We start from the raw sequence: 72,089 nt of genomic DNA, 5'->3' as shown, positions 1-72,089 counted from the left end.
TCATGGCTTTAATCCCAGAGGCACAGGGATTCATTGAGTTCCATGCCAGCCTGGGCTACTCAATGAGTTCCAGGACAGCAAGAGGTGTGTATTAAGACCCTCATTCCCCTGCAAAATGCAATCAAGCCAACAAAAAACATAGAAAGAATTCAGAGATCTTTACTGAAGTTCCTACAAAAAAAATTATACATTCACTACAGTTCTGTAGTCATCTGGCAGAAACCTGAAGTGCCAGAGTTTAAACTGAAACATAAATAAAATTTTAAAAAAGAGAATGCATGTTTAAACAGTTACAAATGGACAGATGAAAATACTAGTAATATAAGTGTTGATTATAAATGAGCAACATAGGGTAAGGGAGATGGTTCAGCAGTGGAAAGCTCTTACTGGTCTTCCATATAAAGGGGTCAATTGCCAGTATTTACATGAGTTTAAGTGTTCTGAGGAACAACATGTTCATCTGACAATAGTAAAGATGAGACACACATGATATTCATATGCATGCACACTGGCAAAAAACCTCATACTCTTTGGAAAAATTCAATAGGTAGGAAAAATGTCACACACCTACAATCCAATGACTCTGAAGCCTTGGGTAGTATTGATGTCATGAACACATGCCATCCTGAGAAATAGAATATGGTCTGGATATTCTTGGCCAAACATCAACATTCAAGATGTGGATGAAGATCTGCACAACAGCATACGCTTGCATGTACAAAAACCTACATTCCAAGCACATAAGCTAATAATATAAAAACAAAATCAGGCAAGCATGTTGGTCCACATCTAATCCCCTTCAGAAGAGGAAAGGCTACACAGAGAAACTTTGTCTTGAAAAACAAAAACAAAAGAAATAAAATTAAAAATAAAAAAGAAACTGCCAGGCTTGCAAAATGGCTTAGTATTGAATAGCAAATGCTTCTACAGTATCTTATGTGATTTAGGGACAGAGTCCAAATGGTGAATGTATGAGAGCATGAGAAGAAAGCTGAATGACCAGTTTCAACCACAACACAGTAGCCAAAAAGAACAAAATCTGTCCTGTCTAAAAGAAATGCAGGGGCAAAGATGGAGCAGAGACTGAGGGAATAGCTAATGATAACTCACCCAACTTGAGACCCACCTATGGACAAGCACCAATCATTAACATTAAGGATTTGAAAGATCCTGACAGAATGTAAAAGGACACAGAAGCCCTGAAATTGGCAAGATAGATGTCAGTGTTAGCAGAACTAGCTTCATTGATTTAAAAAAAAATAGAGGTGCACAATGCTCTGGCCACTCCTTGAACCTGTGTCTGCCAATGTTTTGACCGTTCCTTGACCCATGTGTGTGTCCACTGATGAAGCCCATTGCCAGGTGTTTGTGATATTGGTTGCTGAGAGTCAGAAAATCTCCCCAGCAACCACAGCCCGGCCAATCCTGAGTTGCTACATCTGCACCAGACTCTTTCCTTGTACCCCTCCCATACCCATTTCTTGAGAATAGACATTGTTTAGATCTGGAAATCCCCTACTCCCCCCCTTCTCCTTTCTCCCCTGAGGGCCTATAAAAAACTGGGACCTTTTTCCTCTCGAGATCGACTCCTCTACCCCTGCGTGGGATATGAGTCGTCCCCAGAGCTCTGGCTTTCCCCAAATAAACCCTAACCCTATCGTGAGTTCTTGGGTGTCCGCTATTGTCCTGAGGCCTGAGAGAGGGGCTCCTTTCGGAGTCTTTCAGATACTTTGTTTTGCTTGCTGACAGGACCTTAGCATAATTGTCCTCTAAGAGGCTCCACCCAGCAGCTCACTAAAACAGATGCAGAAATGCATAGCCAAATATTGAATGGACCTTGGGGACTCTTATGAAAGTGTGCAGAGCAGGACTGAAGACTCTGAGCAGGATAGGAACTCAACAGGAAGAGCAACAGACACAATTAACCTGGACCCTTGGGGACTCTCAGAGACTGAGCCACCAACCAAAGGCTGGACTAAGGTTCCTGGCACATATGTAGCAGATGTGCAGCTCAGACTTCATGTGGCTCTCCCAACAACTGGAGTAGAGGCTGTCCCTAAAGCTCTTGACTATCTTTGGAAACTGTTCCCTTAAGGACACTGTCATGTCTGGCCTTAGTGGGAAAGAATGCACCCAACCCAACAGACACTTAATACGCCATGATTGGGGAACATGCAGGAGGGCCCACAGCCACTCAAAGGAGAAACAGAGGGGATTGGGGACAGGGACTCTATGAGGGGGGTGACCTGGAGTGGGAACAGTGATCAGGAAGATAGTGAATATATAAATTATTGGAGAAACAAAACATAAAAAAAAAAGAAAGAAATCTGTTGAGTCCACAGACAGATAAATCCTATCCCCTAATAAAAAATCTGGAAAGGGTCCTCCTAAAAGAGTCTCTATAAGCTCACCAAAGAAAGCCACGAAGGACAGACAAGTATTCAAAGATATCAACTTATCTAGGAACATTTTGTTTCAATCAACTACATTCTGACCCTGGGCACTATAGGCTCATATTCACCCTGTGATGAAAATGCATTTGGTGTAACTTCAATGATCCTAATAGTCTGTAGAAGCTCCTAAACTGTTCAAATGTTCAAAGTCTCTTCTGACACTCAGGGAAATTTCTTGATTGCCACTTCTTTTAAAATCTGAACACAAGTTATATCTTTCCAACATACAATGGCACAGAATACCCCTTCCCATTCCAATTGATAGGCATGTGCACATAGGGAGGGGAAATTGGAGCAAGGCAAGAAACATAGCAGGGCAAACACCAAATCATATTCCTTTGTTTGAGATACACTGGACTTCACTTTTTAAGGGCTTAGATGGACCAATTCCTGTAACTTCTCATGAATCTCTCAGTTTGGGTACTTTCTTTCCCTGTGTGCATCTCTGCATGACAGTTTTCTCAATGCCTTAGGTATCTCAACATTTTTGTTCACAAAATGCAACTCAATCTTCATCCTCACAACTTCAATACAATGAACTCTCACAGAATCTTCACTGGGACTCTGACTCTGCCAAAAGATGGTTAGAATAGTGCCGAACTGAAACCATAGAGGAAGTGTTTATAACCTTAAATTTTTTATCGTTCAGTTTCCAGTACCAGCACAATATGAGTGATTCTGTCATGTTTGGCTTCTAAGTTGATCAACTCTACCATGCTTGGACCACAGTTGGGAGGTTTTATTTCAAGTTCCTTCCAGTGACTAGGAATCACTTTGTCTACTCCTTCCATTAATTCAAACTGAACAGGAGGGAATGTTACCCTTAGGGCACCTTTTTAGTCCTATACCAACAATGGCATGTGCTCTACTATGTTCACAGCAGTTCTATTCATAATAGCTGGAAACTGGAAACAACCCAGATGCCCCTCAACAGAACAGTGGATACAGAAAATGTGGTTCACTTTAAAAAATGGAATAATATTCAGCTATTAAAAACAAGAACATCATGAAACTTGTAAGCACATGAACAGAACTAAAAAATATCATCCTGAGTGAAGTAATCCAGACCCAAAAGGACATGCATATATGTACTCACTCACAAGTAACTATTAACCATAAAGTACAGGTTATCCATGCTACATTCCAGACCCAAAAAAGCTAACCCAAGTGATCATGGTTGAATCTCCTTCAGAAGGCAAAATAAAACATAGGAGGCTGTGGAAAGCCGTGCAGCGAGCAATCGCTGTGGAGAGCCGTGCGCGTGCCGCGAGCAATCACCATTATAAGATGGCGCTGGCCTCCGCTGTGACAAACTAGTAAACAAGCCTTGTGTGCAAGTGCGAGTGTGAACTCACTCCTAGTCACTGCCCATTCTCGGGGTGTAATAGTGGTGTGATGGGCGAGCAACGAATCAAGAGCTGTCACGCCACATCAGGTGCTGAAACGTCATGGCTGAGTGCTATATAATGGACTCCATTTTCTGGGGTCTGGATCTTCCTGAGAAGTAAGCAATTGCTTTGCCGCAGAAGATTCCGGTTGTCCTGAGTGTGTTCTTGCCGGAGGGGACAAAAGCTCAGGATACGTGGCGCCGAAGACCCGGGGACTTTATACCATCATACCGGCGCAAGGAAGATCCCTCGTTCGCGGGGCGGAATCAGAACTGCAGGACATTACAGCTCTGCAAGGTAAGTATAGTCTTGAAATTTCTCCAGAGTTAGATGCCCTTTTGATTGTTTGCACGGCGATTGCACTTTCCCTTTTGGTTTCGTTTTGCTTCCACCGCTGGAACTGCTGACTGGTTCCCAGTCGCAGTCAGGCTCGGACATCACCTGGACAGTGCCTGGACAGCGACTAGTTTCAGTCACGGTCAGGACTGGATAGCGGCAGTATGGGAATTTCTCACTCTGTAGTAGTGGCGTTAAGGTCGGTCCTGAAGCAGTGTGGCCTAAAAATCGCCACTAAGAGTATAGAGGCATTTGTCAGGGAGGTAGACCATGTGGCACCATGGTATGCTTGCTCGGGTTCGTTAACTGTCACTTCTTGGGACAAACTGAAAAGAGATCTAGTTAGGGAACAGCAGAATGGCAAACTTAAAGCAGGGATCATGCCGTTATGGAAATTGGTGAGATCGTGCTTAACAGATGAGGATTGTCAGCAAATGGTAGAAGCGGGGCAGAAGATTTTGGACGAAATTCAAGACAGTCTATCAGAGGCAGAGTGGGGAGAGAGATTGAAAGTTGGGACGAAACAAGGTGCACCGAAGAATTTAGGCCTTTCCACGGGCCTTGAGCCCGAGGAAAAGAGATATAAAGGAAAGAATGCCTTGGGAGAGATTAGAAAAAGGGATGGAAAGGGGGAGAAGAAGAGAGAAAGAACTGGAGAGGCACGTAAGGAAAGGAGCCTCTACCCACCATTAGATGAGTTTAAGGCACTAGCTGTCAGTAGCTCAGAATTGGATAAGGAACTTAGCTCCTCTGAGGAGACAGACTTAGAGGAAGAAAGATACCAGCTAGATGAAAGACGAGCTAATCAGTCACAGAATAACATAAAGAAAGCAAAAGTAGCTAGAGACAAATGTCAAATCACTATGCGATCTTCAGATCCGCAACCTCTGGGTCCTAGTACACCTCGCATCTACCGAGGAGTAGATGGCAGGAAATAAACTCAGGGCTGAAATCAACCAAATGGAAACAAAAAGAACTATTCAAAGAATTAACCAAGTTCTTTGGTTCTTTGAGAAAATCAACAAGATAAGCCCTTAGCCAGACTAACTAGAGGGCACAGAGACAGTTATTCTAATTAACAAAATCAGAAATGAAAAAGGAGACATAACAACAGAACCTGTGGAAATCCAAAACATCATCAGATCCTACTACAAAAGGCTTTACTCAACAAAACTGAAAAACTGGATGAAATGGACAACTTCCTAGACAGATACCAGGTACCAAAGTTAAATCAGGATCAGATTAACGATCTAAACAGTTCCATTTCCCCTAAAGAAATAGAAGCATTCATTAATAGTCTCCCTACCAAAAAAAAAAAAAAAAAAAAAAGCCCAGGACTCGATGGGTTTAGTGCAGAGTTCTATCAGACCTTCAAAGAAGATGCCCCCAATCCCCACCCAACCTGACTTCTAAACTCCCTGGGGCCTCCAGTCTCTTGAGGGTTAGGTGCATCTCTGAATGAACACAGATCCTGAAGTCCTCTACTGTATGTGGGGGTTGGGGGGGGACTCTTATCAGCTGGTTATGATGCCTGTTTGGTGGTCCAGAGTTTGAGAGATCTTGGGGTCCAGATTAATTGAGACTGCTGGTCCTCCTACAGGATCACCCTTCTCCTCAGCTTCTTTCACTCTTCCCTAATTCAACAACAGGGGTCAGCTGCTTCTGCCCATTAGTTGGGTGCAAACATTTGCATCTGACTCTTTCAGCTGCCTGTTGGGTCTTTCAGAGGGCAGTCATGATAGGTCCCTTTTTGTGAGCACTCCATGGCCTCAGTAATAATGTAAGGCCTTGGGACCTCCCCTTGAGCTGGATACCACTTAGGCCTGTCACTGGACCTTCTTTTCCTTAGGCTCCTCTCCATTTCCATCCCTGTAATTCTTTTAGATAGGAACAATTATGGGTCAGAGATGTGACTGTGGGATGATAACACCATCCCTCACTTGATGCTCTGTCTTCCTGCTGGAGGCGGGCCCTATAACTTCCCTATCCCTACCATCAGGCATTTCACCTAAAGTCCCTCCCTTTGATTCTGAGAGTCTCTTATCTCCCAGGTCTCTGGTGCATTCTGGAGGGTCCCCCCAACCTCCTATTTCCTGAGGTTGCCTGTTTCCATTCTTTCTGTTGACCCTCAGGGCTTCAGTCCTTTTCCCTCACCCAATACCAGATCAAGTTCCCCTCCCCTACCCCACTACACCCCTCCCATTCACTTTCTCTTCCAGGTCCATCCCTCCCTCCCCACTTGTGATTGCTTTCTTCTCTCTCCCAAACGGAACTGAGGCATCCTCACTTGGGCATTTCAGCTTGTTGACCTGTGCGAGTTCTGTGGACTGTATCTTGGGTTTCTGTATTTTTTTTCCTGTAATATCCACTTATTAGTAATTACATACCATGCATGTCCTTTTGAGTCTGTGTTGCCTCGCTCAGGATATTTTCTAGTTCCATACATTTGCCAGCAAAACTCAGGATGTCCTCGTTCTTAATAGCTGAGTTGTATTCCATTGTGTAAATGAACCACAGATTCTGTATCCATTCTTCTGTCATGGGACATCTAGGTTGTTTCCAGCTTCTGACTATCACAAATAAGGCCACTATGAATATAGTGGAACACGTGCCTTTGTGGCATGGTGGGGCATCTTTTGGGTATATACCCAAGAGTGGTATAGCTGGGTCTTCAGCTAGATCTGTTTCCAATTTTCTGAGGAAGCTTCAGATTGATTTCCAGAGTGGTTGTACCAGTTTGCAACCCCACCAGCAATAAAGGAGTGTTTCTCTATCTCCACATCCTCTCTAACATGTGTTGTCACCTGAGGTTTTGAGCTTAGCATTCTGATTGGTGTAAGGTGGAATCTCAGGGTCATTTTGATTTGCATTTCTCTGATCACTAAGGACTTTGAACATTACTTTAGGAGCTTCTCAGCCACTTGAGATTCTTTGGTTGTGAATTCTTGATTTAGTTCTATACCCCATTTTTTGATTGGGTTGTTTGGTTTTTGCTGATTAACTTCTTGAGTTCTTTATATATTTTGGATATTAGTTCTCTATCGGATGTGGGGTTAGTGAAGATTTTTTTCCCAAGCTGTATATTGCCAATTTGTCTTATTGACTATGTCCTTTGCCTTACAGAAGCTTTCCAGTTTCACGATGTCCCATTTATCAATTCTTGATCTTAGAGCATGAGCCATAGGAGTTATGTTTAGGAAATTTCCCCCTATGCCAATGCGTTCAAGGCTCTTTCCCACTTTCTCTTCTATTAGATCTAGTGTATCTGGTTTTATATTGAGGTCCTTCCTTGATCCACTTGGACTTGAGTTTTGTACAAGGTGACATATATGAGTCTATTTTCATTCTTCTACATATAGACAGCCAGTTAGACCAGTACCATTTATTAAAGATGCTTTCTTTTTTCCATTGTATATAGTTGGCATCTTTGTCAAAGATCAAGTGACTGTGTACTGGCTAGTTTTGTGTCAACTTGACACAGCTGGATTTATCACAGAGAAAGGAGCTTCAGTTGGGGAAGTGCCTCCATGAGATCCATAAGGCATTTTCTCAATTAGTGATCAAGGGGGGAGGTCCCCTTGTGGGTGGTGCTATCTTGATAGCTATCACTTACTGAAGTTGAATCAAGATCAAATAAAGAATTTAAGTATAAATAAAACATCTAGTGAAATAGAAAAATGCATTTAAAGACTCCCAACTGACAAGTCCTTTCCAGTAGGTGCCAGTACTGGGTCACCTTGGGCGTGGAGTCAGCGGACATCCCCAAGGTCCCCTAGAGGACTCTCCACACGATCTTAGGACCACCGATGAGTGGAACACAACTTCTGTTCCAATCCAATCGCGAGGGACATGAGACAGCATTAGGAAAGCAGGAAACCCAGCCTGACCAGGGTCAAAAGTCCCTTCAGGTAGGGGCCAGCACTGAGTCACCTGGGCACAGAGTCGGCAGACACCCCCAAAGTACCTAGAGGACAGCTTCTGAGACAGACCCCGTTTCAGGCTCCAGATATCTGGGCACCTTCCCTGCCAGAGGAGAGGTGTCCGCCCTGCCCAGGAGGGCTTTGCTGGACCACCTGGGGGAGCCATCTGGCTTCCCGGAACCCTCTGAGACTAGTCTGTGCAGGTGAGAGTGTGGGCTACATAAGCTAACAGCTTCTGTGACAGGCTGAAGCAACACAGCTTCTGGGACAGGTCCTGTTTCGGTCTTCATCTTCTGCCAGGAGGGAGGTCCGAACACCAGTTATCTGTGCACCTTCCCTGTAAGAGGAGAGCTGGCCTGCAGAGAGTGCTCTGACCACTGAAATTCAGAGGAGAGAGCTAGTCTCACAGGTCTCCTGATAGAAGCTAACAGAATCACGAGAGATGCAATCTCTAATCAGAGAAAAATATGACAACTAACTCCAGAGATTACCAGTTGGTGAAACGCAAATGTAATAATCTTACTAACAGAAACCAAGACCACTAACCATCATCAGAACGCAGCACTCCGACCTCACACAGTCCTGGGCACACCAACACACCCGAAAACTAGACCTGGATTTAAAAGCATATCTCAAGATGATGGTAGAGGACATCAAGAAGGACTTTCATAACTCACTTAAAGATTTACAGGAGAACACTGCTAAAGAGTTACAAGTCCTCAAAGAAAAACAGGAAAACACAACCAAACAGGTAGAAGTTCTTAAAGAAAAACAGGAAAACACATCCAAACAGGTGATGGAAATGAACAAAACAATACTAGACCTAAAAAGGAAAGTAGACACAATAAAGAAAACCCAAAGTGAGGCAACGCTGGAGATAGAAACCCTAGGAAAGAAATCTGGAACCATAGATGCGAACATCAGCAACAGAATACAAGAGATTGAAGAGAGAATCTCAGGTGCAGAAGATTCCATAGAGAACATCGGCACAACAATCAAAGAAAATGCAAAATGCAAAAAGATCCTAACTCAAAACATCCAGGAAATTCAGGACACAATGAGAAGACCAAACCTACAAATAATAGGAGTAGATGAGAATGAAAATTTTCAACTTAAAGGGCCAGCAAATATCTTCAACAAAATTATAGAAGAAAACTTACAAAACCTAAAGAAAGAGATGCCCATAACATACAAGAAGCCTACAGAACTCCAAATAGAATGGACCAGAAAAGAAATTCCTGATACATAATAATCAGAACAACAAATGCACTAAATAAAGATAGAATGTTAAAAGCAGTAAGGGAAAAGGGTCAAGTAACATATAAAGGCAGGCCTATCAGAATTACACCAGACTTTTCACCAGAGACTATGAAAGCCAGAAGATCCTGGACAGATGTTATACAGACACTAAGAGAACAAAAATGCCAGCCCAGGCTACTATACCCAACCAAACTTTCAATTACGATAGATGGAGAAACCAAAGTATTCCAAAATAAACCCAAATTCACACATTATCTTTACACGAATCCAGCCTTTCAAAAAGGATATTAACAGAAAAAAAACAATACAAGGACAGAAACCAAGCCCTAGAAAAAGCAAGAAAGTAACCCTTCAACAAACCTAAAAGAAGAAAGCCACAAGAACAGAATGCCAACTCTAACAAGAAAAATAATAGGAAGCAACAATTACTTTTCCTTAATATCTCTTAATATCAATGGACTCAATTCCCCAACAAAAAGATATAGACTAACAGACTGGCTACATAAACAGGACCCAACATTTTGCTGCTTACAGGAAACCCATCTCAGGGAAAAAGACAGACACTACCTAAGAATGAAAGGCTGGCTCTTCCGGTCAGACGAGCACCCGGGTAGCTAGGGCACAGGGTCGGCTGACACTCGCCAGCTACCCACAACACCCGCCATAGGATCTTAAGACCTCTGGTGAGTGGAACACAGCTTCTGCTCCAATCCAATTGCACGCGGGACCTGAGACTGCATTAGTTAGGGAAGCAGAAAACCGGCCTGAGTAGGGCCACAGGCCTCTTCCGGCCTGACCAGCACAGGGGTAGATAGAGCACAGAGTCGGCTGACACCCGCCAGCTACCCACAACACCCGCCACAGGATCTTGAGACTTCTGGTGAGTGGAACACAGCTTCTGCTCCAGTCCAATCGCGCGGGAACTGAGACTGCTTTGGTTGGGGAGACAGAAATCCGGCCTGAGTAGGGCCACAAGCCTCATCCAGTCTGACCAGCACTCTACCCAAGAGGAGTAGACGGCAGGAAATAATCAAACTCAGGGGCGAAATCAACCAAGTGGAAACAAGAAGAACTATTCAAAGAATCAACCAATCAAGGAGCTGGTTCTTTGAGAAAATCAACAAGATAGATAAACCCTTAGCCAGACTCACTAGAGGGCACAGGGAAGGCATCCTAATTACCAAAATCAGAAATGAAAACGGAGACATAACAACAGATCCTGAAGACATCCAAAACACCATCAGATCCTTCTACCAAAGGCTATACTCAACAAAACTGGAGAACCTGGATGAAATGGAGAAGTTTCTAGACAGATACCAGGTACCAAAGTTGAATCAAGATCAGGTTAATGATATCCCCCAAAGAAATAGAAGCAGTCATTAATAGTCTCCCAACCAAAAAAAGGCCAGGACCAGATGGGTTTAGTGCAGAGTTCTATCAGACCTTCAAAGAAGATCTAATCCCAGTTCTTCACAAACTATTCCACAAAATAGAAACAGAAGGTACTCTACCCATCTCATTCTATGAAGCCACAATTACTCTGATACCTAAACCACAAAAAGACCCAACAAGGATAGAAAACTTCAGACCAATATCCCTTATGAATATTGATGCAAAAATCCTCAATAAAGTTCTTGCTAACCGAATCCAAGAACACATCAAAACAATCATCCATCCTGACCAAGTAGGTTTCATCCCAGGGATGCAGAGATGGTTCAATATACAGAAATCCATCAACGTAATCCAGTATATAAACAAACTCAAAGACAAAAACCACATGATCATCTCGTTAGATGCGGAAAAAGCATTTGACAAGATCCAACAACCATTCATGATAAAAGTCTTGGAAAGATCAGGAATTCAAGGCCCATACCTAACCATGATAAAAGTAATCTACAGCAAACCAGTAGCCAACATCAAAGTAAATGGTGAGAAGCTTGAAGCAATCCCACTAAAATCAGGGACTAGACAAGGCTGTCCACTCTCTCCATACCTATTCAACATTGTACTTGAAGTCCTAGCCAGAGCAATTCGACAACAAAAGGAGATCAAAGGGATACAAATTGGAAAAGATGAAGTCAAAATATCACTTTTTGCAGATGATATGATAGTATATATAAGTGACCCTAAAAATTCCACCAGAGAACTCCTAAGCCTGATAAACAGCTTCGGTGAAGTAGCTGAATATAAATTTAACTCAAATAAGTCAATGGCCTTTCTCTACACAAAGAATAAACAGGCTGAGAAAGAAATTAGGGAAACAATACCCTTCTCAATAGTCACAAATAATATAAAATATCTTGGTGTGACTCTACCTAAGGAAGTGAAAGATCTGTATAATAAAAACTTCAAGTCTCTGAAGAAAGAAATTATAGAAGATCTCAGAAGATGGAAAGATCTCCCATGCTCATGGATTGGCAGGATCAACATTGTAAAAATGGCTATCTTGCCAAAAGCAATCTACAGATTCAATGCAATCCCCATCAAAATTCCAAATCAATTCTTCAACGAATTAGAAAGTGCAATCTTCAAATTCATCTGGAATAGCAAAAAACCTAGGATAGCAAAAACTCTTCTCAAGGATAAAAGAACCTCTGGTGGAATCACCATGCCTGACCTAAAGCTTTACTACAGACCAATTGTGATAAAAACTGCGTGGTACTGGTATAGTGACAGACAAATAGACCAATGGAATAGAATTGAAGACCCAGAAATGAACCCACACACCTATGGTCACTTGATCTTCGACAAGGGAGCTAAAAACATCCAGTGGAAGAAAGACAGCGTTTTCAACAAATGGTGCTGGCACAACTGGTTGTTAACATGTAGAAGAATGCGAATCGATCCATTCCTATCTCCTTGTACTAAGGTCAAGTCTAAGTGGATCAAGGAACTTCACATAAAACCAGAGAAACTGAAACTTATAGAGGAGAAAGTGGGGAAAAGCCTTGAAGATATGGGCACAGGGGAAAAATTCTTGAATAGAACAGCAATGGCTTGTGCTGTAAGATCGAGAACTGACAAGTGGGACCTCATGAACTGCAAAGCTTCTGCAAGGCAAAAGACACCATCAATAAGACAAAAAAACCACCAACAGATTGGGAAAGGATCTTTACCTATCCTAAATCAGATAAGGGACTAATATCCAATATATATAAAGAACTCAAGAAGGTGGACTCCAGAAAGTCAAATAACCCCATTAAAAAATGGGGCTCAGAACTGAACAAAGAATTCTCACCTGAGGAATACCGAATGGCAGAGAAGCACCTGAAAAAATGTTCAACATCCTTAATCATCAGGGAAATGCAAATCAAAACAACCCTGATATTCCACCTAACACCAGTCAGAATGGCTAAGATCAAAAATTCAGGTGACAGCAGATGCTGGCGAGGATGTGGAGAAAGAGGAACACTCCTCCATTGTTGGTGGGATTGCAAGCTTGTACAACCACTCTGGAAATCAGTCTGGCGGTTCCTCAGAAAATTGGACATAGTACTACCAGAGGATCCAGCAATACCTCTCCTGGGCATATATCCAGAAGATGTCCCAACCGGTAAAAAGGACACATGCTCCACTATGTTCATAGCAGCCCTATTTATAATAGCCAGAAGCTGGAAAGAACCCAGATGTCCCTCAACAGAGGAATGGATACAGAAATTATGGTACATTTACACAATGGAGTACTACTCAGCTATTAAAAAGAATGAATTTATGAAATTCCTAGCCAAATGGATGGACCTGGAGGGCATCATCTTGAGTGAAGTAACACAATCACAAAAGAACTCACACAATATGTATTCACTGATAAGTGGATATTAGCCCAAAACTTAGGATACCCAAGATATAAGATACAATTTGATAAACGCATGAAACTCAAGAAGAATGAAGACCAAAATGTGGACACTGTGCACCTTCTTAGAATTGGGAACAAAACACCCATGGAAGGAGTTACAGAGACAAAGTTTGGAGCTGTGATGAAAGAATGGACCATCTAGAGACTGCCGTATCCAGGGATCCATCCCATAATCAGCTTCTAAACGCTGACACCATTGCATACACTAGCAAGATTTTGCTGAAAGGACCCAAATATAGCTGTCTCTTGTGAGACTATGCCGGGGCCTAGCAAACACAGGAGTGCATGCTCACAGTCAGCTATTGGATGTATCACAGGGCTCCCAATGGAGAAGCTAGAGAAAGTACCCAAGGAGCTAAAGGGATCTGCAACCCTATAGTTGGAACAACATGATGAACTAACCAGTACCCCGGAGCTCTTGTCTCTAGCTGCATATGTATCGAAAGATGGCCTAGTCAGCCATCACTGGAAAGAGAGGCCCATTGGACTTGCAAACTTTATATGCCCCAATATAGGGGAATGCCAGGGCCAAAAGAATGGGAATGGGTGGGTAGGGAAGTGGGGGGCGCTATGGGGGACTTTTGGGATAGCATTGGAAATGTAATTGAGGAAAATATGTAATAAAAAATATTAAAAATTAAAAAAAGAAAGGCTGGAAAACAATTTTCCAAGCAAATGGTCTGAAGAAACAAGCTGGAGTAGCCATTCTAATATCTAATAAAAACGACTTCCAACCCAAAGTTATAAAAAAAGACAAGGAGGGACTCTTCATACTCATCAAAGGTAAAATCTTCCAAGAGGAACTCTCAATTCTGAATGTCTATGCTCCAATTGCAAAGGCAGCCACATTCATTAAAGAAACGTTAGTAAAGCTCAAAGCACACATTATACCTCACACAATAATAGTGGGAGACTTCAACACACCACTTTCATCAATGGACAAATCATGGAAACAGAAACTAAACAGGGACACAGTGAAACTAACAGAAGTTATGAAACAAATGGACTTAACAGATATCTACAGAACATTTTATCCTAAAAGAAAAGGATATACCTTCTTCTCAGCACTTCATGGTACCTTCTCCAAAATTGACCATATAATTGGTCACAAAACAGGCCTCAACAGATACAAAAATATTGAAATTGTCCCATGCATCCTATCAGATCACCACAGACTAAGACTGATCTTCAATAACAACATAAATAATAGAAAGCCAACATTCACGTGGAAACTGAACAACACTCTACTCAATTATACCTTGGTCAAGGAAGGAATAAAGAAAGAAATTAAGGACTTTTTGGAGTTTAGTGAAAATGAAGCCACAACATGTCCAAACTTATGGGACACAATGAGAGCAGCCCTAAGAAAAAAATTCATAGCCCTGAGTGCCTCCAAGAAGAAACTAGAGAGAGCATATACTAGCAGCCTGACAGCACACCTAGAAGTTCTAGAATGAAAGGAAGCAAATTCACCCAAGAGGAGTAGATGGCAGGAAATAATCAAACTCAGGGCTGAAATCAAACAAGTGGAAACAAAAAGAACTATTAAAAGAATCAACCAAACCAGGAGCTGGTTCTTTGAGAAAATCAACAAAATAGACAAACCCTTAGCCAGACTCACTAGAGGGCACAGGGACAGCATCCTAATTAACAAAATCAGAAATGAAAAGGGAGACATAAGAACAGATCCTGAAAAAATCCAAAGCACCATCAGATCCTTCTACAAAAGTCTATACTCAACAAAACTGGAAAACCTGGACGAAATGGACAAATTTCTAGACAGATACAAGGTACCAAAGTTAAATCAGGATCAGGTTAATGATCAAAACAGTCCTATATCCCCTAAAGAAATAGAACCAGTCATTAATAGTCTCCCAACCAAAAGAAAATCCCAGGACCAGATGGGTTTAGTGCAGAGTTCTATCAGACCTTCAAAGAAGATCTAATTCCAGTTCTTCACAAACAAAACTACAAAATAGAAGCAGAAGGTACTCTACCTAATTCATTCTATGGAGCCACAATAACTCTGATACCTAAACCACAGCAAGACCCAACAAAGATAGAGAACTTCAGACCAATTTCCCTTATGAATATCGATGCAAAAATACTCAATAAAATTCTCGTGAACTGAATCCAAGAACACATCACAACAATCATCCAATTTAACCAAGTAGGCTTCATTCTAGGGATGCAGGGATGGTTTAATATACGGAAATCCATCAATGTAATCTACTATATAAACAAACTAAAAGACAAAAACTACATGATCATCTTTTTAGATACTGAGAAAGCATTTGACAAAATCCAACAACCCTTCATGATAAAAGTCTTGGAAAGATCAGGAATTCAAGACCCATACATAAACATAATAAAAGCAATATACAGAAAACCAGTAGTCAACAGCAAATTAAATGGAGAGAAACTCGAAGCAATACCAGTAAAATCAGGGAATAGAAAAGGCTGCCCACTTTCTCCCTACCTATTCAATATTGTACTTGAAGTCCTAGCCAGAGCAATTCAACAACAAAAGGAGATCAAGGGAATACAAATTGGAAAAGATGAAGTCAAAATATCACTTTTTGTAGATGATATGATAGTATATATAAGTGACCCTAAAAATTCCACCAGAGAACTCCTAAACCTGATAAACAGCTCCAGTGAAGTAGCTGGACATAAAATTAACTCAAACAAGTCAATGGCCTTTCTCTACACAAAGGATAAACATGCTGAGAAAGAAATTAGGGAAACAACACCCTTCTCAATAGTCACAAATAATATAAATTACCTTGGCGTGACTCTAACTATGGAAGTGAAAGATCTGTACGATAAGAACTTCAAGTCTCTGAAGAAAGAAATTAAAGAAGATCTCAGAAGATGGAAAGATCTCCCATGCTAATGGATTGGCAGGATCAATATAGTAAAAATGGCTATCTTGCCAAAAGCAATTTACAGATTCAATGCAATCCCTATCAAAATTCCAACTCAATTCTTCAACGAATTAGATAGGGCAATCTGCAAATTCATCTGGAATAACAAAAAACCTAGGATAGCAAAAACTACTCTCAATGATAAAAGAACCTCTGGTGGAATCACCATGCCCAATCTAAAGCTGTACTACAGAGATATTGTGATAAAATAAAAAGAAAAAAAAAACTGCCTGGTACTGGTGTAGCGACAGAAAAGTAGACCAATGGAATAAAAATGAAGACCCAGAAATGGACCCACACACCCATGGTCACTTGATCTTTGACAAGAGAGCTAAAACATCCAGTGGAAGAAAGACAGCATTTTCAACAAATGGTGCTGACACAACTGGCAGTTATCATGTAGAAGAATGCGAATTGATCCATTCCTATCTCCTTGTACTAAGGTCAAATCCAAGTGGATTAAGGAACTCCACATAAAACCAGAGACACTGAAACTTATAGAGAAGAAAGTAGGGAAAATCGTCGAAGAGATGGGTACTGGGGGAAAATTGCTGAATAGAACAGTAATGGCTTGTGCTGTAAGATCGAGAATCGACAAATGGGACCTCATAAAATTATAAAACTTCTACAAGGCAAAAGACAGAGTCAATAAGACAAAAAAGGCCACCAACAGATTGGGAAAGGATCTTTACCTATCCTAAATCAGATAGGGAACTAATATCCAATATATATAAAGAACTCAAGAAGATGGACTCCAGAAAATCAACCCCATTAAAAACTGGGGCTCCATTGGCCACGCAAACTTTATATGCCCCAGTACAGGGGAACTCCAGGGCCAAAAAAAAAAAAAATTGGAATGGGTGGGTAGGGAAGTGGGGGGGGGAAGGTATGGGGGACTTTTTGGATAGCATTGGAAATGTAATTGAGGAAAATACGTAATAACAAAAAATATTAAAATAAAAAAATAAAAACCGGGGCTCAGAGCTACACAAAGAATTCTTACCTGAGGAATACCAAATGGCAGAGAAGCACCTGAAAAAATGTTCAGCATCCTTAATCATCAGAGAAATGCAAATCAAAACAACCCTGAGGTTCCATCTCACACCAGTCAGAATGGCTAAGATCAAAACTTCAGGTGACAGCAGATGCTGGAGAGGATTGGAGAAAGAGGAACACTCCTCCATTGTTGGTGGGATTGCAAGCTTGTACAACCACTCTGGAAATCAGTCTGACAGTTCCTCAGAAAATTGGACATAGTACTACCAGAGGATCCCACAATACCTCTCCTGGGCATATATCCAGAAGATGTTCCAGCCGGTAAGAAGGACACATGCTCCACTATGTTCATAGCAGCCTTATTTATAATAGCCAGAAGTTGGAAAGAATCCAGATGCCCCTCAACAGAGGAATGGATACAGAAAATGTGGTACATTTACACAATGGAGTACTACTCAGCTATTAAAAAAATGAATTTATGAAATTCCTAGGCAAATGGATGGCCTGAAGGGCATCATCCTGAGTGAGGTAACCCAATCACAAAAGAACTCACATGAAATGTACTCACTGATAAGTGGATATTAGCCCAGAAACTTAGAATACCCAAGATATAGGATACAATTTGCAAAGCACATGAGACTCAGGAGGAATGAAGACCAGGGTGTGGACGCTTTGCCCCTTCTTAGAATTGGGAGCGGAACGCCCATGTAGGGAGTTGCAGAGATGAAGTTTGGACCTGAGACGAAGGGGTGGACCATCTAGAAACTTCCATATCTGGGGATACATCCCATAATCAGCCTCCAAACGCTGACACCATTGCATACACTAGCGGGATTTTGCTGAAAGGACCCTGATATAGCTGTCTCTTGTGAGACTATGCTGGGGCCTGGCAAACACAGAAGTGGATGCTCACAGTCAGCTATTGGATGGGTCACAGAGTCCCCAATGGAGGAGCTAGAGAGAGTAACCAAGGAGCTGAGGGGAACTGCAACCCTATGGGTGGAACAACAATATGAACTAACCAGTGCCCCCCGAGGCTCGTGTCTCTAGCTGCATATGTATCAGAGGATGGCCTGGTCGACCATCAGTGGAAAGAGAGGCCCATTAGTCGTGCAGACTTTATATGCCTCAGTACAGGGGAACTCCAGGGTCGGCAAGTGGGAGTGTGTGGGTGGGGAAGTGGGAAGTGGGAGGGGGAGGGTGTGGGGGACTTTTGGGATAGCACTGGAGATGTGAATAAAGAAAGTACCTAATTAAAAAACAAAAAAAAAAAAAAAAAAAAAAAACCAACTCCCAACCAAAACAGCCAGGAATTGTTCAACCAGACTTTCAAAGAAGCTTTATCACAAAAACTGTTCAAAGTATTCTAAAAAACAGAAACAGAAGAAACATTACTAATTCATCTTATGAAACTGCAATTACCCTGATATGCAAAGCATATAAATATTCAACAAAGAAAGGCTAATACAGACCAATATCTTTCATGAACACACATGCAAAAATACTCAATAAAATACTTGTACACTTAATTGAAGAACAGAGAACAAGATTACCCACAATGTTAGAGTAGGCTTCATCCCAGAGATGCAGAGATGGATCAATATTCAAAAATCAGTAGATGTAATCCACCATATAAATAAACAGACAGGACACAAACAAACAAACAATAAACCACAGGATCATCTCATTAGATACCAATAAAGCCTTTGACAAAAATCCAACACCAAGTCATGATAAAAGTCTTAAGGAGATCAGACACACAAGGTACATAACTAAACATAATAAAGAAAACTTACAGCAAGTCTATAGGCAACATCAAATTAAATGAAGAGAAACTCAAAACAATTCCATTAAAGTCAATAACAAGACAAGACTATCTACTCTCTTCATATCTATTCAACATTGTATTTGAAGTTCTAGCCAGAGCAATAAGACAACTATAAGAGATCAAGGGGATATAATTTGGAAAGGAAAAACTCAATCCTAATTGGCAGGTGATATGATAATATACATAAGTGAGAAAGAATGAGGTCATGGAGTGAAAAAGCCAAAAACTTTACCCCTAAAAATAAACTCAAGTTTTCATTCAAATACCTAAGAAGCCTCCAGCAGGAAGAATATAAACTTGACCAGTGTTACCTTTGATTGTATGTCTATAGAAATTAAATAAGCAGAGACTTCACAACTCCTACAGAAATAATTAAAAGTAACCCCTAAACTGTTATATTTCTGACCCTCCAGTCACCACTGATCTTTTTTTTCAAGCAGAGGCCCCATGTTCTAGAACTCTCTTTGAGAACAGAGGTGATCAGAAAGGTGGACTACAGTTCTGTAGGCAACTAGATCCACTTGTGGTTTCAGGCTAGCCCAGCCCCACTGAAGCATGCACAAAAAAACATGCTTAAGAATAATCTAATGTCTGCTTTCTACCATATGGTTTATGGCACAAGATATAGAAGTTGCCCTATCCACCCACTGAACACCATGTACACTTAGGAAACCTCTGCATCTCAGAAACTCCCTTTGTACTCTGAAATTGAATTTCCCTGAAATTTACACCAAGGTCACACAAAAGTGAATGTGAAATGCAAGTTTCAAAATTTATAGAGGACATACCTTGAATTTTCTAATCTGCCTTCCTACTGCATATCAAAACCAACACCTATGTGTGCACACTGGAAAGTGATATTTTAAGCAGGAAAGCTTTTCACTGTCAGGGCTGCAGTGACTTTCAGTCTCCTCCCATATTGTTCCCCCTTTCACCCACTCATCCAGGGAATCCACACTCAGGTAGAGTAAGAGGCCAAGGGCCTCTGCCCAAGCCACCACATGGACCAACTGAACCCACAGGCCATCTCAGTCCAAGCAGATCATACTCTGACAGTTCAGCAGATATGCTCCATCTGGTCTGGGGACAATGGCCCCCATACTCATCATGGCATTGCTTATGGTCTCCCTCACTGCATCAGAAAAATCCTGGAAAGAACCTGCAAGCTTCTTCCCACTGGTGTTCCTTATTGCTAGGCCTGTCAAGAGTCTCTCATTAGCTTAGACAACTCCAGTTGGGCCTCAGGACAGAGGCAGATCCAGTACTAGATCAGATAATCAAATGAGTCAGACAGCTGAGGCCTTCCCAGTTCTGCCCTTCCACCCAAGGGACAGACAGAGCCCTACTCTGAGAAATTTCAATTTTAGTAGAACTTCCCAGTCTCCCAGAGGACTTTCTGATACTCTTCCAAGGCACAGGGTCCTTTGTATGCACATTCCATTACATAATATCCAGTGGAGCCATCTCTACCTCATAGGTGGGAAGAGATCTGTTTATAAAAAGATAGATAAAGAATATGTTCTATGGAGGGGTGTGGTGAAGTATGGAGGGAAGGGCATGTCTCAGTGGGCCCATGCCGAGGCATCCCTTCCCCCTGAGGGACCAGACACATGACAGTATAGTATAGAATAGAGTTTATTCAGGGCATGGGGAGGGGAGTTAAGAGAGTAGTAGAGGCAGAGAAAGGCAGAGAGAGGGAGAGAGTAAAGAAGTAGAGGCTGGCCATGAACACATGGAGACAGGGAAGGAAATAGGGAAGGGAGGGGGGAAGGAAAGAGCCCAAGAGGGCAAGAGGGAAGCAAGAGAACGAGAGAGAAGAGGGGCAAGCAGCCCCTTTTATAGTGGGTCAGGCCTACCTGGCTGTTGCCAGGTAACTGTGGGGTAGAGCTTAGACAGAATGCTAACAGGAAGTCCTATAGCCAAACTTGTGCTAAATCGAACAGTATCAACAATTAAAGCAAAAAGTTGCCATGAATTTGAAACAAGAAGCAGTTATCGCCAAGTGAGTGAAAAACAAAAATGAAAAGGAAAGGAAAGGGCATGGCTGCTTCTATGTATGGTGGAGTAGAAATTTTATTATAGATAAAAGGGAGAGCATAGCCAGACACAAGGACATCTGGGAAAGTTCTGAGTAGATATGACCCTGAGCCATATAAGGAGAAAGAAGAAGTGAGAGGGAAGAGCCAGATCAAGAGGCTAGTGTTCCAGACAAGGGACTAAGGTGCATTACCTAGCATAGCCTGCCCCCAACCCTGAACTTTCCAGCCCAGACATTTTGTTCTCAGTCTTTCCCTTCTCCTCTCTGTGCACAAGCCCTTTCTCTTTCACTTCCCCCTCACCACTCTCCTCCCCAGGTGACTTCCCTGGCCTAGGGGAATTGTACATTGAACTCCCCCAAAGCAGTTTCCCAATAAACCTGCATTTTAATATAATCTAATCTGGTTTGAATAGGCTCATTTCCCTGGCAAAGAAATAACTTATGGGTCAGGAGAGCAAATAATAGAATGAAAAAGACTAGGTAACTAAAATGGTTGGATTACATAAGGAAGGGCAGGTGGGAGAAGGACAGACCAACCCCTGGGCTAGAGGGAGAATAGGTCAGTCAGGTATACCTTGTAATAGGTAGGAACTGACAAATGTCAAGAAGAACCAGAGAGCAAGGTCTGCTTTGAATTGTTAGATAGGCACCTCAGCTCTTTGGCCTAGTGTTTTCCTAGTGTTTGAGACTTAACAGTAGAAAAAATGAGAAAGTTGAGATGATTTAATTTTAATCCCCAAAATTATTTTAAAGGTTTAAAGAGGCTTTATTTTTTGGTATTGTTCAGGGTTTAGACATATGTATTAGAGGACACCAAATATTATCCATACCTTTTCTCTCAGGTTGTGCATTTTCAGACAAAAACAACAACAACAAAAATAAAACATTCTGTGTCATAAGCACCCACACCAGTTTGTCCAGATCTTGTGTGTTGTTTTGAAAGGATAATATAAACCCCAATTGTCTCCATTTTGAGAACCAGGCCTGATTTCCAAAAAGGCTGTAAGATACCAGCTTCAAGAATAGACCATAAGTCCTAGAAACTAGGATATATGACACCAGTTCTGAAGCAGACCATAAAAATCCAGCACAAGATCATAAAACCCTCTCCCAAAGAACAGCCTGGGGATAACCACAAAAATGGAGAAATATCTTATCTCAGAATGGACTATAGAGCTCTACGACCCCCTAGAACCCACCAATACAATTTTAGATTACCTAATCCTTCTAGAGAGTCCCCTGGTTCCCTATAATGTTTGCATGCCTTTATCTGGGGTCTTCATTCTAGAGAATGATTAAGTCCTTGAATGCTGGTTGTTTCTGCAGAATAAACATTCTTTATTTTTGCATACTATCTAAGTCTGGGGACTTCCTTCAGCAATTTTCTAGACCATTACATTTGGTTCTTTGGCAGGGAAATAAAAAGGTCCCCCTTGACTTGATAGTAGAGAGGATTTTGTTGTTAATTTTTAGAGCAATTGACTCTCCTAGCAATGGGGTGTTGCCTGAGTTTGCTGTGTGTATCTTGGCTATGTCAAGTTCTGAGTAGTCTCAGTGTGGGGTGATTTCTTTTCTTTTGTCTTCACAACCTGGAGGCCAATGGAAGTAGGGCAGACAAGCTGGTAATTTCCTTCTGGTCTGGGAGCTGGGAGGATGCTGTCCAGCTCCCTTCAGTTGCAGAGAGCTCCATTCCAACACAAATTCTGATGGAAGCTAACAGGTTCTTCCCAGCTGGCAGAGCCCACTCCAGGGATAGGCTGCTGTCTCTGGACTCCTTTCCTTTGAAGTCAGAGAACACTAGTCCAACACAGGCTTTGGTGAAGACTGGCAGAACCCTCCTGATTTGCAGAGCCCATTTTGGGGAATAGGCTGCCTTCAGCTTCCTTTTGGTTTCTTTTCTGGATGCCCCTTAGGCTTGTTTTCATGTTTCCATCTTTGCATTTTACTTCTTTTTCTTTTTTTGAGAACTACCATGGAACAGACCACTAGCTGCACCCCACTGGAGCTAGTCCAGTCACACTTCAAGGACTTCAAACACCTGGTGGGGAATTTGGGCTTGACAGTATTGTTGGGGAGGCTGACTGGTTTTTTGCAGGAAAGAATGGCCAGCTTTCAAAGTGGGATGCCCAGGAGGACACACTTCCCACCTCCCTACTATCTACTTGGTTCAAAGTATTGTGTATGTAAATCCTGGGCACCCTGACCAGGTTCCATATATCATGATCTGGCAATATTTGGTAGAGAGCCCCCCTACTAGCTAAAGCCTTTCCTACCACCTACCCCAATGATCTTACAGTTCAAGTTGATGGAACTGTCAAAGAATCTTAAGCCAGCTGTCCCATCAGCTCCTGAGGAAAATTCCTTCCTGGTCTCTTATCACTCTATCCTGGCCCACACCCATCCCTTGCAAAAGGCAGATGCTGATCCAGGCCCTGGGGAAGAGGAAGGGAAGATAGCCAGCCCTCATCACACAGGATCCCACACACCAAAGCAGACAGATTCCACCACAATGGCACTGCCCTTGTGGGCAACTGCCCCTCCTCCCCCCACAATGGGCAGGGCAGACAATACAGGACACACATCCCCTTTTCCACTAATGATCTATATAAGTGGAATATGCAGAATCCCAAGTTCAAAGAAACCTGGTTCCCTCATAGACATATACTAGACTCTGAATTACTTTTAAAGAGTTTACTACTCCTAGACCAGAATATGTTATTCATAGTGGACAGTGTCCTTACTCATATAAAAATAACGAATATGTGCTTTTAAATATTATATATATATATGAATATACAGACATTAACAGTTTAACAATTTAAAAGATATTCATAATCACTAAAGCCTTATTTAAAAAACAGTATAATAATTTAAAGATCCAGCATGGAGCTTCTTTCCTATCTTCTAAATTAGAATACAACTATCTTCATGCCTTCAAATACCTTGAATAAAGTAATCACAGCAGGTCTTTTAAAATGGTACTAATTCTTTATTTATATGGTTTTTTTTTTTTAAAAAAAGGACATGGCTGATCAGTATTTTTTAAAGGGGGAAGAGGTATAACTATTTATGTAATGTGAAATTGTCTCCATACATAATGAGTAAAGCATTTTTATTGTGACTGATTCTAGGATATCCAGATCTCATAAGAAACACCTTGTCAATATTCTGTATGTAAAACCCAATAATTTCACTGGCATCTTTGGTTGAGCTATAATAATTTTGAAATGTGGTGCCATTGAAAACTTAGAAAGAGGGGATAAACACTGCTTATTTCTCTCCCCTGAATATTCTTACAATAGATTGTGGATTTATTTGTTAAACTTATTGTATCTTATGGTATTAACAAATATAAAATGTTAGAATGATGTAAACATTGAAATAGTTTTAACAAAGTAGAATTTATATATAGATTATGAAGGAACTTTCCAACATGAGGAAAAAAAAACCTACAAATCTTTGCAAATTCTGAAGGAATAAGTGAGGTACTTAAGGGACTTAGAGTATGAAACTTGAAGGAAATCCTTATGGGATTAAAGTCTCTGTCCTCATGCCGCAGACCCTCTGGGCCCCTTTGTCTGCGTGGAACGGGTCTCTGGGGCAGGTGGGCAAAGCGTTGGATGGAATGACAGACAGATGCACACAGGAGAGGTTGTGTAGAATCTGAATGTAATTTGTCAAATCAAGCATCAAACTTTTTATACAGAAGAAAATAGGGAAGTTGGGTGACACACCAGCAAGGTACAAAGAGGTTACTGGATTCTTACATAAAACAGAGGAATGCAAACACAGAAGGTCTAACAGGAACCACCTGGGATAGAATTCATTGTTAACAACTGGGATCAACAAGAGTTCCACCTAAGATTCACTTAATCTTAGAAGCCAGGGTCAAGGGCTTCGTACCCTTGCCATAGTTCCTATTTTAGTCTATTGTATAGTCCACCTTTCCCTTAGGCCATTGTAAATACGTGTGTATGGGTGTAATTCAGCTATCTATAGTTCTAAGTATCTATTCCGATTCCTCTTTAGGTCTCAAACTCCCTTCTTCCTAGAAGATGGTAAATTCCTGTGTAGGGCAATGACCTAGCTTTTATTCAAAGTGATAGTGTAATGCCAGAGGCAATTCTGAATGTCACTGAATAGGCAACATTCTTCCTAAATTCCAAGCCCATGGTCAGCTCAAGGACTTTCTAGGACATTGGAACACTGGTGAAGGCTTGGCTATGTCAGAATTTAATCTTAAAAGGCACTTATAATAGGATAATCCTAAAAGAGAGCACGTGGATCCATACACCAGACTAACGCTGTTGCGCTCACCTCTTCCAGCAAGAAAAAACCGCAACACGGTTGTCCTGAGCTATTGTTCTCGCTGGCAAGAACACACTCGGACGACCGGATTCTTCTGCAGCAAAAGCTTTATTGCTTCTTCAGGAGGGAAGACCCAGAACCCGGAAAATGGTGCTGCTTATATAGCCCTCAGCGTGGCATGTCAGCACCTGATTTGTTGCTCACCCATCACCTCATTACTACGCCCCGAGATGGGCAGTGACTTGGCATGAATTCACTCTTGCACCTGTGCACAAGGCTTGTTTACTAGTTGGGCACAGCGGAAGCCAGTGCCATCTTATAATGGCGATTGCTCACCGCACGGCTCTCCAAACACAGTCGGATTCTTCTCAACAGCCTTTTTTATTTTAGGAACACCTCCATGCTACGGGGGAACCCCAGAAACCCCGGGAGGACTGCTTATATACACCCCAGCACTGGGGAGAGCTATGTGTCCTCCTGTGATTGGTCAGTCTGTTGGCACTTTGATTCGTATGCACCCGCTCGGGAGGGGTTGGCGCCAGATTTGGGCTAGCGCCTGTGCAATGGCATTGTTTACGGTGCCGATGTACCAGAGGCCAGCACCATCTTTTAGGCGTGCAGCTGCCTACATCTCCCCCTTTTTGTTTAATAATATGATGCTGGACTAGGTCTGGGCAAGTCTGTCCATTGGCCACGGCTCCTGTCTTAGGTCGATCCTTTCATGTCACAGCCTTACCTGTCCTAGGGTTACCCTATCGCCACTGGGCCCCGTGTCTTAGGTTGGTCTGTGCATAAGGAAAGTTGCCCGTCTCTGGATACCACAGTGCTGCATGACAGTAACTGCTAAATGACCTAGGGCGAACTCTACAAAAGAGGCCAGCCAAGTTTTAAAGAAATGAATTAGCGGGGAAATCATGATCACCCTATCGCATGCAATGAAGAAACCTCAGCGATGTGCAAGGGCTGATCAATGATCAATGATCATTGAGTCTCTCTCATCCCAGTGCAATGGATCCCTAAATCCGTGGGGTGCAAGAGCAGAGAACTCAGATGCCGACTAATTCTTGAGCATAACCTGTCAGAGACCATCCCGTAAGAAAGTGAGTCCTTCACAATCTATATATAAATCCTACTTTGTTAAAACTATTTCAATGTTTACATCATTCTAACATTTTATATTTGTTAATACCATAAGATACAATAAGTTTAACAAATAAATCCACAATCTATTGTAAGAATATTCAGGGGAGAGAAATAAGCAATGTTTATCCCTGCTGCTTGGCGCCTGACTTCAACCCCCATGTCAGCAGATTGCCCATTTCTTTGTTCTTTGTATAATTCTCCCTCGACCCCTCCCTTATTCCCCGTGATGTATGCTGTAAGGAGGGTGTGGGAGCATGCTCAGTATAAGGCAGTGGTGTACCAAGCATTGATGGCGATTAAAGAGGGCATCTCCCCTGAAGTTTGGTTATTATCCTGTCCCGTGGGATTCAGTTATTCGTGGGTGTGAGGGGGACCACAAACCTGGAAGGAGATGGGAGGAAAATAAAGAGAGGCAAAGGACCAAGTAGATTGTACCTATCAAGGTCTCGTTTATTAAGCTGAGGTGCTTTCCTTTTAAAGCATACATCGCTTTAAATTATCTAATTCCCCATCAAAACTACAGCACAATAGGGCCCAATCATCTATCAAAGAACTTAGGATCTGTATTTGATTAGCATTATAAGGTGTAATGATTTTCTGAGGGGGTGCTCCAAAATGTTGAATACACGATTTAATGCCCAAAATCACTAATTGAGCTACAGCAATGGGATAATATTCAAGGGTTTTATTGGGAGACACATGAGGATAAATCCACAATAGAGGACCTGACTGCCTCAACACTCCTGTTGGTTGACGGAATGTCTTCAAAACGCATAGGAGGATGTCCACTCCTTCTTTCCATCTATACAGCTTGGCCTTCTCTAAACACCTTTCTACCTTTTCTAATGCTACTCGGGCCTCAGGGGTGAGAGCATGAGGTGACAAAAGCTGTGGATCGCCCTTCAATATATCAAAAAGAGGGATTAATTCAAAATTTGATCGCCTCATATATGGACAAATCCAATTTATATCACCTACCAATTTCTGGAAATCATTTAATGTTTTTAAATGATCTTTACGTAATTCTATCTTTTGAGGTGTAATAAAATGTGGAGTAATTCGAGCACCCAAGAACTCTCCTAAATTTCCCATCTGAACTTTGTCAGGTGCTACAAAAAATCGTTTCTTTTCTAATTTTTTTTTCTTTTCTTTTTTTTTCTTTTTGGCCTTTTGTTGACCGATACTCCCTTTTTCATCAGGTTGGCTCTATATGGCCAATCCGGATCATAACTATCCCTTTCATATTGAGCTGCCTCTTCTTCTAGGTCAGCTTCCTCATCTTTATCAAGCTCTGAGTCACTGGAGTCAGAACTTGCTGAACTTATTGTTAAGTCTTTTAATGAGGGACATCTTTTTGCTATTTCCTTTCCTTTCTCATTATTTCCTTTTCCTTTTGAATTTTCCTTTTCTCCCTTTTCCTTTTCTCTCTCTTTTTCACCCCTTTTCTTTCTTTTACTTATATGTTTCCTATCTTCCTCTGACATACTTTCTTGTTGTTCCGTGAAAATTTTCTGACCTGCCTTAACTGCTCCTATCAAACAAAAGCAGAGGCCAGAAATTACAAAAAATGAAACAAAAACACTAAGAGCTACCCACACTGGGTCTATGGGCAAGAGAAACATATCCCTCCTTTTAACCAGGGATCAATTTTGGGAGACTTACCAGTACCACCGTTCCTCAGCTGAAGAGTTCTGAATCCATGAGATCCTCCATTCCCCGTACGGGCCACCACTTTGTTGTGCTCACCTCGTCCAGCAAGAAAAAAACGCAACAGGGTCGGATTCTTCTCAACAGCCTTTTTTATTTTAGGAACACCTCCATGCTACAGGGGAACCCTGGAAACCCTGGGAGGACTGCTTATATACACCCCAGCACTGGGGAGAGCTATGTGTCCTCCTGTGATTGGTCAGTCTGTCGGCACTTTGATTCGTATGCAACCGCTCGGGAGGGGTTGGCACCAGATTCGGGCTAGCGCCTGTGCAATGGCATTGTTTACAGTGCCGGTGTACCAGAGGCCGGCGCCATCTTTTAGGCATGCAGCTGCCTACATAATGCAGGAATGGAATATTAACGTATGGGTTAGAGAGGACGCCAGACTCCAGGAGGTGAGTTTCCGTGAAACTCTTTGCCTCGTGAGTAGCTTCCAAGCCTCTCGGCCTGTCAAGCTGACTCGACCAGAGTGCATGGCATCCTCAGACAAACATTAATGATAAACTGGCAATAATCTAAGCCTAATTCTATACTGTGTCCAGTCATCATTGAGAAGAGTCAACAGATAAAAGAATTAGGGTTAGGTTAGGTCTAGGGTTAGGGTTGCTGTTAGGGATTAGGGTTAGGATTAGCATTAGTGGTTAGGGTTAGGGGTTAGGGGCTAAAGACTAGCTCAGTGGGTAATAGCACTGACTGCTCTAACGAAGGTCCTGAGTTCAAATCCCAGTAACCACATGGTGGCTCACAACCATCCGTAATAAGATATGACGCCCTCTTCTGGTGTGTCTGAAAACAGCTACAGTGTACTTAGATATAAGTTATAATAAATAAATAATTAGATAAGGGTTAGGGATTAGGAATAGGCTCAAACACATTCTCTTTTGTGTGACAAATTTTATAAAGTGTTTGAAAGTGGTATAAAAGCAGTAATGGGGATCATCTTTTAGCAATACTTGATCAGAATATTTTCACCTTTCCGATACCACCATTGACCTCGGCATGATTCTGGGAAATTCAATTCTAGGTGCAACCAGAGTTTCTGAGTTGTAGAAGTTTTCTAGGTGTGTATGGTGTTGGCTGGGTGGACAGGGCAAGTTCTACTTGCTGTGTTGCAAACCCTGTGTCGGAAAGCAGACATTAGATTAATCAACAACTTGGTTTTGTATGTTCTTCAGTAAGGCTGGTATTGCCTGAAACCACAAGTGTGCCTGAGGGGCTTCAGAGCCCTTGCCTACCTTTCTGATCACCTCTGTTCCCAAAGAGAGCTCTAGAACATGGGGCCTCTGCTTGAAAGATAGATTAGTAGTAACTGGAGAGTCAGAAATATAGAGTTTAGGAGTCACTTTTAATTATTTTTGTAGGAGCTGTAAAGTCTGTGTTTAGTTCATTTCTATACATGTACAGTCAAACATAACATTGGTCAAGTACATGTTCTTTCTGTTGGATTTTTCTTAATTCTTTGGATGAAAACATGTTTATTTTTAGGGTTAATATTTTTTAGTCCTTGCCTTCATTCTTTCTCAAATATTGTATACATTCTTGATTGTTGTAGCTTTGTGGTAAGAACAAAAGTCACATTGTATCAAAGTGTGTACCATTCCTTAGTAATCTCATTAAAAATTTTATTGAGTTATTATTTCACATGCCATAGAGATTTGATATCAGCTCTCCTTTTATAAATTCTTATGAATTTTCTTTGGATTTTATTGAATGTGTGCTGCAAATTGAGCATAGCAAACATCCTTTTTTGAGAGGGAATACATCATTTTAATAGTTTTTATAGTAGTATAAAAAGGTAAAAGACATTATTCTATATAATTACTTATTTATCAAACTACAGTATGTGTATAAAACTGAAAATGATTTTTTTTAAGTGTACAAAGCCATAGAAAAGGGAGTTTAGGATAGAATTTGGTAGCACAAAACATGTTGTTTTCATCACATAAATTCTACCAAATATGATTTAATTGAAAAGACAAAATTGAAAATTAAATGTGGTTTAGAATTGCACAATGAATCTGAATGTGACATGCAACTGCCTATTATCATACAAAAACAAATTTTGATGGCAGACATTGGGATTCTCTACAGATATCAACTAAAATTAGTGAAACAGTGTTGTGTGGTTATACTTGAGGTAAAATGGCATGTAAATAGTTTATATATCTGATGTGTTTGGACATATTATCTACATCCATATAACATCACTACCTACCAAGAAAAAAAAAAAGAGAACCATGTTTTCTGTCCATTCTTATTCTACTGTTTATGTGTGAGTACAGTATACAGAGTTCTCATAAAATGACAAAATTGCTAGGGATCCCAGAAATGGCCTCCATATATTTTCCACGCACTTGGAATTAATTTAAAGAAGTATCAGATTCTCATGCTTGTTGCAGTTAGATTCATAGTGGCCTAAATTATAAAATAACCTAACTTCTCATTAGTAGATGACAAGCTGGGTGCCTCAGGAGGACACTGAGCTGAATGAAGGAAGATGATAGCAATGGATGACAGGTGACTCATCTTCATTTTATTCTGATCAAATAACCAGCCTTACTTAGATAGTGACCCTTTTATTTTTGCTTTGGAGAACGGGTTTAGACATTTAACATTTTGATGTATCATGTTGTGTATGTTTCATGTAAAATTAATGTAGCAATGCTGTATAACATTACATACGTATTTCTATTGTTTATATAGTTGTTTAAACCTCAGTTTTCCTTAAAGAGAAGCTAGACAACTCCTTTGGAATTAAACGAGCAGGAAACTCTGTAATTCCACAATCAAAAGTCGTGAGAACTAATACAAGAAAGTGACCTGGGCTTGTTTCCTGAATGATACAGATTTTACATTGCTGAGAGCAAAACTTCTGATTTAACAGATGTAGACAGTGCCCAAGAATGAGATTGTCATAAACTCCTGTGTGATGCGCACCTTCTAAACTGACAGAATGATAACTATCTGTCAAAGTCATTCCTTCTTAACCATAGTAAGAAGCTTAACCATAGTGAATACATTCAAAAGGTTTCTCTCCAGTACATATTCTTTCATGATGATGAAGCCTACAGAATTGTGCAAAGGCTTCACCATATTAAATACACTCACAGGGTTTCTGTCTTAGCACTTCCATTGCTAAGAATAGACATCATGGCCAAGGCAACTCTCATAAAAGCAAACCTTTAATTGGGGACTGGCTTAGTTTCAGAGGTTTAGTCCATTTTCATCATAGCAGGAAGCATGGCAACATGAAGGCAGACAAGGAGTTGAGAGTTCTGCATTTTGATCCAAAGGCATCCAGGAAGAGACTGTCTTTCAGGGGGCTACCAGGAGGGTCTGTTCTGCACTGAGTAGAGCTTCAAAGCCTACCACCAGAGTGATCCACTTCCTCCAACAAGGTCACTCCTCTGAATAGAGCTACTCCCTGTGACAAGCTTATTCAAACTCCCACATTCCACTCCCTGGCCCCCATAAGTTTGTTGGAGTACAGGAATATATGGGGACCATACTTAAACATAGCATAATGAAAAATACATGAGGTTCAACTTTAAAAGTCCCCATCATCTATACCAGTCTCAAAAATATTAAAATTCCAAAGTTCAAGGTCTCTTCTGAGAGTCATCCAATCATGTAACTGTAATCCCCTAAAAAAAGAAAATCAAAAAACATAATTCCAACTGCACAAGATATACTTCACCATTCCTAAATGATATTGTGAGAAAATACTGGACCAAAACAAGACCAAAAACCAGCTGGGAAATCTCCAAACTCTGCATCTCCATATCTTATGTTAAAGCGTTCTTCAGATCTCCAACTCCTTTCTGCTTTGTTCACTGCAGTACAATTCTTTCTCTTTGTCTGGTTTTATTCCCTGAAAGCAGTTTTCCTGAGCAGGTACCCCACAGTTCTAGCATCTCAAAGATCTTGGGGTCTCTGAGGCAATCTCAGTGTTACAGTTTCTTGTTCCAGTGTCTAAGATCCACACATGATCTTCTGCACTCCTCCAAAGATATTGGGTCACTTCTCCAGCTCTGCCCTCTGTATCACTCTAAGTTCTAGTTGACTCCACTCTACTGCTGCTGCTGTTTGTCCTGCTCATCCCATGGGCCTGGCATCTTCAATATGCTGGGTTCTTCTGGTGCAACTATGCTTCACTGATAGTCTCACTTATGCTCCCTTCATGGTGCCAAGCCTCTGCATGACACCTTCATGCCTTCAAAACCAGTACCACCTGGGTGATTCTTACATGTGACCAAGTTCAGCTACAACACAAGGTACAATGTTGGTTATCTCTGGAACACAGCTTCTTTGTCCTCTCAGAAAACACTTCCTAGGAGATTTCACCTCAGTGATGCTGGTCTCTTCTTTATCACTTCTAATCTCTTAGCTACAGCTAACAAACATCAATTTTTCCAGTAGCCCCTTTTATTTTTGCTTCTAAAGCCAGAGCCATATGGACAAAGCTGCTGAGTTCTGCTGCTTGCTGGGCCTGGACATGGCCCCTTCTATTTCATTATCACCATTTTTCTCTCTCCAACTCCTTTACTGCCTCAGCTTGGCTGTCCTGAACTCAGAGATCTGCAAGGCTCTGTATCCACAGGCCTAGACCTAAGCTTTTCTTCATCTGCAACTTGTTCTGTATCAGGATGGACTTGAACTCGAAGATCTGCTTGATGCTCATCTCCTAGGGTTTAAGGGCATGTACCACCATGCCTGGACCACCATGCTTTCCATTTTACATCTTATATTGAAAACCAAGAGTAGCAATCACAATCCATTCCTTGTCAATTTGAAACATACTTGTATCTCCTTATGTCAATATGTAAACAATAACCAGGTTTCTTTCCTCTATGTGTTCTTTTATGTTGCTACAGATGACTGTGACTTTTAAATGCTTTACCACATTGATTACATTCATAAGGTTTCTGTCCAGTATATGTTCTTTTGTGTCTTTGGAGATTAGTCTTACATCCAAAGTCTTTACAACATTGATTGCATTCTAAGGTTTCTTTCTAAAATGTATTCTTTTATGATATTGGAGACTAGTGTAATGTACAAAGGTTTTACCACATTGATTACATTGATAAGGTTTCTCTCCAGTATGCATTCTTTTATGTATTTGAAGACTACAGTGCGCTGCGAAGGCTTTACCACATTGATTACACTCATAGGGTTTCTCTCCAGTATGTGTTCTTTTATGATATTGAAGATTACTCTTTTGTGAAAAGGCTTTATCACATTGATTACATTGATAAGGTTTCTCTCCAGTATGTATTCTTTTATGCTTTTGGAGATTATGCTGAACTGCAAAGGCTTTACCACACTGATTACACTCATAGGGTTTCTCTCCGGTATGTGTTCTTTTATGGTTTCGGAGTTCATTAGGTCTTGCAAAAGCTTTACCACATTGAGTACATTCACAAGGTTTCTCTCCAGTATGCTTTATTTTATGATATTGGAGACTAGAGTGATGTGCAAAGGCTTTACCACATTGATTACATTGATAAGGTTTCTCTCCAGTATGTTTTCTTTTATGATATTGGAGACTAGACTGAAATGCAAAGGCTTTACCACATTGATTACACTCATAAGGTTTCTCTCCAGTATGTGTTCTTTTATGATATTGAAGACTACAATTTTGTGAAAAGGCTTTATCACATTGATTACATTGATAAGGTTTCTCTCCAGTATGTATTCTTTTATGCTTTTGGAAATTATACTGAACTGCAAAGGCTCTACCACACTGATTACATTCATAGGGTTTCTCTCCAGAATGTGTTCTTTTATGTGTTTGGAGTTGAGTGGGTCTTATAAAAGCTTTACCACATTGATTACATTCACAAGTTTTCTCTCCAGTATGTGTTCTTTTATGATATTGAAGACTTCTGTGACATGACAAGACTTTACCACATTGATTACATTCATAAGGTTTCTGTCCAGTATGTGTTCTCTTATGTATTTGGAGATGATTGTAACATTCAAAGGCTTTACCACATTGATTACATTCATAGGGTTTCTCTCCAATATGACTTCTTTCATGCCTGCAACGATAATTGGCACATGTGAAAGCTTTAACATATTCAAACATTTTAAAAGTCTATATGAATTTTACAATTTGGTCTAATGGTAAAGATGAATCAGATATTAAGGTTTTATCACTTTGTTTATATTCATAGTGTTCCCCCTCATTATGGGTTGTTTTACACCTTTGAAGATATCCATCATGGTAAGAGCATTTATTACATGACTCACATTTATAACATCCTTTTTATATATGAGATTTTTATATGATGTATTTTGCATGTCTGAAGATCAATGGAATAAGTCAAAGCTTTAGCACACTATAGTATATATATATATAGTTTGAGTCAAACCACATTTGCAAAGTGACCAGGACAAAGAGAATAATTGCCAAATACCTAGTACCTTAGGGATTTCCTGCAGTATGACTTTGGGCATTGTCCCAGTAAAATCAGAAAACCAAGTAACTGCAAACTTGTATCATATTCAGATAGTCTACCAAAGGCAGAATACTATATATCTTCTCATTGTTCTGAGACAGAAACAGGGGAATTGCTTCTTTCAATTTTCCTATATTCACGTGGCTTTTATCCATTGTGACACATGATATATGTATTAAAAGAAGAATAACAAATGAAAAGTTTCCACACTGCATTCACACAGTTTGACATTTTGCTCCTCATAGACATGTGGAATATGGATTAAGGTTTCTCCATGACAACACTCTTGACTCTCATAAATTGCCCTCTCAATAAACTTAGCAATGTCACTACAAGTATATGAGTATCACCAACTTTACCATGGACTATTTGCTTATTAGAAGATTTTGGATGGGAGTTGGAAAGATGGCTCAGTGGTTAAGAGCACTGACTGCTCTTCCAAAGGTCCTGAGTTTGACTCCCAACAACCACATGGTTGCTCACAACCATCTGTAATGGGATCTGATGCCCTCTTCTGGTGTGTCTGAAAACACCTTCAGTGTACTCTTATACATAAAATAAATAGTTCTTAAAAAAAAAAAAAGATATGTGAAGTGAGGTATGGGGCATGCACTCTTTTAAAAAATAGGTTTTGGAGCTATAACCTATTCAACGTGTATACCTTTTGCAATATCTAAGTGTTATGAGATTGAACGATTGGTAGTTCTACAGCATAGCTCTAGTGCAGCTACAAATCAAATAAAGATATTGGTTAAGTTACTGTAGCCTTATCTTTGTTCTTAGAGGAATGCCTTGTAAACACAAATCAGGTAACTGACATTGAGGTACATGGTTCTGTGAAAATATTATAATCATAGCTACACTTAAAGGACTGATATTTTACACTCTTGTTTTTCTTTAGAGCTTCTAAGAAATACTAAAATTTCCTCAGAGTTGTATTTGTATCAGCTTGCACAAGAAAATTACCTTTCATGTCTTCTAGAACTTTGACAATGTTCTTCAATATGATGGTCTTGCCAATTGTAGCCTAAAACGCAATATCAGAAAATGAATAATATAGTATTGGAAATTAGACAAAATTCAAGTTACAGTGAATTTTCACAGTACTGTGAAAGCTGTGAACATTCCGTGAACCTGATTTATTCAACTCATTCTTCCTCATTTTCAATTGAAATAACATAAGATCAATAACAAAGAAACATTTGTTCCCTTATTTTGAAAAGCAAAAGAAAATTCACAGTCTTACCTATATTAGTGAGGTTCTGGTAGGTCTCCAACATCACCTCTTCATAGAGACTTTTCTGGGAAGAATCCAGCAAATCCCACTCTTCCTCAGTGAAGTTCACATGCACATCATCATAAGTCACTGCATCCTAAAATATCCCATACATGTATACAACACAAAGCATGATACTAACATCACTGTAAAATAAATATATGCTTCCTTGACAATATATTCACATAATTCTGGTGCTTTCTCCACTTATTTCCTGACACAGAAGTTATAATCTAATCAGCAAGCTATTTTAGAAGGAAACTGAATTATGTGTTCACCTGTGTCACTTCTGAACCCTTTGAATAGGATATAGCCTTGCAAGACAAATTACAATTGATAGAGGGGGAAGGAGAGAGGCAAACAGATCAACATTATTAAGCATACATCAGAAAAATTGTATGAACAATCACAAAGTACAAAAATGATGGGCAAGCTGGGTATGTTTGCTCATGGCTTTAATCCCAGAGGCACAGGGATTCATTGAGTTCCATGCCAGCCTGGGCTACTCAATGAGTTCCAGGACAGCAAGAGGTGTGTATTAAGACCCTCATTCCCCTGCAAAATGCAATCAAGCCAACAAAAAACATAGAAAGAATTCAGAGATCTTTACTGAAGTTCCTACAAAAAAAATTATACATTCACTACAGTTCTGTAGTCATCTGGCAGAAACCTGAAGTGCCAGAGTTTAAACTGAAACATAAATAAAATTTTAAAAAAGAGAATGCATGTTTAAACAGTTACAAATGGACAGATGAAAATACTAGTAATATAAGTGTTGATTATAAATGAGCAACATAGGGTAAGGGAGATGGTTCAGCAGTGGAAAGCTCTTACTGGTCTTCCATATAAAGGGGTCAATTGCCAGTATTTACATGAGTTTAAGTGTTCTGAGGAACAACATGTTCATCTGACAATAGTAAAGATGAGACACACATGATATTCATATGCATGCACACTGGCAAAAAACCTCATACTCTTTGGAAAAATTCAATAGGTAGGAAAAATGTCACACACCTACAATCCAATGACTCTGAAGCCTTGGGTAGTATTGATGTCATGAACACATGCCATCCTGAGAAATAGAATATGGTCTGGATATTCTTGGCCAAACATCAACATTCAAGATGTGGATGAAGATCTGCACAACAGCATACGCTTGCATGTACAAAAACCTACATTCCAAGCACATAAGCTAATAATATAAAAACAAAATCAGGCAAGCATGTTGGTCCACATCTAATCCCCTTCAGAAGAGGAAAGGCTACACAGAGAAACTTTGTCTTGAAAAACAAAAACAAAAGAAATAAAATTAAAAATAAAAAAGAAACTGCCAGGCTTGCAAAATGGCTTAGTATTGAATAGCAAATGCTTCTACAGTATCTTATGTGATTTAGGGACAGAGTCCAAATGGTGAATGTATGAGAGCATGAGAAGAAAGCTGAATGACCAGTTTCAACCACAACACAGTAGCCAAAAAGAACAAAATCTGTCCTGTCTAAAAGAAATGCAGGGGCAAAGATGGAGCAGAGACTGAGGGAATAGCTAATGATAACTCACCCAACTTGAGACCCACCTATGGACAAGCACCAATCATTAACATTAAGGATTTGAAAGATCCTGACAGAATGTAAAAGGACACAGAAGCCCTGAAATTGGCAAGATAGATGTCAGTGTTAGCAGAACTAGCTTCATTGATTTAAAAAAAAATAGAGGTGCACAATGCTCTGGCCACTCCTTGAACCTGTGTCTGCCAATGTTTTGACCGTTCCTTGACCCATGTGTGTGTCCACTGATGAAGCCCATTGCCAGGTGTTTGTGATATTGGTTGCTGAGAGTCAGAAAATCTCCCCAGCAACCACAGCCCGGCCAATCCTGAGTTGCTACATCTGCACCAGACTCTTTCCTTGTACCCCTCCCATACCCATTTCTTGAGAATAGACATTGTTTAGATCTGGAAATCCCCTACTCCCCCCCTTCTCCTTTCTCCCCTGAGGGCCTATAAAAAACTGGGACCTTTTTCCTCTCGAGATCGACTCCTCTACCCCTGCGTGGGATATGAGTCGTCCCCAGAGCTCTGGCTTTCCCCAAATAAACCCTAACCCTATCGTGAGTTCTTGGGTGTCCGCTATTGTCCTGAGGCCTGAGAGAGGGGCTCCTTTCGGAGTCTTTCAGATACTTTGTTTTGCTTGCTGACAGGACCTTAGCATAATTGTCCTCTAAGAGGCTCCACCCAGCAGCTCACTAAAACAGATGCAGAAATGCATAGCCAAATATTGAATGGACCTTGGGGACTCTTATGAAAGTGTGCAGAGCAGGACTGAAGACTCTGAGCAGGATAGGAACTCAACAGGAAGAGCAACAGACACAATTAACCTGGACCCTTGGGGACTCTCAGAGACTGAGCCACCAACCAAAGGCTGGACTAAGGTTCCTGGCACATATGTAGCAGATGTGCAGCTCAGACTTCATGTGGCTCTCCCAACAACTGGAGTAGAGGCTGTCCCTAAAGCTCTTGACTATCTTTGGAAACTGTTCCCTTAAGGACACTGTCATGTCTGGCCTTAGTGGGAAAGAATGCACCCAACCCAACAGACACTTAATACGCCATGATTGGGGAACATGCAGGAGGGCCCACAGCCACTCAAAGGAGAAACAGAGGGGATTGGGGACAGGGACTCTATGAGGGGGGTGACCTGGAGTGGGAACAGTGATCAGGAAGATAGTGAATATATAAATTATTGGAGAAACAAAACATAAAAAAAAAAGAAAGAAATCTGTTGAGTCCACAGACAGATAAATCCTATCCCCTAATAAAAAATCTGGAAAGGGTCCTCCTAAAAGAGTCTCTATAAGCTCACCAAAGAAAGCCACGAAGGACAGACAAGTATTCAAAGATATCAACTTATCTAGGAACATTTTGTTTCAATCAACTACATTCTGACCCTGGGCACTATAGGCTCATATTCACCCTGTGATGAAAATGCATTTGGTGTAACTTCAATGATCCTAATAGTCTGTAGAAGCTCCTAAACTGTTCAAATGTTCAAAGTCTCTTCTGACACTCAGGGAAATTTCTTGATTGCCACTTCTTTTAAAATCTGAACACAAGTTATATCTTTCCAACATACAATGGCACAGAATACCCCTTCCCATTCCAATTGATAGGCATGTGCACATAGGGAGGGGAAATTGGAGCAAGGCAAGAAACATAGCAGGGCAAACACCAAATCATATTCCTTTGTTTGAGATACACTGGACTTCACTTTTTAAGGGCTTAGATGGACCAATTCCTGTAACTTCTCATGAATCTCTCAGTTTGGGTACTTTCTTTCCCTGTGTGCATCTCTGCATGACAGTTTTCTCAATGCCTTAGGTATCTCAACATTTTTGTTCACAAAATGCAACTCAATCTTCATCCTCACAACTTCAATACAATGAACTCTCACAGAATCTTCACTGGGACTCTGACTCTGCCAAAAGATGGTTAGAATAGTGCCGAACTGAAACCATAGAGGAAGTGTTTATAACCTTAAATTTTTTATCGTTCAGTTTCCAGTACCAGCACAATATGAGTGATTCTGTCATGTTTGGCTTCTAAGTTGATCAACTCTACCATGCTTGGACCACAGTTGGGAGGTTTTATTTCAAGTTCCTTCCAGTGACTAGGAATCACTTTGTCTACTCCTTCCATTAATTCAAACTGAACAGGAGGGAATGTTACCCTTAGGGCACCTTTTTAGTCCTATACCAACAATGGCATGTGCTCTACTATGTTCACAGCAGTTCTATTCATAATAGCTGGAAACTGGAAACAACCCAGATGCCCCTCAACAGAACAGTGGATACAGAAAATGTGGTTCACTTTAAAAAATGGAATAATATTCAGCTATTAAAAACAAGAACATCATGAAACTTGTAAGCACATGAACAGAACTAAAAAATATCATCCTGAGTGAAGTAATCCAGACCCAAAAGGACATGCATATATGTACTCACTCACAAGTAACTATTAACCATAAAGTACAGGTTATCCATGCTACATTCCAGACCCAAAAAAGCTAACCCAAGTGATCATGGTTGAATCTCCTTCAGAAGGCAAAATAAAACATAGGAGGCTGTGGAAAGCCGTGCAGCGAGCAATCGCTGTGGAGAGCCGTGCGCGTGCCGCGAGCAATCACCATTATAAGATGGCGCTGGCCTCCGCTGTGACAAACTAGTAAACAAGCCTTGTGTGCAAGTGCGAGTGTGAACTCACTCCTAGTCACTGCCCATTCTCGGGGTGTAATAGTGGTGTGATGGGCGAGCAACGAATCAAGAGCTGTCACGCCACATCAGGTGCTGAAACGTCATGGCTGAGTGCTATATAATGGACTCCATTTTCTGGGGTCTGGATCTTCCTGAGAAGTAAGCAATTGCTTTGCCGCAGAAGATTCCGGTTGTCCTGAGTGTGTTCTTGCCGGAGGGGACAAAAGCTCAGGATACGTGGCGCCGAAGACCCGGGGACTTTATACCATCATACCGGCGCAAGGAAGATCCCTCGTTCGCGGGGCGGAATCAGAACTGCAGGACATTACAGCTCTGCAAGGTAAGTATAGTCTTGAAATTTCTCCAGAGTTAGATGCCCTTTTGATTGTTTGCACGGCGATTGCACTTTCCCTTTTGGTTTCGTTTTGCTTCCACCGCTGGAACTGCTGACTGGTTCCCAGTCGCAGTCAGGCTCGGACATCACCTGGACAGTGCCTGGACAGCGACTAGTTTCAGTCACGGTCAGGACTGGATAGCGGCAGTATGGGAATTTCTCACTCTGTAGTAGTGGCGTTAAGGTCGGTCCTGAAGCAGTGTGGCCTAAAAATCGCCACTAAGAGTATAGAGGCATTTGTCAGGGAGGTAGACCATGTGGCACCATGGTATGCTTGCTCGGGTTCGTTAACTGTCACTTCTTGGGACAAACTGAAAAGAGATCTAGTTAGGGAACAGCAGAATGGCAAACTTAAAGCAGGGATCATGCCGTTATGGAAATTGGTGAGATCGTGCTTAACAGATGAGGATTGTCAGCAAATGGTAGAAGCGGGGCAGAAGATTTTGGACGAAATTCAAGACAGTCTATCAGAGGCAGAGTGGGGAGAGAGATTGAAAGTTGGGACGAAACAAGGTGCACCGAAGAATTTAGGCCTTTCCACGGGCCTTGAGCCCGAGGAAAAGAGATATAAAGGAAAGAATGCCTTGGGAGAGATTAGAAAAAGGGATGGAAAGGGGGAGAAGAAGAGAGAAAGAACTGGAGAGGCACGTAAGGAAAGGAGCCTCTACCCACCATTAGATGAGTTTAAGGCACTAGCTGTCAGTAGCTCAGAATTGGATAAGGAACTTAGCTCCTCTGAGGAGACAGACTTAGAGGAAGAAAGATACCAGCTAGATGAAAGACGAGCTAATCAGTCACAGAATAACATAAAGAAAGCAAAAGTAGCTAGAGACAAATGTCAAATCACTATGCGATCTTCAGATCCGCAACCTCTGGGTCCTAGTACACCTCCGCCCTACGTGCAGAGGTATCAATCAGACTCATTCATTTCAAAAGAGGAACAGAGAAAAGTGCAGCAAGCGTTCCCAGTCTTTGAAGGCGCAGAGGGCGGACGCGTTCATGCCCCAGTGGAGCATATACAGATTAAAGAACTAGCAGAGTCAGTTCGTAACTATGGAGTCAATGCCAACTTTACTGTAGCCCAAGTCGAAAGGCTTGCAACTCTGGCAATGACCCCCGGCGATTGGATGACCGTAGTAAAAGCCGCATCTCCTAACATGGGAATGTATTTAGAATGGAAAGCTTTGTGGCAAGACTCCTGCCAAGCACAGGCAAGGGCCAATGCCAATGTTGAAGGGGACCAAGGAACATGGACTTTTGAGTTGCTTACAGGTCAGGGACAACACGCTAATAACCAGACAAATTACCATTGGGGAGCTTATGCTCAGATCTCAGCTGCTGCAGTTAAGGCATGGAAGGCACTCTCTAAGAAGGGAGAGGCAAGTGGGCATTTGACCAAGATCACCCAGGGCGCACAGGAGTCATTCTCAGATTTTGTGGCTAGAATGACAGAAGCGGCAGGGAGAATTTTTGGGGACCCAGAGACAGCTATGCCTTTAATTTAACAGTTGATCTATGAACAGGCTACCCAGGAATGCAGGGCGGCTATTACACCTAGAAAGAGCAAGGGACTGCAGGACTGGTTGAAGGTTTGCCGTGAGCTTGGAGGGCCACTCACTAATGCAGGTTTAGCAGCTGCCATTCTACAAGGGCAAAAATGCCCTGACATGGCTGAGCTCAAACTCTGCTATAATTGTGGCAAACCGGGACACTTAAAAAAGGACTGTAGAGCCCTTGTCAAAAGGAGAGCACCAGGACTGTGTACTAAGTGTGGAAAAGGATATCATTGGGCTAGAGATTGTCATTCAGTCAGGGACATTAGAGGCAAGCCCCTGCAGCCAGGATTCCCTCAAGCAGTAGATAATGAGACCATTCCAAAAAACCAGTACAGGGCCCTCAGGTCTCAGGGCCCGAAAACATATGGGACCTCGACAGGCAAAAGGTGGACCCCACAGTCCGCAGGGCAACAGAAGGATCAGCTGGGTTGGACCTCCGTACCACCACCCGATTCATGCTAATGCCCCAAATGGGGGTACAGCCTATTCCTACTGACTATAAAGGACCTCTGCCATCCGGGAGTGTTGGCCTAATATTGGGCCGGGCCTCCCTTACCTTACAAGGTCTTATTGTTCACCCTGGAGTCGTAGATCAAGACTATGAAGGGGAACTTCAAGTTCTCTGTTCCTGTCCTCAGGGTGTCTTTTCTATTTCACAAGGGGATAGAATAGCTCAGTTAATAATTTTGCCAAGCCTACATGGCTGTTTTCCTTCCTCTGGTGTCCCTCGAGCTACCAGAGGGATTGGTTCTACTGGAAATGATTCTGCTTACTTAGTGATGCCTCTTGACTCCAGGCCATTCTTAGAATTAGTTATAGAAGGAAAACAATTTAAAGGGATTTTAGACACAGGAGCAGATAAAAGTATCCTTTCTTCCCAATGGTGGCCAAAAACTTGGCCTGTTACTCAGTCATCACATTCTTTGCAAGGTTTAGGTTATCAGTCCTGTCCCACTATTAGTTCCCGTTCTTTGAGCTGGACAGCTCCTGAAGGTCAAACAGGACGATTCACTCCCTATGTTTTACCACTCCCAGTAAATCTCTGGGGGAGAGACATCTTACAGGCACTAGGACTGACCTTGACTAATGAATACTCACCACAAGCTGTTCAAATAATGAAGAAAATGGGCTATAAAGAAGGAAGGGGATTAGGGAAAGGAGAGCAGGGTAAACTTGAACCTATCCCTCAAAAAGGTAATAATGGGAGACAAGGTTTGGGTTTTTTCTAGGGGCCGTTGAGGGCTCCATGTCCATACCATGGCTTACAGAGGAAGTTGTATGGGTTCCTCAATGGCCTCTCTCCTCTGAAAAGTTAGAAGCAGCTACAAAACTAATTTCTGAACAGCTACGCTTGGGTCATTTAGAGCCCTCTACCTCACCCTGGAATACACCTATTTTTGTAATTAAGAAAAAAATCTGGCAAATGGCGCTTATTACATGATCTTAGAGCTATTAATGCACAAATGCGTCTATTTGGACCAGTTCAGCGAGGGCTACCATTGCTTTCTGCCTTACCCAAAAATTGGGAAATTATAATTATAGATATTAAAGATTGCTTTTTCTCTATACCTTTATGCCCTCAAGATAGGCAAAGATTTGCATTTACCATCCCAGCCATTAGTCATTTAGAGCCGGATCAAAGATACCAATGGAAGGTCCTACCTCAGGGGATGGCGAATAGTCCCACCATGTGTCAACTGTATGTGCAATTGGCACTTAAGTCAGTTAGAGAGCATTTTCCATCATTACAGGTGATAATTTATATGGATGACATTTTGATTTGCCATAAAAATTCACAATTATTGCAAGATGCATACCCTATATTAATAAAAACATTAGGGCAATGGGGATTGCAGGTGGCCACTGAAAAGGTGCAAGTTGCTCAAATGGGAGCCTTCCTAGGGTCACTCATTTATCCTGACAAAATTGTTCCTCAAAAATTAGAGATTCGCAAAGATCAACTACATACCTTGAATGATTTCCAAAAATTGCTAGGAGATATTAATTGGCTAAGACCATTTTTGAAAATTCCATCAGCAGAATTAAAGCCCTTGTTTGACATATTAGAGGGAGATACCCACATCTCCTCCCACAGAGCACTTACCCCAGCTGCATGTCAAGCTTTACAAACGATAGAAAAGGCCTTACAAGATGCCCAATTACAACACATTGAGGAGTCAAAGTCATTTGAATTGTGCATATTAAAAACTGCACAGTTACCAACAGCAGTCTTATGGCAAAAAGGACCCTTATTGTGGGTCCATCCTAATGCTTCCCCTGCAAAAATTATTGAGTGGTATCCTAATGCAATTGCTCAACTTGCACTTAGGGGGATAAAAGCAGCTATTACTTATTTTGGGAAAGAACCTCATATGCTAATCGTACCTTATACTTCTGCTCAAGTTCAAACCCTGGCAGCAACAACTAACGATTGGGCAGTCTTGGTTGCCTCTTATTCAGGACAAATTGATAATCATTATCCAAAACATCCAATTTTACAATTTGCCTTAAGCCAAGCCATAGTGTTTCCAGTAATTCCGGATGGGGTAGTAGTGTATACAGATGGATCCAAATCTGGCATAGGTGCATATGTAGTAAATGGCCAAGTAACATCTAAACAATATAATGAGACATCACCCCAGGTTGTAGAGTGTTTGGTAGTTCTAGAAGTCCTTGAAACTTTTCCAGGACCGCTCAATATTGTATCTGACTCTTCATATGTGGTCAATGCAGTTAATATGCTTGAAGTTGCTGGCTTAATTAGACCCTCTAGCAAGCTTGCTCACATTTTTCAGCAAATTCAGTCAGCCTTGTTACATAGAAGACATCTTGTGTATATTACTCATGTTAGGGCTCATTCTGGCCTTCCTGGCCCCATGTCTCATGGAAATGACTTGGCAGATGAAGCCACTAGAATCGTGGCTGCTGCTCTGTCCTCGCAGGCAGAGGCTGCAAGGGAGTTTCATAAACACTTCCACGTGACGGCTGAAACATTACGCCGCCGTTTCACTTTAACTAGGAAAGAAGCTCATGACATTGTCACCCAATGTCAAAACTGTTGTCAATTTCTGCCTACTCCTCATGTAGGGGTAAACCCCCGAGGCATCAGACCATTACAGGTCTGGCAAATGGATGTCACTCATATTTCCTCCTTTGGAAGAAACCAATATTTACATGTTTCCATTGACACCTGCTCTGGTGTTATGTTTGCTACACCTTTAACAGGTGAGAAAGCCTCTCATGTTATACAGCACTGTTTAGAAGCATGGAGTGCTTGGGGCAAGCCCACAATTCTTAAAACTGATAATGGACCAGCATATACCTCTACTAAATTTCAGCAATTTTGTCATCAAATGGATGTCACTCACTTGACTGGCCTTCCTTATAATCCTCAAGGACAAGGCATTGTGGAACGTGCCCACCATACACTTAAGTCTTATCTTATAAAACAAAAAGGGGGAGTTGATGAGACTCTGCCCTCAGTGCCAAGAGTAGCTGTATCTATGGCACTCTTTACACTTAATTTTTTGAATCTTGACAAGCAAGGTCACTCTGCAGCTGATCGACATAGCTCAGACCCTGATAGACCAAAAGAAATGGTCAAATGGAAGGATGTCTTAACTGGTCTGTGGAAAGGCCCGGATCCTATTTTGATAAGATCCAGGGGAGCTGTTTGTGTTTTTCCACAGAGTGAAGACAACCCATTTTGGCTGCCGGAACGACTCACCCGCAAGATATTCATCAAGGATGGTGCAGAAGATGCAGACCTCCCGAGGACTGCTCCTGATCCTGACAATGCTGAACTTGTCTCAGGTTCCTAGTATGAGGGGCGAACAGAGATGGGCCATTCTCTCGACTTTCCCTAAACCAATGCCAGTTCGCCATAATGCTATAGTTTTTTCCAAAATTCTTTACTACTAATAAAACATTAGATTTGCCATATCTACCCTATGATCCTACCCGAGCACCATTAGGGGAAAATCGCTCTTTATTAGAACAGGGTTCTTTATGTTTTCAAATTAATGGACCAGGAAAATGTATCAACCTCACAGCTCGAGCTTTGGGGAAGTTTAATGAGCACCGAGGAGGTTGGGTAAGCACAACCCAAGATACTTCCAACGCAGATATAACCTTTACAAATTGGACCTTTTGGCAGGAGGCAATTTAGGTTAATGGTACATTTCTACCACCTAACTTTTCAGACAAAGAACGTCCCCACCAGCCAAAAATAGCCCCTCATTGTAGCTTGGAAGATGAAGGGCTGATACTGCCTTGGTCTGATTGTCAATCCTCCATCACTCGTTGGGCAGATCAGAGTAAAACCTTTTCCTTTTCTCCCAACATGATAGATGACCCAGAGAAGGAATTTGTTATGAAAGAGGGACTTTTCATACAGGACTTTAGAATGCATCCCTTTCACAAGTGGGTGCTTTGTGGAGTCAATGGCAGTTGTACAGAACTCAATCCTTTGATCTTTATCCAGGGAGGAGCAGTTGGAAAGGCTTCTTTTACTGGCATCTCAAGATTTGCTCAGTATTGGGGAATACATGCTGCCTCCCAGGATTCTTATGGATATACTAATACCAGTGTAGAGATCACTGGGTTCAATAAAACTTTGGTAAACCAGATTAATTATCCATCTACCCCAGTCTGTGTTTACCCCCTTTTCTTGTTTATTCTTTCAAATGATTCATTTGAAGTCTGTTCCAATGATTCTTGTTGGATTTCTCAATGTTGGGACGTAACAAAGAACACCTGTGCCATGGTAGCATGGATCCCACGTTGGATCCCTGTTCCGGTGGAAACACCCTCCACCTTATCCCTGTTTCGACAAAAAAGAGATTTTGGAATTACTGCTGCCGTGATCATAGCAATTTCAGCCAGTGCAGCTGCTGCTACAGCTGCAGGGTATGCTATGGCTAGTACGGTTCAATCAGGCACAAAATTAAATCAGCTTTCAGCAGATCTGGCTGATGCCATCACTGTCCAAAATTCTGCTAGTACCAAGTTAAAGGGAGGGCTGATGATATTGAATCAGCGCCTTGACCTGGCAGAAGAACAGATAGGAGTTCTATACCAGATGGCCCAGTTGGGTTGTGAAAGAAAACTGGAAGCCCTGTGTATTACCAGTGTCCAATATGAAAATTTTACTTATGCAGCTAATCTGTCTAGACAGCTTTCCTTGTATCTTGCAGGAAATTGGTCTGAGGGATTCGATGAGACTCTTGAGGCCCTGAGGGTGGCAGTTTTAAAGATCAACTCAACGCGAGTGGACCTGTCATTGACAGAGGGCCTCTCCTCCTGGATTTCATCTGCATTTTCTTATTTTAAGGAATGGGTGGGGGTGGGTTTATTTGGTGTTGCCACCTGCTGTGGACTTGTGTTCATGCTCTGGTTGGTTTGCAAGCTCAGAACCCAACAAACACGTGACAAGGTTGTGATAGCTCAAGCACTTGCTGCCATTGAGCAAGGCGCCTCCCCCCAAATCTGGCTATCTATGCTCAAAAATTAGTTGACATCGGTGGCTGGCCTCTTTTGTAGAGTTCGCCATAGGTCATTTAGTAGTTACTGTCACATAGCACTGCGGTATCCAGGGACGGTCAACTTTCCTCATGCACAGATCATCCTAAGACACGGGACCCAGTGGCGATAGGGTTACCCTATGACAGGAAAGGCTGTGACATTGGAGGAACGACCTAAGACAGGAGCCACAGCGGATGGGCATAATTACACAGACCTAGTCCAGCCTCAATTTAATAAAATAAAAAGGGGGAGATGTGGAAAGCCGTGCAGCAAGCAATCGCTGTGGAGAGCCGTGCGCGTGCAGCGAGCAATCACCATTATAAGATGGCGCTGGCCTCCGCTGTGACAAACTAGTAAACAAGCCTTGTGTGCAAGTGCGAGTGTGAACTCACTCCTAGTCACTGCCCATTCTCGGGGTGTAATAGTGGTGTGATGGGCGAGCAACGAAACAAGAGCTGTCACGCCACATCAGGTGCTGAAACGTCATGGCTGAGTGCTATATAATGGACTCCATTTTCTGGGGTCGGGATCTTCCTGAGAAGTAAGCAATAAAGCTTTGCCGCAGAAGATTCCGGTTGTCCTGAGTGTGTTCTTGCCGGCGGGGACAAAAGCTCAGGATAGGAGGCAGACAGGGAGAGGGAACTTGGTGGGAAGCAGGATTGGAAATGGGAAGGGGGAACAGTCAGGAACAGTTGTGGTGAGAGACAGGAGAGAGGGTCATAGAACCAGGAAATCTGCAGCTAGCATTGGGGGGAGGGAGATGTAGGGACATCTTTAGGAGACCATGGATATAAAAGGCACCCAGGAGTCTATGGGGGTGACATGAGCTGAGATGCATAGCAGTGGGATGTGGAATGTGAAGAGGCTACTTCCTGCAGCCAGGATTGACAGCCAGTGGAGATTTAAGGACACCACTTGAACCATAAAACTTTCTACCCAAAATTTGTCCTGTAACAAGAAATGCAGGCACAGGGGCTGGAGAGATGGCTCAGCGGCTAAAAACACTGACTGCTCTTCCCAAAGTCCTGAGTTTAAATCCCAGCAACCACATGGTGGCTCACAACCACCCATAATGAGATCTGATGCCCTCTTCTGGGGTGTCTGAAAATAGCTACAGTATACTTACACATAATAAATAAATCTTAAAAGAAAAGAAAAGAAAAAAAGAAATGCAAGCACAAAGATGGAGCAGACACTAAGGGAAGAGTCAATCTATACCTTTCACAACTTGAAACTCATCCCATGGACAAGCATTAATCCCTGATATTATTCAGAATACTTTTATACATGCAGTCAGGAGCCTACACAGCAGCTGACTGAAACAGATGCAGAGATTCACAGACAAAGATTGGACACCACAGACAAATAAAAAACTCCATGAAATTTACAAGAAAATAGATTAAAATAGAAAAAAAATCACCCTAAGTGAGGGAAACAAATATGGTATGCATTGATTTAAAAATGGATATCAATTGTTAGGTAAATGATAATCAAGCTACACTCCACATACCCGGAGAGGATAGGTAAAGAGGAGGGCTACAGGAGATAAGAATGGATCTCCCTGGAAAGGGAACTAGAATAGGTTCTGTGGGCGGACTAAAGATGAACAGGGACAGCGTAAGAGGGAGTCCAGTGCAGGGAGAACAACTAGAATTATGGGGCACTTGCGAGTTAATATAGAAACCTAGTGTACTGGTAACTTCCTGGAATCTATGAGGGTGACCTTAGTGAGGACTCCTAGTAATGGAGAATACAGAGACTGGCCATCTTTTGTGGCCGGGCAGGGCTTCAGTAGGAGAACTGGGTTATATTCAGTTGAATTGTTGGCAGAGAAGGTACCATGGGGATCCCTAAACAACACTGAATACCAACAGGTTTGGAAGTTTGGAGACTGCAACTCCAGTTTTCTAGTCTCTTTGGGATGAAAAGGCACACTATAGGCTACAGAAAGAAAATCCTGGACACCAACCCACCTACAAAACCCTCCATGTAAAATCTGTCCTGCCTGCAGGATGTGCAGGGGCACGGTGCAAACTCTTTGGAGTCAGGAACCAATGGTTGCTTTAACTTGAAGCCCATACCAGGAGAGGAAACTCAAGTCTTACACAACCTGGATGGCCAAAAATTTCACACAGACTAAAATGGCAAACATGGGGTGTGCATGGGTCTCTACCAAGTCCTCTGCTGGTATGTTATGGCTGTTAGCTTGGTGTTTGTGTGGGAATCCTAACAGTGAGAACAGATGTAGCTCTGACTCCCTCAACTGCTCTTGAAACTCTTTTCTTTCTATTGAGTTGCCTTTTCCAGACTCAGTATGAGGTCTATTGCTTTTTGTATTGTATCTTGTTTGGTCTTTTTTGGCTGTCTACTCTTGGAAGTTTGTTCTTTTCTGAAGAGGAAATGGAACAGGGAGAGTGGATCTGGGGAAGAGGGAAAGTAGGCTGGACTTATGAGAATTAGAGGAACGAAAAACAATGGTCAGTGTACATTGTATGAGAGAAGAATTTATTCCAATTTAAAAACATTAATTCAATGTTTCCTAATTGTAAATGCAAAGGAGAAAAGCAATAATGAACATAGAGAAGCAAAATAGGGAAGACCGAAAAGGAATGACTTTGACAGATAGTTATCATTCTGTCTCTTTAGAAGGTGAGCATCACACAGGAGTTTATGACAAGCTCATTCTTGGGCGCTATCTACATCTGTTAAATCAGAAGTTTTGCTCTCAGCAATGTGAGATCTGTATCACACAGGAAACAAGCCCAGGTCACTTTCTTGTATTAGTTCTCATGACTTTGGATTATAGAATTACAGAGTTTCCTGCTCATTTCATTCCAAAAGAGTAGCCTTGCTTTTCTTTAAGGAAAACTAATGTTTAAACAAGTATTTTTAAAAATTGAACTACATATGTAATGTCATACAGTATTTCTACATTAATTTTATATTATATTAAACATACAAACTGATATATAAAAATACTAAATGTCTAAACACATTCTCCAAAGCAAGAATCAAAGTGTCACCACCTCAGTTTAGCTTTTTGATCATAAAAAAAAAAAGTTGAGACACTTGTCAAAGACATTTTTATTTAACTATAATTTACTGTCATTCTTTAAATTCAAACAAAACAGTATGTTTCTTAATGCCATTTTTACTTTTTCATGCAATATGATTCATTATCAGAAAGCTCCCACCCCATCCAAATAAAGCAACTTTCTGCATTTTTATGTCCTATAATAGCACATTTGCTTATCATATCTGAAACAACTCTTATACAAAAAAATTCACATACCAACCAAAAAAAAATGTTATAACAACCCCCTGAAGGTGATTTTTTTCAGCTAGATTTTGTGTTCTTTCTGCCCTTCATTTTCTATTGTTACCAGTAGTGTAGACAAGATGGCTGAAACTCTCATGCTCATCTGCCAAATGAGAGTGCATTAAAGATTAAAATCAGATGGGAGAAAGAATTGGGCAGATTGACAGTGCCTAAGCTGTAATTACATGCTGTTTTGTAATGGATACAGCACTGACTGTGAGAGTATAATCCTTTATAAGTGTATAATCCTTTAACCATTTCTATTGTCTTCATTTATTCACCTCAGTGTCCTCCTGAGGCACCCGGCTTGTCATCTACTAATGAGGAGTTAGGTTATTTTATAATTTAGGCCACCATGAATCTAACTGCAACAACCAGGAGAAGTCTGATACTTCTTTAAATTAATTTCAAGTGCCTAGAAAATATGCTGAGGATATTTCTGGGATCCATTGCAATTCTGTCATTTTATGAGAACTCTGTATATTGTATTCACACATAAACATGGGATAATAAGAATGCATAGAGAACATGGTTTCCTGGTTGTTTGTGGTAGCTAATGATGTTATATGAATGTAAATATGTGCAATTTTACCTCAAGTATATCACCTATCCACCTACCCAACACCATGCATACCTAAGAAACCTCTGCATCTCAGAAACTCCTTTTGTTCCCTGAAATTGAATTTCCTTGAATCATGCCAAGGTACATAGTATTTGTGGAAAGGTAAAAAGATTCTGATCAAGTATTACCAAAGGATGATCCCCATCACCTCCTTTATACCACTTTCAAAACTATTTATAAAAGTTGTCACACAAAAATGAATGAGAAATGAATTCAAAACTTCTAGAAACTAGACCTTCAATTTTCCAATCTGTCTTCTACTGCACACCAAAAGCAATGCTTGTGAGTGCACACTGGAAAGTGATATTATAAGCACCAGGTCTTTCCACTACCAGGGCTTCAGTGTCTTCCTGTCACATCTCATCTCATCCCATTCTCCTTTTCACCCACTCATCCAGGGAATACACACTCAGGTAAGAGGCCACGGGCCTCTGCCCAAGCCACCACATGGACCAACTGAACCACAGTCCCACCCACAGGCCATCTCAGTCCAAGCAGATAAGACTCAGCAGACATGCTCTTCCTGGTCTGGGAACAGTGCCCCCCATACTCATCATGACATGGCTCATGGTCTCCCTCACTGCTCTCTACACCTACATCAGGACAATCCTTGAAAGAACCTGAAAGCTACCTCCCACTGGTGCTCCTGATTGCTAGACCTGCCCAAAGTCCCTCATTAGCTTAGACAACCAAGCTAGGCCTCAGGACAGAGAGATCTACTAGGGGATCAGAAATCAAATGACTCAGACAGCTGAGGCCTTCCTAGTTCTGCCCTTCCACCCTAGGGACAGACAGAGCCCTACTCTGGGAAATCTGAATTTTAGTAGAACTTTCCAGTCTCCCAGAGGACTTCCTGTTACTCTTCCAAGGCACAGGGTCCTTTGTATGTACATTCCATTATATAATATCCAGTGGAGCCATCTCTACCTCATAGCTGGGAAGTCCTAGAACCAAACTTCTGTCAAATCAAACAGTAACAACAATTAAAGCAAAATGTGGCCATTAATTTGAAAGCAAGAAGTGGTCAATGGGAGGTGAGTGAAAAGAAAGAAATGAAAAGGAAAAGACATGGCTTCTCCTAGTTATGGTGTAGGAGAAATTTTATTATTGATAAAAGGGAGAGTATAGCAAGACATGGGGACATCTGGGAAATTTCAGAGTGGGGATGACCCAAGCTAAGTAAGCAGAAAGGGTACAGGGTAGAGGGTGAACCAGATCAAGAGGTCAGTGTTCTAGACAAGGGACTGAGATATACATTTTACATATCAAAGCAGACCTGGCCTCTAGGTTTTCCCAGCACCCATCAGTCCCTATCTGGCATAACCTGCCCCCAACTTTGAACTTTCCAGCCCAGAGGCTGGGCTGCCTTCTCCCAGAGGCTCTTTCCTATATGATCCAGACATTGTGGTCTCCTCTTGCTCTTTCCCTTCCCTTCTCTCTCTGTGCACACAACCTAATGTCTTTCTACTGTCAAAACAGGAAAACTCCCACTTTCTTTCGTCCACAGCCTTTCTGTTCTGTGACTTCACCAACTTCAAAGCTGGTCGATGAATTCAATTATTACATGGGTCCCTCTTTATCTGTAATTCTCAAAAAAAGTCATGGAGGATAGAGGACTGTCATTCACTAATGCCTTTTCCTTCATACTGAGCAATAGGGCCCAGCCTGAAAGGTGTATGACTCTCCTGAAGGCACAGTGCAGCAGAGCCAGGATTAGGTCTTCAAAGCAAGTCTTAACTACATATAATGACCAAAGTCTCAGCTACAGAATACATTGCTCTAAACAGAAACAAATATCAAAGCCTCTAAGCAAAAGGAATGAAATTCTTAATGATGAGGAAACTTTGGAGAATAGAAACAAACAAGAGATTACAGCTGTTATACATAAAGAAAATGAAATTCAAAAAGTAATACCAACAATTAACTTTTTCAAAAGATAAATATATTTGAAAAAACACATAGGTATACTAACTTTGAAAAAGAGCAGACATACCTGGTAGAGAGAATGGCACTAATAAGACAGTGTGTGACCTTGTCCCTATGTGCAATGTTACTGCTGACAAACACAGCACGGCCAATGGTTTATGTCTCAAATTTCTGAGCTGACTTAACTGTATCAGTGAGCATTCCACATACCTCCACAGGACAACATTGGTAATTCAATATTCACTGGCTTAAGTTAATATACCTAAATTATTCACCCCTACAATCTGGTCTGTTTTTCTTCACATACATGAATTAATACATGCTAGGAAATTACAAAATCACTCACCCTGCTTGTATAAGGTTTTTCTTCATAATGGTGCCCCCTGCAGCTGACTCCCTTAAACTTTAATCTGTGATGTAGCTATTGCCTATCCTATTTCACTGTGCAGTGCACACAGTTCCTCATGTTCTGGTCTGAAGGCAGAAGCCATGCTTCACATGCACATCCTTTTCCTGTTGCTGCAATGGGCAGTTCACTACATGACTCCAATGGGTGATTTTAAAACTCTCTTGGGGTACAGCCTTTTAGCTAAAGAATTTAGGAAGTTTAATCAAGAGGCCAGCAAGGTCATTTCCATGGGGAGCAACAGACCGGCAGCAAGGTGACCTGAGTCAACAAAGCTTTTTTTGGAAACATCTTTCTAAAAGGCTGAAGATACAGTTGTCTTAGACTTAACATGCCTTCCCAGGGAGAAATCACTCTATACAAAATTAAAGATTACTTTTTAAAAAAAAATCTCTATAATGATAGCACAAACTCAGCTCTGTCTAATGCTCTTTTAGGATCAGGCTTCATGTTATAGTTCGGGCAGCTTAAATAGGGACAGGAGACTGCAAGTCTAGCCAATGAGGTAGATGGGAGATTTTTACAGCAAAGATATTCCAGAAACTATTTCTTAAGTACACCAGTGCCCTAATACAAAGGTTGATTCTTTAGTGACAGGGGCCTAAGTCTCCAAGGTCCCAGAGGATGAAAAAGCCAAAAAGTAGAAGGTAGAATGTATAAAAATGTGCTGGAGAGATGGCTCTACGGTTAAGAACGCCAACTGCTCTTCCAGAGGTCCTGAGTTCAATTCCCAACAACCACATGGTGGCTCACAAACATCTGTAATGGGATCTAATGTGCTCTTCTGGTGTGTCTGAAGAGAGCAATCATTTAAAAAAAAAAGAAAAAAAGAAAAGAAAAAAGGAATGAATAAAAGTTGTGATGGGAAGATCTTGCAGAAGCCATGTCTTACGCTAAGTAAAGCTCTTTTTTTTTTATTTATTTATTTATTTATTTATTTTTTAATATTTTTATTACATATTTTCCTCAATTACGTTTCCAATGCTATCCCAAAAGTCCCCCATAGCGCCCCCCACTTCCCTACCCACCCATTCCCATTCTTTTGGCCCTGGCATTCCCCTATATTGGGGCATATAAAGTTTGCAAGTCCAATGGGCCTCTCTTTCCATTGATGGCTGACTAGGCCATCTTTCGATACATATGCAGCTAGAGACAAGAGCATTCTGTACTACTTACAGAGGGAAGATGGAAATAAATGGGAGACTTCTAAGAAGCTGCATAAGATTACTCCTTATCTCAAGAGCATTACTCCTGGGCAGTGGTGGGGCACGCCTTTAATCCCAGTACTTGGGAGGCAGAGGCAGGCGGATTTCTGAGTTCAAGGCCAGCCTGGTCTACAGAGTGAGTTCCAGGACAGCCATGGCTACACACAGAAACCCTGTTTCAAAAAACCAGAAAAAAAGAAAAAAAAAAAAAAAAGAACAACAACAACAACAACATTACTGGCCAAGCCTACAGTGGCCTTATGACTAATAACCACAGCCCCACATGGCAGAAAGAGTTGGGCTCTGAGGATATAAATTGTCATGAAGGCCTTGGCCCCAGACCATTACCAGGTCTCCCAAGGATATTCCTGGGTTTAGAAAAGGAGCTCTATTTTATTCTCAATACATTGTAGCCATAGCAAAAGCTCCCAAGGCCTAGGCCCCAGTCCATTATTGGCTCTGCCAAGTATGTTCCTGGATTTGAGAAGGAGTTGTCATTCTTTATTCATGAGGGCTTTAGGGAAAGACTTACTTGATAAGGCTAGCCCTCCATACAACAGTGTTTCTCTCTCTCTCTCTCTCTCTCTCTCTCTCTCTCTCTCTCTCTCTCTCTCTTTCTCTCTTTCTTTTTAATTGTTTTATGTATTTATTTATTTATTTTATTAATTTATTCCAAACATTGCACCACTATCTGGTCCCCCCTCTCTGGATGCTTTACCTATTCCCCCTTCCCTTTGCCTTTGAGACCATGCTCAATCACCCCATCTCCACTCCTCTCATCCACTCACCCCACCTCACCTTCCCCATTCTCCTTCCCTGGGGCATCATGTCTCTACAAGATTAGGTGTATAGTCTCCCACTCAGTACAGGCAATGCAGTCCTCTGCTACATATGTTCCTTTGACCATGGACCAGCCCATGTATGCTCTTTGGTTGATGGCTTAGTCTTTGTGAATCACAAGGGATCTGGGTTACTTGAATCCATTGGTTTGCTGTAAGTATCTGCATCTGTCTCAGTTGTTGATAGAGCCTCTCAGAGGACAGCCATACTCAGCTCCTGTCTGCAAGCATATAGGTGTTTTTCCTTCTCAAATGGATGTCAACCAGTGTAGTCTTTCCCATGTGGCAGAACTATGCTTTTCTCAATTAGAAAATGGGGATTTCAGGCACACCAGTCCTTAATGTTGGTTGTGACTCTAATGACAGATTGAACAGCTTGTTACAGACCTGCTTTTTGCTATGAGCATGTGCCAAGTGGCTGGTTGTACATCACAGTTGTCTCCTTTCTTATGGTTTTGAGCCAGATGTTTAGACAAACCTGGTGAGCAAACATGTGAATCCTAGCATACTAGTCTCTAACCAGCCTGCTTAGCATACTAATCTGTGGGGTGTTTTTGATGCAGTCCTCCATCAGCTAAATGCTACTTACTGTCACTATTTCCTAAGCTTGGTAAATCCTTTACATCATCAATTCTACTCTTCTACATCTCAGCTTAATATGGGAGTGCTACCCAACACATGAGATGGCTTTTAACAGCTCTACAAAATTAACTACAAATGGATCTTACACCTAATAGATAAATGCTAAGGGCAAAACTTATAGAAGATTCCAGAGAAACTAGGGCCCTCCAAGTTTGGCATCTTGCCCGTGATATTTCTACAAGCAAGCCCCTAGTCCAAATGTTTTGAGCAGATTCAGCCCTGATACTGATGTTATTCAGAGTTCACCGCCAGTTTTAGCAAGTGAGGAGCATCCAGCCCCAGAGAGGACCCACTACCTCAGCTCGCACTGCTCAGCCACCTGCCCCTACCCATTATAGACAGTAACCCTGCGCTTACCATGTTTCAAAAACGGAGCTTACTTGAGGTCCCCTCAAAGCACCCAACAACAGCGCTCAAAGCAGGATACAGAGAATCATTCAAGCCCGCACAGCCAAAACAAACTTCCAGCAAGGCAGCCGAAGAACCCGCCTCATTGTCTGACTGGCAGTTCCGCAGGGGAGCCTTGATTGGCCAGTGAGCCTTACCCCTCCTCTAGGTTAAAGTGTGCTTCCTGTCCTGGCCAGACTTTTTTTTACAGTTCTCCGGAGTGGTTTGCATTCCAGTAGCATTTGTGCCTGTCCACCAAGAGCCTCTTCTATTTCTCGTCCCATTCAGCCCTGGAGGAGGACCCACCGTTGCAGCTTCGGCCATCCGCCTGCTCCTTCCCTTTGTGGGCAGTGATCTCACACTCACTATGTCTCAACTAAGGAGCTTGTTTGAGGTCCCCTCAAAGCACCGAATCAGGACGGAAACCATTCAAGCCTGCACAGTCAAAACAAACGTGCGGCAAGCCACCCGGAAGAACCCTCCTCATTGTCTGACTGGCAGGTCCGCCTGGGGGCCTTGATTGGCCAGTGAGTCTTAACCCTCCTCAAGGTTAAATAGAGCTTCCAATCCTGGGTCAGACCTTTTCCAAATCTCAGGTCTGACTTGTACTCCAGTAGCATTTGTGCCTATCCTCCAAGCCCTGGGAGAGGACACACCATTTCAACTCAGACTCTTCAGCCGCCTGCTCCTTTCCTCTGTGGGCAGTGGTCCTGCACTCACCATGACCTCCTTCGTAGCTTGCTTGAGCTTTCTTCACAGCACTTCCCCTTCTTGAAGGTATCGGATAGCCTGTCACTGAACTTGGAGTGGAGGTATCAATCTGGCCCACCAGTGGAAGGATGCCCAGGATATTAACATTAAAGAGGATTTTAGGAAACAAGAGTTTTGTTTTGTGGCTTCATGCTGGGCTTAGGGAAACTGCAGCTCCTTTTCACCAAAAAGGTATGAAACAACTTTGGGAGAAAACCAGGAAACAGATGACAAACTGTAGAGCACTATTGTTAGCCAGCACATCTTCCTCAGTGGCAAGGTGGAGAAAAACGTACTTTACTAAAGTTTCTTTAATGAATGTGGCTGCCCTTTTATTTGGAGCATAAATATTCAGAATTGAGAGTTCATCTTGGTAGATTTTACCTTTGATGAGTATGAAGTGCCCCTTCTGTCTTTTTTTATAACTTTGGGTTGGAAGTCAATTTTATTCGATATTAGAATGGCTACTCCAGCTTGTTTCTTTGGACTATTTGCTTGGAAAATTGTTTTCCAGCCTTTCACTCTGAGGTACTGTCTGTCTTTTTCCCTGAGGTGGGTTTCCTGTAAGCAGCAAAATGTTGGGTCCTGTTTCTGTAGCCAGTCTATTAGTCTATATCTTTTTATTGGAAAATTTAGTCCATTGATGTTAAGAGAAATTAAAGAAAAGTAATTGTTGCTTCCTGTTATTTTTGTTGTTAAAGTTGGGATTCTGTTCTTGCAGCTGTCTTAGGTTTGTTGAAGGATTACTTTCTTGCTTTTTCTAGGGTATAGTTTCCATCCTTGTGTTGGTGTTTTCCCTTTATTATTCTTTGAAGGGCTGGATTCATGGAAAGATATTATGTGACTTTGGTTTTATCATGGAATACTTTGGTTTCTCCATCTATGGTAATTGAGAGTTTTGCTGGACATAGTAGCCTGGGCTGGCATTTGTGTTCTCTTAGGGTCTTTATAACATCTGTCCAGGATCTTCTGGCTTTCATAGTCTCTGGTGAAAAGTCTGGTGTAATTCTGATAGGCCTGCCTTTATATGTTACTTAACCTTTTTCCCTTACTGCTTTTAATATTCTATATTTATTTAGTGCATTTGTTGTTCTGATTATTATTATGTGTCGGGGGGAGTTTCTTTTCTGGTCCAGTCTATTTGGAGTTCTGAAGGCTTCTTGTATGTTCATGGGCATCTCTTTCTCCAGGTTTGGGAAGTCTTCTTCTATAATTTTGTTGAAGATACTTGCTGGCTCTTTAAGTTGAAAATCTTCATTCTCATCTACTCCTATTATCCGTAGGTTTGGTCTTCTCATTGTGTCCTGGATTTCCTGGATGTTTTGAGTTAGGATCTTTTTGCATTTTGCACTTTCTTTGATTGTTGTGCCCATGTTCTCTATGGAATCTTCTGCACCTGAGATTCTCTCTTCCATCTCTTGTATTCTGTTGCTGATGCTCGCATCTATGGTTCCTGATTTCTTTCCTAGGGTTTCTATCTCCAGTGTTGTCTCACTTTGGGTTTTCTTTATTGTTTCTACTTCCCTTTTTAGGTCTTGGATGGTTTTGTTCAATTCCATCACCTGTTTGGTTGTGTTTTTCTGAAATTCTTTAAGGGATTTTTGTGTTTCCTCTTTAAGGAATTCTACCTGTTTAGCAGTGTTTTCCTGTAATTCTTTAAGGACTTCTACCTGTTTAGCAGTGTTCTCCTGTATTTCTTTAAGTGAGTTATTAATGCCCTTCTTAAAGTCCTCTACCAGCATCATGAGAATCTATCAATTCTTGGTCTTATAGCATGAACCATTTGGAGTTGTTTAGGAAATTTACCCATGTGCCAATAAATTCAAAGCTCTTTCCCACTTTCTCTTCTATTAGAGTCAGGTGACAACACATGTTGGTGAGGATGTGCAAAAAGAGGAACACTCCTCCATTGCTGGTGAAGGTGCAAACTGGTACAACCACTCTGGAAATCAATCTGGAGGTTCCTCAGAAAATTGGAAATGGATCTACCTGAAGATTCAGCAATACCATTCTTGAGAATATACCCAAAAGATGGCTCACAATGCCACATGGGAACTTGTTCCACTATGTTCATATCGACCTTATTTCTGGTAGCCAGAAGCTAGAAACAACACAAATGTCCCAAGACTGAAGAATGAATGCAGAAAATGTGGTTCTTTTATACAATGAAATACTACTAAGCTATTAAGAACGAGGACATCCTGAGTTTTGCAGGCAAATGGGAGGAACTAGAAAATATCATCCAGAGTGAGGTAACTCAGACAAAAAGGACATGATGGTATGTACTCACTAAAAAGTGGATATTAGCCCCCTGCCCAAATGTACAGAATACTCAAGATACAGTCCACAGAACTCAAAAAGGTCAACAAGGGTTAGGGCTATGGTTAGGGTTAGGGGTTAGGGTTAGGGGGGTTAGGGTTAGGGTTGGTTAGGGTTAAGGTTAGGGTTAGGGCTAGGGGTTAGGGTTAGTGGGAAAAGAAATGCCAGCAGTGATTCCTTTTAGGGTTCAGGGTAGGGTTAGCTTCAGTGTTAACCCTAACCCTAATCTCAGTTGAGAGATATGGCTTCAAAAACAAGGTGGATATTACCTGAGGAACAGTACCCAAGGTCAATATTTGGTCAAAAGATTCAAGCAACCATACATGAATACACACTATATTCTAATGGAACATAATTCAGACTAAAAGCTGTGGCAATACCAAAACATTAGTTACTATTTCTGCCACTGGTGTTAGTGTTATTGAGAGCCTATGCAAGATAGGTGACAACAGTAAGTATGCACTGGTAAACTTTTTTTTCACTTCATTAGGAATATTGAGAGATTGAGAGTAAGACAACTCTAGCAATTAGCATTTTGGGTTGATTTCAATGACACTTTTTCACTTGGTCTTGCTAACTCTGAACATTGCTAATATTCAACCGATCTTTTTATCTTTTTAAAAATAAAAAATATCATACAACTGCTCTCTCTTTCTCTCTCTCTCTCTTTCTTTCTTTCTTTCTTTTTTCCTTCCTTTCTTTCTTTCTTTCTTTCTTCCTTCCTCTCTCTCTCTCTCTCTCTCTCTCTCTCTCTCTCTCTCTCTCTCTCTCTCTCTCCCTCTCCCTCTCCCTCTCCCTCTCTCCCTCCCTCTCCCTCTCTCCCTCTCTCTCTCTCTCTCCCCCTTTCTTTCTTTCTTTCTTTCTTTCTTTCTTTCTTTCTTTCTAGTTTTTGTGTGGAAGTGTGGAGGCACCCTCAGAGACTAGAAGTGTCTGGTTCCGTGGAGCTGGAGTTAGAAGCAGTTGTGAACCTTCCAATGTGGGTGCTAGAAACAAGGCCTTGGTCCTCTTCAATGGAAGTCTGTGCTCTTAACCAGTGAGCCATCTCTTCAGCTCCGTAACTGCTTCTCTTGGTGAAGAAAGGAATACCTGTCTTTAAATTGTATCACATTACCTGGTAAGGACTATTATGGACAACAGATGCTGTTAAAAAAAATACAGGTTGTGATTTAGCAATTAATAGCTAGAAGACATGACAGTGCAACAGGTGTTCCTCTAACTGTCCTCAGCCTTCTGCCATTTTCATCAGATGTAGTAATGGAGCCAGCCCTCAGGTGGGATGTTCTCAAAGATTGGACACAATATTGTCCACCAAGTTTGCAGAGCAACTACATGTTGTCCCAAACTATTGTATATTCTTCAAGCCTGTGACTGTCCCTAAATGATTGTTACTATTTGTTCTAATTTGTTTTCTATGCTGTGATAAACATCATAATCAACACTAACTTGAGGGTTTTACTTATTCTGTCTTGCAACTTATAGTCTTTCATGAAGGAAAATCAGAGCAGTAACCCTGGCAAGCAGGAACCTGGAAGCAGGAATTATAGCAGAGACCATGGAGGAATGCTGTTTGCTTGCTTGCTCCCCATGGTTGGTTCAGTTTGGTTTCTTTTCATATGACCAAGGACTACCTACCGAGGGGTCACATTGCCCACAAATTGTTGGGCTTTCTTACATCAATAATTAATCAAGAAAATGCCCAACATATTTGCCTACAGACCAGTCTGATGGAGGCCTTTTCCCAGTTAAGAAGTCCTCCTTGTTGAGGAGTGTCCTTGGAAAACCCCCATATATGTGTTCCCCTGAGATGAGAGAAGCCAACAGCAGGCTCATCAGTGCTAAGAAGCCAACCACTTTTTCTCTGCTACCTGGGAATGTGAAACAGGGTTAGGGTTAACAGAATTGGAGACAATTCTGGGGGTAGTTAAAGATTCAGTGGCCAAGGTGAGAGAAAGGTCAGCCAAGTGGAAGAGCGAAAGAAAAAAAAAACCAGAGTCAGAGCCGGTTCAAGTCTTGGTTTAACTCCTCCCCCTGGTTAACCACCTTCACATCTGCCCTTGTTAAGTCCCCTAATTGTTCTCCTGCTATTTTGTTGACTTTTGAACCCTGCATATTGAACAAACTTATAGCCTTCATAAAAGAGAGAATAGGATCAGTGTAGCTGATGGTCCTCGGCCAACAATATGAGACCCTGAGAACAGGATCTGAAGAATATGAGTTAGTTACATAAGACTCCTGAGCATAGCTCCAGGATTGGAGCTTACACAAGTAAAAGGGGTGAATGAGGGAACCTAAGGGGTTTTCCAGTCCCATACCCTCCTTACAGCTTCCCCCTCCTGCCTGGAGTCAAGGCTAGGCCAAGTTCCATTCTCCACTCACAAAAACATTCTTGAGTAAAAAATTCTCAGAATGTACTGATTGATAGTTACCTGACCCTCTGGAAAGTCCCAGGTAGAGTTCAAATACCTGTCATGCTTGCTAGCCAATAGGTTTAAAGGTAAATATGCTTAGCCAATAAGTTTGAGCTATAATCTTGCTGGTGTAACCTGTGCCCCTAAAAAGCATTAAAAACTGTAATAGTCATTTGAGGTCACCTTCTTATTAACTCATCTCGATGCTCTGGAAAATAAACCTCTTGCTTTTGCATGGGGTGGGGGGGGGGGGGGACGGGGGGAAGAAGTCCTCTTTGAAGATGAGCTTCACTTGTATAAGGTTGACAATAAAAACAAAACAAAAAAGCTCAACAACAACAAGAAGAGAAAAACCCAGCATGTTGTTTTCTGACATTTCCTGTACTTCAATTCTCCTAGAAAGAATGGAGCCAAAAAGTTTCTGAATCATGTTGGACTGTACTTAAGGACAATAACGCATTCACACACTTTTCTCCCATTTAATTTATCCTAGACATTTTATTCCAGCAAACCTTCAGAGGACAGAGGGGAAATTCCTTTCACCCCTATCATATTCTTCCCTGCCCTGCTGCACATCACCTCAGTGGCTTACCAATGGCAAAGTTTTAGTGCAGTTTTTTTTTTTTTTAAGTTCAGGGGTACAGTGTTTCTGAACAAAAAGAACTTCACTAAGTCCATTATTAGACACCAAATAGCTTTGAGAATAGGTTTGATAAATTTTTTTATAAAGAGAAAATTTTAAGATTCATTTATTTATTTATTTAATGCATATGAGTACACTGTAGTTGTCTTCAGACACACCAGAAGAGGGCATTGGATCCCATTACAGATGGTTGTGATCCACCATGTGGTTTCTGAGAATTGAACCCAGGACCACTGGAAGGGAAGTCAGTGCTCCTAACCTCTGACCCATTTCTCTAGCCCTTGATAATGTTTCTTAAGGAATCCATCCTATAATTACAGGGTAAAGCAACACTTGCTTTCAAAACTTAAACAGTTGTGAAGCCATTTAATAACAACTAATATTTCATTCATAGTTTGTCAAGCTGCTTGTGCATGGCTCATGCTGCAATGTTTAAAAGAAGAAAAGATGTCTTTATTTCCATGAAAGTTGTAGTGGATACATTTTTTGAACCGAACTTCTTTTTTTTTTTTTATTACGTATTTTCCTCAATTACATTTCCAATGCTATCCCAAAAGTTCCCCATACTCTTACCCCAATCCCCTACCCACCCATTCCCACATTTTGGCCCTGGCGTTCCCCTGTACTGGGGCATATAAAGTTTGCATGTCCATGGGCCTCTCTTTCCAGTGATTGCCAACTAGGCCATCTTTTGATACATATGCAGCTAGAGTATAGAGCTATGGGGTACTGGTTCGTACATAATGTTTTTGCACCTACAGGGTTGCAGACCCTTTAGCTCCTTGGATACTTTCTCTAGCTCCTCCATTGGGGGCCCTGTGATCCATCCAATAGCTGACTGTGAGCATCCACTTATGTGGTTGCTAGGCCCCGGCCTAGTCTCACAAGAGACAGCTATATCAGGGTCCTTTCAGGAAACTCTTACTAGTGTATGCAATGGTGTCATCTTTTGGAGGCTGATTATGGGATGGCTCCCTGGATATGGCAGTCTCTAGATGGTCCATCCTTTTGTCTCAGCTCCAAACTTTGTCTCTGTAACTCCTTCCATGGGTGATTGTTCCCAATTCTAAGAAGGAGCAAAGTGTGCACACTTTGGTCTTCGTTCTTCTTCAGTTTCATGTGTTTTGCAAATTGTATCTTATATCTCGGGTATACTAAGTTTCTGGGCTAATATCCACTTATGAGTGAGTACATATCATTTGAGTTCTTTTGTGATTGTGTTACCTTATTCAGGATGATGCCCTCCAGGTCCAACCATTTGCCTAGGAATTTCATAAATTCATTCCTCTTAATAGCTGGGTAGTACTCCATTGTGTAAATGTACCACATTTTTTGTATCCATTCCTCTGTTGAGGGGCATCTGGGTTCTTTCCAGCTTCTGACTATTATAAATAAGGCTGCTATGAACATAGTGGAGCATGTGTCCTTCTTACCAGCTGGAAAAATTTCTGGATATATGCCCAGAAGAGGTATTGCGAGATCCTCCGGTAGTACTATGTCCAATTTTCTGAGGAACCGCCAAACTGATTTCCAGAGTGGTTGTACAAGCTTGCAATCCCACCAACAATGAAGGAGTGTTTCTCTTTAGCCACATCCTCTCCATCATCTGCTGTCACCTGAATTTTTGATCTTAACCATTCTGACTGGTGTGAGATGGAACCTCAGGGTTATTTTCATTTGCATTTCTCTGATGATTAAGGATGCTGAACCTTTTTTCAGGTGCTTCTCAGCCATTCGGTATTTCTCAGGTGAGAATTCTTTGTTTAGTTCTGAGCCGCATATTTTAATGGGGTTATTTGATTTTCTGGAGTCCACCTTCTTGAGTTCTATATTTATATTGGATATTAGTCCCGTATCTGATTTAGAATAGGTAAAGATCCTTTCCCAATCTGTTAGTGGCCTTTTTGTCTTATTGACGGTGTGTTTTGCCTTACAGAAGCTTTGCAGTTTCATGAGGTCCCATTTATCAATTCTCAATCTTACAGCATAAGCCATTGCTGTTCTATTCAGGAATTTTCCCCCTGTGCCCGTATCTTCGAGGCTTTTCCCCACTTTCTCCTCTATAAGTTTCAGTGTCTCTGGTTTTATGTGGAGTTCCTTGATCCACTTAGATTTGACCTTAGTACAAGGAGATAGGAATGGATCGATTCGCATTCTTCTACATGATAACCACCAGTTGTGCCAGCACCATTTGTTGAAAATGCTGTCTTTCTTCCACTGGATGGTTTTAGCTCCCTTGTAGAAGATCAAGTGACCACATGTGTGTGGGTTCATGTCGGGGTCTTCAATTCTATTCCATTGGTCTACTTGTCTGTCACTATGCTAGTACCATGCAGTTTTTATCACAGTTGCTCTGTAGTAAAACTTTGGGTCAGGCATGGTGATTCCACCAGAGGTTCTTTTATCCTTGAGAAGAGTTTTTGCTATACTAGGTTTTTTGTTATTCCAGATGAATTTGCAGATTGCTCTTTCTAATTCGTTAAAGAATTGAGTTGGAATTTTGATGGGGATTGCATTGAATCTGTAGATTGCTTTTGGCAAGATAGCCATTTTTACAAAGTTGATCCTGCCAATCCATGAGCATGGGAGATCTTTCCATCTTCTGAGATCTTCTTTAATTTCTTTCTTCAGAGACTTGAAGTTCTTATCATACAGATCTTTCACTTCCTTAGTTAGAATCACACCAAGGTATTTTATATTATTTGTGACTATTGAGAAGGGTGTTGTTTCCCTAATTTCTTTCTCAGCCTGTTTATCCTTTGTGTAGAGAAAGGCCATTGACTTGTTTGAGTTAATTTTATATCCAGCTACTTCACCGAAGCTGTTTATCAGGTTTAGAAGTTCTCTGGTATAATTTTTAGGATCACTTATATATACTATCATATCATCTACAAAAAGTGATATTTTGACTTCATCTTTTCCAATTTGTATCCCCGTGATCTCCTTTTGTTGTCGAATTGCTCTGGCTAGGACTTCAAGTACAATGTTGAATAGGTAGGGAGAAAGTGGGCAGCCTTGTCTAGTTCGTGATTTTAGTGGGATTGCTTCCAGCTTCTCACCATTTACTTTGATGTTGGCTACTGGTTTGCTGTAGAATGCTTTTATCATGTTTAGGTATGGGCCTTGAATTCCTGATCTTTCCAAGACCTTTATCATGAATGGGTGTTGGATCTTGTAGAATGCTTTTTCCGCATCTAAAGAGATGATCATGTGGTTATTGTCTTTGAGTTTGTTTATATAATGGATTACGTTGATGGATTTCCGTATATTAAACCATCCCTGCATCCCTGGAATAAAACCTACTTGGTCAGGATGGATGATGGTTTTAATGTGTTCTTGGATTCAGTTCGCGAGAATTTTATTGAGTATTTTTGCATCGATATTCATAAAAGAAATTGGTCTGAAGTTCTCTATCTTTGTTGGATCTTTCTGTGGTTTAGGTATCAGAGTAATTGTGACTTCATAGAATGAGTTGGGTAGAGTTCCTTCTACTTCTATTTTGTGGAATAGTTTGTGCAGAACTGGAATTAGATCTTCTTTGAAGGTCTGATAGAACTCTGCACTAAACCCATCTGGTCCTGAGCTTATTTTGACTGGGAAACTATTGATGACTGTTTCTTTTTCTTTAGGGGATATGGGACTGTTTAGATCGCTAACTTGATTCTGATTTAACTTTGGTACCTGGTATCTGTCTAGAAATTTTTCCATTTTGTCCAGGTTTTCCAGTTTTGTTGAGTATAGCCTTTTGTAGAAGGATCTGATGGTGATTTGGATTTCTTCAGGGTCTGTTGTTATGTCTCCCTTTTCATTTCTGATTTTGTTGATTAGGATGCTGTCCCTGTGCCCTCTAGTGAGTCTAGTTAAGGGTTTATCTATCTTGTTGATTTTCTCAAAGAACCAGCTCCTCCTTTGGTTGATTCTTGAATAGTTCTTGTTTCCACTTGGTTGATTTCAGCCCTGAGTTTGATTGTTTCCTGCCGTCTACTCCTCTTGGGTGAATTTGCTTCCTTTTTTTCTAGAGCTTTTAGGTGTGTTGTCAAGCTGCTAGTGTGTGCTCTCTCTAGTTTCTTTTTGGATGCACTCAGAACTATGAGTTTCCCTCTTAGAAATGCTTTCATTGTGTCCCATAGGTTTGGGTATGTTGTGGCTTCATTTTCATTAAACTACAAAAAGTCTTTAATTTCTTTCTTTATTCCTTCCTTGACCAAGGTATCATTGATAAGAGTGTTGTTCAGTTTCCACGTGAATATTGGCTTTCCATTATTTATGTTGTTATTGAAGATCAGCCTTAGTCCATGGTGGTCTGATAGGATGCATGGGACAATTTCAATATTTTTGTATCTGTGGAGGCCTGTTTTGTGACCAATTATATGGTCAATTTTGGAGAAGGTCCCGTGAGGTGCTGAGAAGAAGGTATATCCTTTTGTTTTAGGATAAAATGTTCTGTAGATATCTGTTAAGTCCATTTGTTTCATAACTTCTGTTAGTTTCACTGTGTCCCTGTTTAGTTTCTGTTTCCACAATCTGTCCATTGATGAAAGTGGTGTGTTGAAGTCTCCCACTATTATTGTGTGAGGTGCAATGTGTGCTTTGAGCTTTACTAAAGTGTCTTAATGAATGTGGCTGCCCTTGCATTTGGAGCATAGATATTCAGAATTAAGAGTTCCTCTTGGAGGATTTTACCTTTGATGAGAATGAAGTGTCCCTCCTTGTCTTTTTTGATAACTTTGGGTTGGAAGTCGATTTTATTCGATATTAGAATGGCTACTCCAGCTTGTTTCTTCAAATCATTTGCTTGGAAAATTGCTTTCCATCCTTTCACTCTGAGGTAGTGTCTTTCTTTTTCCCTGAGATGGGTTTCCTGTAAGCAACAGAATGTTGGGTCCTGTTTGTGTAGCCAGTCTGTTAGTCTATATCTTTTTATTGGGGAATTGAGTCCATTGATATTAAGAGATATTAAGGAAAAGTAATTGTTGCTTCCTTTTATTTTTGTTGTTAGAGTTGGCATTCTGTTCTTGTGGCTGTCTTCTTTTTGGTTTGTTGAAGGATTACTTTCTTGCTTTTTGTAGGGCATGATTTCCGTCCTTGTATTGGTTGTTTTCTGTTATTATCCTTTAAAGGGCTGGATTCGTGGAAAGATAATGTGTGAATTTGGTTTTGTCGTGGAATACTTTGGTTTCTCCATCTATGGTAATTGAGAGTTTGCCTGGGTATAGTAGCCTGGGCTGGCATTTGTGTTTTCTTAGTGTCTGTATAACATCTGTTCAGGCTCTTCTGGCTTTCTCTGTTGAAAACTCTGGTGTAATTCTGATAGGCCTGCCTTTATATGTTATTTGACCTTTCTCCCTTACTGGTTTTAATATTCTATCTTTATTTAGTGCATTTGTTGTTCTGATTTTTATGTGTCGGGAGGAATTTCTTTTCTGGTCCAGTCTATTTGGAGTTCTGTAGGCTTCTTGTATGTTCATGGGCATGTCATTCTTAAGGTTTGGGAAGTTTTCTTCTATAATTTTGTTGAAGATATTTGTTGGCCCTTTAAGTTGAAAATCTTCATTCTCATCTACTCCTATTATCCATAGGTTTGGTCTTCTCATTGTGTCCTGGATTTCCTGGATGTTTTGAGTTAGGATCTTTTTGCATTTTTTATATTCTTTGATTGTTGTGCTGATGTTCTCTATGGAATCTTCTGCATCTGAGATTCTCTCTTCCATCTCTTGTATTCTGTTGCTGATGCTCGCATCTGTGTTTCCAGATTTCTTTCCTAGGGTTTCTATCTCCAGTGTTGCCTCACTTTGGGTTTTCTTTATTGTGTCTACTTCCCTTTTTAGGTCTTGGATGGTTTTATTCAATCCCATCACATGTTTGGTCGTGTTTTCCTGCAATTCTTTAAGGGATTTTTGTGTTTCCTCTTTAAGGTCTTCTACCTTTTAGCTGTGTTCTCCTGTATTTCTTTAAGTGAGTTATTGAAGTCCTTCTTGATGTCCTCTACCATCATCATGAGATATGCTTTTAAATCCAGGTCTAGCTTTTTGGGTGTGTTGGGGTGCCCAGGACTAGGTGGGGTGGGAGTGCTGCGTTCTGATGATGGTGAGTGGTCTTGATTTCTGTTAGTAGGACTCTTACGTTTGCCTTTAGACATCTGGTAATCTCTGGAGCTATTTGTTATAGTTTTCTCTGGTTAGAGCTTGTTCCTCAGGTGACTATGTTAGCATCTATCAGCAGACCTGGGAGACTAGCTCTCTCCTTAGTTTCAGTGGTCAGAGTACTCTCTGCAGGCAAGCTCTCCTCTTGCAGGGAAGGTGCCCAGATATCTGGTGTTAGAACCTGCCTCCTGGCATAAGTTGTGTTCCACTCACCAGAGGTCTTAAGATCCCATGGAGGGTCCTGTGGGGACCTTGGGGGTGTCCAGAGACTCTATGCGCGAGGAACCCCAGTGCTGGCATGGACCGGAAGGGTGAACTGAAGTTCTAATGATGTCTGTATTCATCAGACTTCAAGGCAAAGGGGAAAAGAGACCCATACTTTTCAAATTCTTTTTAATACAACTAAATCAAAAGATGGCCTAGTCGGCCATCACTGCAAAGAGAGGTCCATTGGACTTGCAAACTTTATATGCCCCAGTACAGGGGAACCCCAGGGCCAAAAAGGGGGAGTGGGTGGGTAGGGGATTGGGGGGTGGGTATGGGGGACTTTTGGGATAGCATTGGAAATGTAAACGAGGAAAATACCTAATAAAAAAATAAATTAAAAAAAATACTACAACTAAGAGCTTTAGTTTAGAAATGGTTAACATATTCCAAGAAAAAATCTGATGAGCTTCAGTGAGTGTTTCCTAAGAAATGGGTAGCCCCATTAAAGTCATAGGCTCATGGATTTATGTCAGCATTTTACGGTACCTGTCTGCATAAAATATATTCTAGTGATAAAATGTATGTCATTATCAGGTAAGTATTTGCAACTGAGTCATGTTTTGACTGATAAGTAAGCAAAAGAATTAAGAATCCTGTTGTAAAGCCGGGTGTGGTGGTGTATGCCTTTAATCCCAGCACTCGGGAGGCAGAGGCAGGTGGATTTCTGAGTTCGAGGCCAGCCTGGTCTACAAAGTGAGTTCCAGGACAGCCAGGTCTATACAGAGAAACCCTGTCTCAAAAAAGAAACAAACAAACAAAAGAATAGTTTAGCTGGGTGTGGTGGTGCATGCCTTTAATCCCAGCACTTGGGAGGCAGAGGCAGATGAATTTCTAAGTTCAAGGCCAGCCTGGTCTACAGAGTGAGTTCCAGGACAGCCAAGGCTACACAGAGAAACCCTGTCTCAAAAAAAAAAATCCTGTTGTAGCCAGGTGATGTGGCATACATCTTTAATCCCAGCAGTCCGGAAGCAGAGGCAGTTGGATCTCTCTGAATTCTAGGTCACCATGCTCTACAAAGTGAGTTCCAGGAAGTCAAGACTACACAACGAAATCCTGTCTTGGAAAAAAAATCCTGGTGCAATAAAGTGTTTAATCAGGGACAGCAAGGTGGCTCAGCTAAAGCCATTTGCCACCAAGTCTGATGACCTGAGTTCAACTCCTGGGACACATATGGTAGAAAGAGAGAACTAACTTCCTCAAGTTGTCTTCTGGTTTTAACATGCACTTCTGAGGTTTACACACACGCACACACAGGAGAGAGAGAGAGAGAGGAGAGTCACAAGTGCAATTAAAATGGAGCATAGATCAATAGAAATATAAAATGGATAACAAAAGATAAAATAAAGAGAAGATTAAACATAAAAAGAGAATAGCAATGAATAAAAGCAATGTTTGAAGAAACTATGTCTTAATATTTGAGACTTCAGAATAGAAGAGCAAAGGCTTGTGCTGTAAGATCGAGAATCGATAAATGGGACCTCATAAAGTTGCAAAGCTTCTGCAAGGCAAAAGACACCGTCAATAAAACAAAAAGACCACCAACAGATTGGGAAAGGATCTTTATCTATCCTAAATCAGATAGGGGACTAATATCCAATATATATAAAGAACTCAAGAAGGTGGACTCCAGAAAAATCAAATAACCCCATTAAAAAAATGGGGCTCAGAACTGAACAAAGAATTCTCACCTGAGGAATACCAAATAGCAGAGAAGCACCTGAAAAAATGTTCAGCATCCTTAATCATCAGGGAAATGCAACTCAAAACAACCCTGAGATTCCACCTCACACCAGTCAGAATGGCTAAGATCAAAAATTCAGGTGACAGCAGATGCTGGCGAGGATGTGGAGAAAGAGGAACACTCCTTCATTGTTGGTGGGATTGCAAGCTTGTACAACCACTCTGGAAATCAGTTTGGCGGTTCCTCAGAAAATTAGACATAATACTACCAGAGGATCCAGCAATACCTCTCCTGGGCATATATCCAGAAGATGTTCCAACCGGTAAGAAGGACACATGCTCCACTATGTTCATAGCAGCCTTATTTATAATAGCCAGAAGCTGGAAAGAACCCAGATGCCCCTCAACAGAGGAATGGATACAGAAAATGTGGTACATTTACACAATGGAGTACTTCTCAGCTATAAAAAGGAATCAATTTATGAAATTCCTAGGCAAATGGATGGACCTGGAGGGCATCATCCTGAGTGAGGTAACACAATCACAAAGGAACTCACACAATATGTACTCACTGATAAGTGAATATTAGCCCAAAAACTTAGGATACCCAAGATATAAGATACAATTTGTTAAACGCATGAAACTCAAGAAGAATGAAGACCAAAGTGTGGACACTGTGCCCCTTCTTAGAATTGGGAACAAAACACCCATGGAAAGAGTTACAGAGATAAAGTTTGGAGCTGTGACGAAAGGATGGACCATCTAAAGACTGCCATATCCAGGGACCCATCCCATAATCAGCTTCCAAACGCTGACACCATTGCATACACTAGCAAGATTTTGCTGAAATGTCTCTTGTGAGACAATGCCGGGGCCTAGCAAACATAGAAGTGGATGCTCACAGTCAGCTATTGGATG

General features: G+C 41.3%; 1 protein-coding gene, 1 long non-coding RNA gene and 1 pseudogene across 2 annotated transcripts; 1 reads left to right on the top strand and 2 right to left on the bottom strand.

Annotated features, from left to right (window-relative positions):
- Positions 1-238, bottom strand: part of LOC147002181 (uncharacterized) — a 7,648-nt pseudogene extending 7,410 nt beyond the window's left edge.
- A 28,696-nt stretch (positions 239-28,934) lies between these two features.
- On the bottom strand, positions 28,935-57,135 carry LOC147002180 (uncharacterized). Its single transcript, XM_085843504.1, is given in 5 exon segments — positions 28,935-33,165; positions 33,168-34,201; positions 35,588-35,648; positions 35,868-35,994; positions 56,932-57,135. Coding segments are annotated over 5 exon segments (1,362 nt in total). The 5' UTR covers positions 56,935-57,135; the 3' UTR covers positions 28,935-33,028.
- A 388-nt stretch (positions 57,136-57,523) lies between these two features.
- On the top strand, positions 57,524-62,653 carry LOC147002179 (uncharacterized). Its single transcript, XR_015048585.1, has 3 exons — positions 57,524-57,903; positions 59,566-59,989; positions 60,917-62,653. It is a non-coding gene; the product is annotated as an uncharacterized LOC147002179 (long non-coding RNA).
- The last annotated feature ends 9,436 nt before the right edge of the window (positions 62,654-72,089 follow it).

The sequence above is a fragment of the Mus caroli genome, unplaced genomic scaffold (assembly GCF_978045245.1).
Source record: "Mus caroli unplaced genomic scaffold, Mus_caroli_1 scaffold_10, whole genome shotgun sequence".
Taxonomy (NCBI): domain Eukaryota; kingdom Metazoa; phylum Chordata; class Mammalia; order Rodentia; family Muridae; genus Mus; species Mus caroli.
The sequence above is the reverse complement of the archived record's forward strand: the minus strand, read 5'-3'. Positions and strand labels throughout refer to the sequence as shown.